Source organism: Hakea prostrata, chromosome 5, assembly GCF_041222555.1.
Source record: "Hakea prostrata isolate BN-2017 chromosome 5, UWA_Hpros_2, whole genome shotgun sequence".
NCBI lineage: Eukaryota > Viridiplantae > Streptophyta > Magnoliopsida > Proteales > Proteaceae > Hakea > Hakea prostrata.
The window spans coordinates 47,242,904-47,299,250 of NC_142604.1; the positions used below are offsets into that span (position 1 = coordinate 47,242,904).

The 56,347-nt window shown below is 38.6% G+C and overlaps 4 protein-coding genes and 1 pseudogene across 4 annotated transcripts; 1 reads left to right on the forward strand and 4 right to left on the reverse strand.

The window, feature by feature from the left end:
- Positions 1-9,346: 9,346 nt before the first annotated feature.
- On the reverse strand, positions 9,347-10,525 carry LOC149016199 (F-box protein At2g26160-like). The gene has a single exon (XM_089156704.1). It carries the CDS (start codon positions 10,523-10,525, stop codon positions 9,347-9,349), a length of 1,179 nt encoding a protein of 392 aa, XP_089012830.1.
- A 7,408-nt stretch (positions 10,526-17,933) lies between these two features.
- On the reverse strand, positions 17,934-22,595 carry LOC149016200 (F-box protein At2g26160-like). The gene is made up of 2 exons (XM_089156705.1): positions 22,501-22,595; positions 17,934-19,188 (listed from the first exon to the last, which is right to left on the reverse strand). Exons 1-2 carry the CDS (start codon positions 22,593-22,595, stop codon positions 17,934-17,936), a joined length of 1,350 nt encoding a protein of 449 aa, XP_089012831.1.
- Positions 22,596-22,642: 47 nt separating this feature from the next.
- Positions 22,643-27,794, forward strand: LOC149016201 (uncharacterized). Its single transcript, XM_089156706.1, has 5 exons — positions 22,643-23,039; positions 23,161-23,318; positions 24,129-24,219; positions 24,313-25,659; positions 26,908-27,794. Exons 1-5 carry the CDS (start codon positions 22,643-22,645, stop codon positions 27,792-27,794), a joined length of 2,880 nt encoding a protein of 959 aa, XP_089012832.1.
- Positions 27,795-32,875: 5,081 nt separating this feature from the next.
- Positions 32,876-34,091, reverse strand: LOC149016202 (F-box protein At1g49360-like). The gene is made up of 2 exons (XM_089156707.1): positions 33,597-34,091; positions 32,876-33,271 (listed from the first exon to the last, which is right to left on the reverse strand). The coding sequence occupies exons 1-2, from the start codon at positions 34,089-34,091 to the stop codon at positions 32,876-32,878; spliced, it is 891 nt and encodes a 296-aa protein (XP_089012833.1).
- A 10,047-nt stretch (positions 34,092-44,138) lies between these two features.
- On the reverse strand, positions 44,139-50,981 carry LOC149016203 (eukaryotic translation initiation factor 3 subunit D pseudogene; annotated as a pseudogene).
- Positions 50,982-56,347: the final 5,366 nt, after the last annotated feature.

The following is a 56,347-nucleotide window of genomic DNA, read 5'->3' on the forward strand; positions in this document are numbered from 1 at the left end:
TGGTTGATCAAAACCCTTTAGGTTAAGGTCTTTAATATTACATATTATATCTACCAAAATCGAGACATAGGTTATTGGCCATTTGTTGTGATTCTGTGGTGAAAGTAGATCTAGCACATCCTTCCCGTTGCACCATACTTCATCCAATGAGATGTTCCTTTGTTTTGCTTGGTGTATTCCATCTTTTATCCCAACGAGTATGGCCTCAATTAGGCTTCCCTTCCCTATTCCTCCAGTGCTGACATACTTGAGCTTTCCTTTCCAAAAAAAGTCCAACACTCCATCCGACGCTATTTAGTACTGAATTGTGTACCCCTCCTGCACATAAAGATGTTCTATGCTATTAACCCTAGTGTTGACCATTTATGTCAATTACTATTGGGAAAGTTCAATGAATCACGGTAAAAAGTGGAGATTCTCTCCATCCAACCTACCCCTCTACCTATGCACCCACACTTATGTTGAATGTGGGACCCACAACTCACATGAGTGTGCTCGTGTCGGACATGGCAGTATGGGTGGATGAGTGAAAAGGCAAGTAAGGTGGAGAGGATCTAGACTCGACGGCAAACAAGTCCTTAGTTAAAGTTTCCACAAGAAAGCATTATCCATGTCACAAGTCTACCCCTCTACCAATAAACCATTAATTTCACATTGAATCAGTCCACCACTACTCAAATAATTTATTATCCATTAAACACATCTTTGTTCAGTTATGTAATTTCCTTCACTTTATTTGCCCATAACTCTAAATTTCCATTTGAATGTTGTGTTATGTATTGTTTTATTATAAATAATTTTATTTATGAATGTCCATTACCCCCAAATAGATCATACAAAAATATGTAACTTCCAAATAAAAATCTCAAGCATCTCAATATATAATCCATTTAATCAAAGATATTAGCAATCCATCATTCCATATCAAGTTCATCTTATTGTATGTGAGAATCATATGTTGTATTTTTTTTTTGTAGATTGCGATATTTCTATATCAGAGAAGATGCTAGTTTCATTATAAATATGTAATAAATAACTTGATAAAAGAGTTGGATTTAGCCAATGCAAAGTTGTTCTAGTGGTTGAAATTAATACCTCTTAGTGAAGAGGTCGACTCTCGCTGAGGCATATTAATATTCCCATCCCCCGGCTTAATAAAGCCCCTTTGTACCAAAAAAAAAATAAAAGAAGAGTTGGATTCATCTTGTCTTAATTTTCTTTTTTGTATTTAATATATTTTTTCTATTTTATAACACTTTATTATTATTTTATTCTTTTTTCCTAACTGATAATCTTAAATATATCAAGGGCGAAAAATATTATACATACCACCACAAAGAATCAAATCTTGACATCACCTCTAAAAGATGTTGATCACTGAAAGGTATTTATCACTGCTAAGTGCTAATGAACCTATTCTTGAATGGTATGATATTAAATGCTCTTGGTGTAATCATGGATTAAAACATCCTACGATGCAAATATGATACATTTTGAAAAGTCTCTCTCTCTTACAAAATCATATTGAACTATAACAAATTATATAAACTAGCACAATAAGTACTCGATACAACTACATCTCTTAAAAGTACTTGACCGATATGACACTCAACACCGAAATTTAAACTGTGAGCGTAATTCTTCAAAAATCCCTCCTCACATCATATTTTTATTGGAATGATGCATTATTTTCAAAACTAGACATTATATTCTAATAATTTTAATTAAACAGTACCTAATACAGTGCAAAATCAACAAAGCCGCAACAAAATTAGTCCTCTTTCCCCTTCTAACCAAATAATAGGGGCACAACTAAGCTCTCTGGAAAAAATATATGCAGACTCGTCCAAGCTCACCAACTCTAAGAGTCGAATGTCTAATCCACAAACTTCCCACTTGTTCCTACAATCTTCCAGTATCTTGATCCTGAAGTCCAGAACCCATAACAAAGCAGTCAGATAAATGAAGAAGAAATGTGGGAAAAGCGTAATGGCTTTAATGGGGATACCTGTGGGTGAAATACCTGTGGGTATCACAGACATGAAGAGCTTACAAGCTTTGTTCCTTTCTCACAATCAGCTAACAGGAGAGATTCCAGTTAGAATAGGAAATTTAATTCACTTACAAGGGATTGATTTGTCTTTCAACTCACTTTCCGGTTCCATTCCTCTCAACATTGTCGAGTGTTTTCAGCTTCTGCAACTGAAACTCAACAGCAACAACCTCTCTGGCGAAATCCAGCTGGAACTCGACGCATTAGACAGCTTGAAGATTTTGGATATCAGCAACAACAGGATCTCAAGAGAGATTCCACTCACCTTGGCTGGTTGTAAATCGCTTGAGATTGTGAATTTAAGCTCGAACAATCTCACTGGAGCACTAAATGAGGCTATTCTGAAGTGGTCCAATCTCAGATTCCTTTCCTTAGCTCACAACAATTTCGATGGCGCACTACCAAACTGGTTGTTCCCTTTTGCGTCTCTCCAATTCATTGATTTCTCATCCAACAAAATCTCAGGATCCATTTCCAATGGAAACTTCAATGTTAGATCCTACTTCAACAGTGGCCAAAGCGAAAGGGAAACGGTGCCTCCTCTGCGACAAAGCCTCGAAATCAAGGTTTCTCTGAATCTCCAACAAAGAATTTATATAAAATCAAAAAATATGTATATGCTGCATACTTACAGGAGAACAGAGAGGAGAGTGAGAAGTTGGAGGAGGCAAATACAAAGCTTTCCAAGAAAAAGACGAAGAAGAAGAAGAAGAAACCACAGCCATGGTGATGAGAGAGAGTTTTTGATATCGGGTAAATGAGGGAGTTGAGTTTGTAAATTAATAAAATTTAATCTCTTAAAATGTAAAAATGAAAATCAATATTTACATCTTAACCCTCATCAATTGAATCTCAACCACACGAACACATTTCGATGACGTGGCGAGATTAGGGCCATCGGCAGAAGCCAGCTGTGGCTGTCGCAAATAAAAATCCAAGAAAAGAAAGGTAATTTTTGTTGGAGCTTAAGTTATTTTTAATTCAAATAAGATGATATTTTGCATTTGCCTCCTTAATAGTATTTTAAAATAATTAATTAAAAGCACAATTTTAATTTCATTTTTATGATATTTTTTATTTGTCTCCCGTGCCGTTTTCTTTAGTCTGTTCTTCTTCTTCTTCGAGCATAAAATTGGATGTAACAACCCCCGTATTTCTAACCCGGGATCCATATTGCAAGTCCGAGAAATTGAAGGTCTAGCCGGGTAAATTTGTGGAGTGTCCGGATAGAAGTCCATGATCTATACCTTGAACCCATGGATCTGGATTCTCTTGATGAAGAGTCTGCCTTGCTTAGTAGCTGGACTTCTGGAAGGCAAGTGATGTCTGGAGATGTTCGCAATGAAGGTAAGACCTCCCCCATGTGTTCATTAGGGCTAAGTTGTACTTGGAATGAGCAAAGCACCCTTGTATAGCAATATACTAGGGGGCGGTTGCTAGTTGCGGTTGATTAGACCAAACGATTGCCCCAAGCTGTTGATTAGACCAAGCGACCGCCCCAAGCGATCGCCTGGTCTTGGTTGTAGGGTTTGGCCCTATTTTGCCCCCAGACTTTTATAAATAGCAACCCTTGCCTATTTTACGAATATTATATTCGGGATTGCTGTTTTTGGAGGTTAGACGGCTGTGGAGACGTGCTAGAAGATGATCTAAAGTGTTGTTAGTGTTCTAGAAGGTTCTACTGCTCTTTATAGCTAATCTGGTTGAGGTAAGTGATTCCATGTTCACTCAAACTCCACCATTTGCTATGATTAAGGTAGATTAGTGTTCCTCTTTGGTTGTTCATGATCTTTCTATTATAGTACCTACCTTTTTAATGTTCTTGGTAAGATCAGATCCGAAAATGAAACCCTGCTTTCGTGAAAAGGGTTGATCTAATCAAGAGGAAGGTTCTAAGTAACCAATTTGGTGTTAGTTGTTAGGTTTAGTATCCCCCTTGGTTGTAGGAGTGATAGATTTGAAATTCAGACTATGATCATTTAAAATTCAGATTGTAATCGGATGATCAGAAGCCTGAGTTTCGGATTGAAACTCTCTGTTTTTGGGGCGGTCACTAATGGCGGTCGCTCAACCTAAGCGACCGGCTAGTTTCTAGTGACCAAGTGACTTTTGGATTTGATCCGATTTGATTCATTCGACTTACATATTATTGTAACCATGTTTATAGGTGTCATCTGTTTCAAGTAAAAGTTTTATAATTGTTTATGGTTTGCAATCTAGAGGAATTCTACTTATTTACAGGTAAGGACATACAATCCTATCTTTATGTAATGACTTGAACATGCTAGTCTAGTGTTTCTGTTATTATTGTTCTTTCATTTCACATATTGTTGTAACCATGTTTAGCATGCTGATCTTATTATATGCTTGTTGTTTGTACTGTCTTTACATATACTTTGTGAATTATGAATGTGATATGATGATGGTTGATGGTTTGTGGTTTTGATGGAAGGGGTATTCCATTGGAATATCTTGGCTTGAGATATCAGAGGGTTGTGGTATGGGACACATGCTCGCTGATGTCTCTAGCACTTTCATAACTACTGGATGAGATACCTAGGTAGAGTCTAGAGTTGCATGGCTAGGTACCCCACATGCGACTACCCTTTCGGTAGGGGAATTAAAGCCGGATGACCCGTGACGACAGTGATGTGACTTTGGTCCACTGTTGGTCATACAAATGGTAGGGTTGCATATGTTAAGGTTGGGCTCATGGACGTCCAAGGAATGGACCGGGTGTCGTGAGGAGTCATGAGAGCATTCCGCCTCAACAATATGTGGATGACCATAGGGTTATGGGATGGAGTCCAATAGCGGTAACCAATCCGTGAGGGTTCTCATTCCTAGGTTGCAAAGGATACTAAACCGAGTTAGTTGGTGCCATAGGGGATGTAGCTGGACTTCATGTAGTATGTTACCATTATGACTTGCATTGGATTAGAAACCCCGACATGCGCCAGTACTCATGCCAATGGTCGTGGTGAGAGAGTGTTGACTTAACCCCAACCATGGTTTGAGAGCCAGGTGTGGACTTTCCATTTTACCCAGGATCCCTACAGAGGTAACCAATCCTTGCTGGATCAGAGTGACTAGACCTACCTAGAGGAGAGCTGGTGTATATCTTAAAGCATGTCAACTGTTAGAGACTTGCACAGTTAGATCTTAGCGGTATTCATACTTTGCACTCATACATATCATATATGCATTTTTGATTGGTTTGACATATGGATGAGAATTATTGTTGTTCTTACTGAGTTCTCCAAAACTCATTCCTTTATTTGTCTATGTTATATTAGCCTATACAGATGGAGGAAATGCGCCGGAGGATGGATTGGTTTCCTATGAAGGAGATGTGGCACCGGCAATGGGAAATGGAGAGAGCATGTGCGGAAGCTCTGCGAGTGCATGGAATGTGCTTATAACACCCATTGATGGGCAGAGGAGACATGTTGTCAGGAAATTTGCTCATCGAATGGAGAAGAATCGGATGACCCCTTTTCTAGAAATACATGAGAAACATTATCTAACTTTAGAAAAAGAAACTGGAAAGAAAATCATTTAATTCTTTTTTATTGCTTCCGTTGAACTCGTATTCTTTTTGATCATTTATTATTTCCTTGATTATTTTATTAGAGTATTTGAACTCCTGTAATCCTTTTATTTAGTTACTGAACTTATTCTTGCTCATGATTGTCTTTACTTGCATTTATTATTATTGATAGACTAAAACCGTGGATCCTGTGACGGATCATTCCCACCGGTTGTTGGGCAGGTAATAGAGACCGGTGGGTGGGGTGTAGTTACACTTCTTGTTATGCATTTGGGTCAAATAAATTGAGGAGGGATCAACTAGAGGATCCATTGTATTCCATTGCTGACACGGGACCACTGTTCTTCTCAACTGGTTTTGCTCCCTGTGTCTTGCATTCTTATTTTCATCCTTTGGCTTGAAATCTAATAGAACCCTTGTGACAACTACTTGCTCTCGTTCTTCATTGCTCTTGCCTTCTCTTTTTGTCTGAGATGAGAACCCAAGTTCAGCTATAGTAAGATGGCAAAATCATGCTCATCATTTATGTAAGAGAACAATGGAAAAGGGGTTAAAAGATCAATCTCGTACCCTTGGAAAAGGAAGGATTAGAGGATTATTGTTCCACTAGAATGAAAAAAAATTGCTTTGCTTCAAAGCAGACCAGGCAGCCATGGCAGCGTTCTTCTCCCCTTGTTTCTTCATTTTTTCCTGATTCTCCCATGTAATTCATACCAACAAGCTCAACAGTGCAAGTGAAGATAGGAAGATGACCAGGTCCTAATATGATAGTAGTGTAAACCGGCTCAGTTTGGTTCTTCAGCTCCATAAACCAAGCAGTTTGTTCACTTAACAGCTCTTACAATCATTAACGGCCATGATCTTTTTGAAGTGATCAAATGGCTGGCTGAATTGTCCTGCACATTAAATGCGCATCACTGAAGCAAAATCCCACGGGCTCCTAAGGAGTCTTCGAGTAAGAAGAAGAAGAAGAAGGCCAAGACTGCGGTTGCTAAGATATCAAGTCCCTTCAAATAATTGGCTAATGCATTCGACATATTTGTGGAATCAGACCATCTCCCAACTATGTTGAAAAGGCTCATAGAAGCACTTAACGTGGTTCCTGGCCTTGATGTTTGTCGAAGAATGGCAGTGAAGACATATTTCATGAACAACAAAATTGAAGCCCAAATTTTCTTAAACTATTATAATGAAGTGAAGTTGATAATGTTGAAGGAGCATGTTTCCGTTGCCGTTGGGTCAAATAAACCTAGAAACTTACTGATTTCCGATGTGTTTGTTTTGTAAGTTCAAGATCTTGACGTACTTTGTCCACATACTTCTTTATGCGCCCTAAGTTAAAGCGTGTAGCTTCTTGAAAATTAATAGAAATTTATGTTTGTTTTATGTCTACCAACATTTAGACATGGTTACTACTTATCATGATCCTGTAGATATATATTAAATTGGTCATGACTCAACAAAAGTTGTCATGTATTTTGTATAAAGTGAAAGAGAAAGGGACAGAGGTGCCAGATTTTTTTTTTTTCTTTCCATAGTTGTTAATTTGCTGAATCTTGAGATTTATTTTTGTATTATTAGTTGAATCATAAAAGTTGTTCTGTTTTAATTGTTCAATCATATAACTATTCTTCATGATAGTCAAGACATGAGTGGTTAAACTCTCATAAATCATCAATGTTACAAGGGACCTTCATGTGATTATGTGCCAAGTGAGTTATGCTTCATGTAAGAAGCTTTTTCAAAACCCAAGATCTGATTATTAAGCTATTGAAGACTAGCAAGTGAGAATTTACACCACCCCCACCCCCACCCCACCCACCCACCCACCCACCCTAACCAGGTGTTTTTTTTCCTTTCTTCAACTGCAAGCAACTATAATGTCTAAACGTCTTACAAATTCTGAGAGGCGCATAGATATGTAAAGAAATTTGTATTTCACCCTTTTCTTTAATTTTTTTGTTAGCCACATATATATCTTAATAAACTCAGGTTTTGGATTTGCATCTTTCAACTAGGTAGGACTAATTCATTTTTGATAATTAGAACCCATGACGTATAGGCACTACCTAAGCATTATGAAGATACAATTTATGATAGTTGATGATGGGATAACTTAGATGGAGACAAATTTAAAAGTGAATTTGTTAAATACATATTTCTTATTTTGAAGTTTTTTATTTTCATGTATAAAATATACCAAATTAACAAAGACAATGTTTTGGAATCCATGGATTTAGGTAACGAGACAGTTTTTCAGGATGAATTAATAGGTTTTAAATCCACAAATTTAGGGTAACCAAAGAGTTTCTCAAAATGAATCAACAAATTTTATTTCACATATTCAAATAACCAAATAGATTTTAGGTTGAGTCCACAAATTTCATTTCACCCGGTTAATTTTTTGGAACCATGAATCCAAGGATTTGAAATCTATAGATTTGAATTTTCCCTTTCATTTCAAATTCCTAGATTCATGTAACCAAACAGGCCCTAAGGGAATCAGTTTGCAATTTCACTACCAACAGTCATTTTATAGTCAAGATAAATGTAAGTGCTCTTAAAACCTCTAATTTATTCAAAGAAAATCCTTACCTCCAATGAAAAGCTTGGAATTGATTCCTTTGTCACTGATGAAAAGCGAAGGATGAAAAGAAGAAGAGCTACTAAATTCTGATACAGAGAGATGCCTGAAGAAATGTGGTATTCGCCTAGACGCTTAGAAAGAATGGAAAAATAACTAAATTAGAAACTTTTTCACTTCACTGAGAACTCAAAACTATAGTAATTTGCAGAAATGCAATAAAAGATGACAAAAATGCTTACTTCTTGTAGAACCTTGCTCTTCTATGACTTATCAACACTCTTAATAGAAAAATACTCAATTGTCTTCTTCTTCCTCCTTTGTAAACAGTTTAACAATCAAATGCACAAAGAAGAAGAAATCAATTTCACATCCAAATGGAATTGATATGCAGCAACAAATAACGATCTCAACAGTGAAGAAACAGAGCAAGCCCAATATCATTTTTGAGTATCTATTGGATTAGTTTCTCTTGCCTCTATTGGGTTTCAACTTCAGTTCAGTACGATCCTTACTGAAATCCAGCAATGCCGGCGAACGTGGAAAAAAGATAAATCGATATTAGATGGAGAAAATCAAATGCAGCATAAAGGCAACAAAAAACATCAGATATGGAGAAACAGTAGTTGGTAAGCCCCCCAAAACTCGTAGGTTAAAAACACAGTTCTCAGTTCTCAAAGAGATGTTGCGAGAATCTTGTGTGGAGTTTTCCCCTCTCTTTTCCTTTTTCTAAAACTTAATGCCTTTTAAATGGCAACTGATAGAAAGTTAATATAACTAATAAAGAAGTAATGGGAGAAAAATTAGGAGATATGTTGACGATCCAGATTCAATTCACCAAATAAAATGGTAGACATTTAGAACCTCTAATTCATTCAAAGAATCATCAAACTTCTTGCTTGTTTGATTTAAGAAAATCATGCCAAACACAGCCTAAGTAAATGGGTCAACCTGATTGATTTGAATCATCTGATAATACAACCATGAAACAGATAAATTTAAACAATCAAAGACATTGAAAAGTAATTGGTCGAAGACAACAAAAATCAAACAAATCTAGCTCATCACTACCCAGCAAGATGTCAGTCAAGTTTAATAGAATAGAAAATAAGAAGAAAAAGATGTAGCTGGCTAGCCTTTGTCGACATATACATAAAGATTAAACTGGGGTTGGTGTAATCCAGATGCATTTTTTATGAGCGAGTCCTCCTTGAGGATAGGCTGGCCATGGCTTAAACTGCTTGTCTGCCAAATCGAACAGAGGAAGAGCGTGGTCACCAGAAAATGAAAATACATGGTGGAAATATATACAGTTACCTTTACATTCAGGGAAGTCACGGGCTGAGAAACATGAAGGTGGACTCAGACATGGAAAATACACACGGTCACCTAAGCTCTTCACTTTGGACCACTCGGCATGATATAACTTGTGAAGTGAACACTTGGTTCTTCCATGGTCGACCAGCTGAGTAATAATAAACAAGTCATCATCATATTCAACCAGAACCCGCAAATAGACCTGAAGCCCATAGCAATGAAGACGCGGCTGCGGTATCTGCTTAATACTAGTCTTAATAATGGTAGGATTTCCATGACCATCATCCACTAGTACTACTTCTCTTATCACAACTTTTCCGCCAAATATTAGTGTAATGATTTGTTGCTTGAAGAATATGATATCGTGTATCTCCAAAACTTCAAATCTTCGATCTTCAATTAAAGTCCATCTCTTATCTCCAAATTTGGAGATAAACAAGAGACAAGAATCGAGCAAGACAATTGTCATGAAATCAGAGGAAGATGGGCTTGCTGATAATACTACCTTAGTAACAGGAGTTTTACGAAGTTCTCTATGATAACATTCATCCAAGGAATCAAGTCCTAAGGATTCAAGTTCTATGCTCAAGGATGGAAGTTCTATGCGGGCTTTGGTGAAAGGATTGAAGAGGCCGAAAGAAGACTTCTCTTGGAAAATCAGCCAACCATAACAGGATGTAGGAAGAAAATTCTTATTACTCATCTCCAAGGGGAAGTCCAGGAAATAAGATTTCTTTTCGACGATGCTGAAGAATTCATAGGTTGTTTCTCCTTCTTTTGGATCTCTAGGAAACATCATTAAAAGAGGGAATTGGCGAGGGAGTTGGTTGGGAGTCTCTGGTAATGCTGATCGCCATGAAACGCAGACGGCTCGTAACCGAATACGATCGGCATAGAGGGTGAGGCGCTTTGCAATCTCGTCTAACAACTCTTCCGGAAGATCAGCCCAATTTCCAGCTGATGCTGCTGCTGCTGCCATTTTTCTCTTTTTGGTACAACCGGCTGCTGCTGCTGCTGCCATTGCCAATTCCATATATATATTTAATTCTTGCCGAAGATCGCTGCTTGGATATGATAGCCGGCCGCCAACACCTGCAGGAAGATTAATCTTTCGTAGACTGGAGATTGAATAATCAGGTTGGAGGTTTTTGACGATTCGGAAGTTAACGATCGATGTATCTCTGATTTTACGGTTGAGAAGAGTTTATATAGGGATGAGAAATAAGGAGGCGTAAATTAGAAATACCAATGTCGACATTGAGTACAATACAATTCGGACTAGGAAACTGACTATAAGTAGGATAATTCGCAATTCAAAATTCAAGACTTAAATTACAAATCGATGTTCTAAGAATCTTACGGGGAAAAGAACAAAAAAAAAAAAAAAAAAAAAAAAAAAAAGGCTTACATGGGTATCAAGAAAGAAAAAAAATATTAATTTAGCATGATTGGGTAATATTAAAGAAGGGTAATATAAAGAAGAATCTTTTTTACTGGTGACCTCTTTTTAAGTATGGTGAAACTCTAGATTCCTGCTTGGTGGAAAAAATTATCAGTTCCTCAATTTCAACAAATCCGAAATTCACAATTAGATGGAATCTTCCCTTGTTCAAGATATTCGGAATAGATGGAGCTACTGCAATTGGAGCAGCAACAGTTTCGAAGGTGGTAGTTCTTATCTGGGTTCGCTCCTTGGCCACAGTGATGGGCAAACGAAAACGGCCACTAATAGCTGAAACTTTTCCTGGTATCCTTCTCGGGCGGGTTTCTCTATTCTCATTGCTTTCACTTTCAGTCACCCATCTTCAACCCTTCTCTGTTCTTCCAGCGGAGGTAGAACCTTCTGTATGTCAACCTGGGATCAACTCTTAGCTTCTAGTTTAATGGCTCTGCTTGATGGATATGGTGATGCCTTGTTCTCTCTGTTAGAAATCGGCTATAAGATTTTTGAGGCTGTGGGGCGAGAGAAAATTGTTAAGATACACTTCTTGTTCTGCGTTTGGATCAAATAAATTGAGGAGAGGTCAACTAGTGGATCCATTGTATTCCATTGCTGACACGGGACCACAGTTCTTCTCAACTGGTTTTGCTCCCTATGTCTTGCATTCTTATTTTCATCCTTTGGCCTGAAATCTGATAGAACCCTTGTGACAACTACCTGCTCTCGCCTTCTCTGTTTGGCTGAGATGAGAACCCAAGTTCAGCACTAGAAAGATGGCAAAATCATGCTCAACGTTTATGTAAGAGAAGAGTGGAAAAGGGGTTAAAAAATCAATCTCGTACCCTTGGAAAAGGAAGGATTAGAGATTTATTGTTCCACTAAAATGAAAAAAAAATTAATATTGTTTCGCTTCAAAGCAGACCAGACAGCCATGGCAGCGTTCTTCTCCCCTTGTTTCTTGGTTTTTCCCGATTCTCCCATGAAATTCATACCATCCCATGAAGACCAGGTTCTTCAGCTCCAAAAAACAAGAGGTTTGTTCACTTAACAGCTCTTACAATCATCAACGGCCACAATCTTTTTGAAGTGATCAGACGGCTAGCTGAATCGTCCTACGCATTAAATGCGCAACACTGAAGCAAAATCCCACAAGCTCCTAAGGGGTCTTCGAGTAAGAAGAAGAAGAAGGCCAAGACTGCGGTTGCTAAAATAGCGAGTCCCTTCAAGCAGTTGGTTAATAATGCATTCAACATGTTTGTGGAATCAGATTATCTCCCAACTATGTCGAAAACGCTCACAGACACACTTAATGTGGTTCCTGGCCTTGATGTCCGTCGAAAAATGGCAGTGAAGACATATTTCATAAACAACAAAATTGAAGCCCAATTTTTCTTGAACTATGATGATGAAGAGAAGTTGATAATGCTAGAGGAGCATGTTTATGTTGCCATTGGATCAAATAAACCTAGAAACTTGTTGATTTTCGCTGTGTTTGTTTTGTAAGTTCATGATCTTGACATACTTTGTCCACCTACTTTTTTATGTGCCCTAAGTTAAAGCGTATAGCTTCTTGAGCATTAATAGAAATTTATGTATGTTTTATGTCTACCAACATTTAGACATGGTTACTACTTGTCATGATCCCATATATATATATATATACTAGCAAAGTAAGACACGTGCAAATGCATGTGGCCATATGAGAGAAAATATATCGAGTCAAAAAAACAGAGAGAAAATTATATTAAGAAAGAAGACAATTAAAATAAACAATCAAGTTTTGGGGTGAGAGAATAATCAGTGAAACTTTTGAGAGGAAGAGTAAGTACATGGAAAATAAGTACAAGCAAGAGTATTCAAAAACTTCAAAAACAAAAAGAGATAACAATGATTATTATTAAAGGAAATATATTTGAATTTTGCACATAAATAGGAATCCAGTTATTGTTTTTATTAGTTTTATGTTTTTTCTTTCCCCTAAACTATGTTATGCAATGAATGTCAATTATGAACACAAGTTCTACAATGAAACCAATAAAGATCTTCAAGTGGCATTATTCATACAAAATAAATGATTAACATAAACAAGTAGCCAAGTAAAAAACATACCCGATCAGTAGCTCTTTGGGTTAGGCCTTAAGGGAGGGAGTTAGGGAAAAATGTAAGAGAAAGTGAAGTGATCTATTCAGAACTAACATATCCACCTTCAATAGCTCAAAAATCAAGTTTTCGGAATGAAATTGTAAAATCCACCGCTAGTGAACATGCGTTAACAATAATATTATACCAAAAGAAGAACTTGAATTGTTAAAAGGCGAGAAAGATTTCGTTAGAAACAAAATTCTAGGAAAATTAAATCTCTATTCGAGGCAGAACTTCAACAAAAAGACGGAACCCTACGCTCAATCAATATGAAATTAAAATTAAATCTAGAATTGACTACGGGAAAGGAAGAAAAAAAAAGGAACAAGCTAAAGCTTTTCGAAGAATTAGGGTTTACTCAAGAAGCTCTTACCTTTGATTCAACGGAAGGTGCAGAATATCTCTTCAATTATTACTTTGTTATGAACTGCCAGTGAACATGCGTTAACAATAATATACCAAAAGAAGAACTTGAATTGTGCAAGGGTTTACCAAGAAGCTCTACCCGATTGAGTGGAAGGTGCGAGAATATCTCTTGATTATTATCTTGTTACGAACCTCGAGAGGTAAATTCCGCAATAAGAAAGTCTTAAAATAAACACAATTTTCTTTCTAATGCTAAGATTTAAGATTTTAAAAGGTCTCTCCATAACTTTCCAAAAACAGCAATTCAATCATACGCACACAGAGACAATTGAACCGAGAAATTTAGGGAAATTCAACAAAATTATCTAACATTAAACACCTCACCGATAAACACAGCCACCTTAACAAAATATCCGCGAATCTCGGATACAATCGCAAGGAATCGATCTGAACTACCGCGCCACAGGAGCCATTTACATTAATTAAACGAAAAAATAATAGTTTCATACGGCTTGACGTTAATTTAAAATTAATTCATATTATTAGTTGATTGATTACCGATCTAGTACCGGAGCCGCATCCGGCTTCTAGTCTCCGGCCTTGCTCCCTTGGGCAAAGGGGATTAGTTCAACCTTTCCATCTCGCCACCCCGACCTCATTGGACTATCCCATCACCGTAGCCCGCAAAGTCGATCACATCTCAACACCGGAACCACACAACCAACCATAACAAACATAATCAACAAAACGCAAAAACAGAACGACAAAGAGATCCAAAGACGAATCAAATTAATGAGAGAACAAATACATAGATTCAAAGAGAGATTCAGAGACGAGAGGGATTCGAGAGAAGTTCGAGAGGGAGAGGGAACAGAGAGCGACAAACTTTGAGAGAGATTGAGAGAGGTAGTCAAAGAGAGTGGTGATTTAGAGAGAGATTCAGAGAGAGTTTGAGAGGGAGAGGGATAAAGAGAGCGACAGACTTTGAGAGAGATTGAAAGAGGTCGAGAGAGAAATCGAGAGATAAATTATGTGAGGGGTTAAAATTAATGATAAATAATAATAATATGATTAAAATGCCAATTTATCCTAGCAAAAATAACAAAGAAATAACAAATAGACAACATTATTGGTATTTAGCAAAATTATAAGGAAAAAAAGGAAGAAAAGATTTGGAAAAACGAGAGTACATTATTATAGAGAGAAAAAAAAAAAAAAAAAAAAAAATATAGTATATAATATATATATATATATATATATATATATATATATATATATATATATTAAACTGTTCATGATTCAAGAAAAGTTGTCATGTATTTTGATAGGGAAAGTGAAAGAGAAAGGGACAGAGGTGCCAGATTTTTTTCCCCATAGTTGTTAGTTCGCTAAATCTTGAGATTTATTTTTGTAATTATTAGTTGAATCATAAAAATTGTTCCATTTTAATGTTCAATCATATAATCTATATTGGATAAGTTGATTTCATGCATATTATTTTAGACGATTAATTTAATATATTTCCATGTGTTTATAATTGTTTTATATCAATTTACCCTAATATGATATGAAAATGAATATGTTGCACACTTTCCTTTAATTTCTATAATTTTGGTGATTCTATATATTTTTTAGCAAATTCTAATTAAGATTTATTACTTTTACATGTAAGAAATTATCAATCAAATATGTAGAGGTATTAATGGAAAGTTTTGTAAAGAGAGTCCTAATGGAACCAAGCTGGATTTTATTCCACTCTAGAAAGGAAAGTCTTGTTCATCAAGTTACAGTGCACTCTAAGAGCTTCCTCAGGTCAAAAACATGGAGAACATATGATTCCTTGCATGCTTCAATATTTTATTTCCTATGTGAGAATTGATCAAAGAATGAAAAAGAGGAAAAAGAATCATATTCAAAGTTTTTAAGAGAAAAATCCTATTTTTGAGTGTCTCTGTTCAGTTTCGATCAATCCCTTCATCGGATGGTCATTCGGTGTCTGACTGAGCTAATTCTTGGGATCCAACGGTGGGATCATGCATTCAAGATCTCTAAGTTAGTCCAATTCGTACACCAAAACCCTCATTGGTTTAGTCAGATAGAAACTCTGAGTTTGATTCAAACTCTGAGTTTAATCTAGAAAATTACTCTATAAAAGGAAAACATACTCCAGCAAGAGAATAACGTTTTTGGGAGCTTTGGAAGAGCATATAGAACCTTCTTAGAGCTTTGGAGGAGTGTAGAAGACGAATTTTGGACACATTAGTTGGTTTTGGAGATCTGAAGCTTGGGAATAAGTTTTTCTTCATCTTCTTTCAATGTTCTCGAATTCTTCTATTTTTAATTTCTAGTATGAACTAAATTAATTTTTCTAAGGATCAAATTTAACCTATCTTTGAATTTCACTCTTGAATTCATCAATATAATTCTGAATATTGTTTTCTTTGATTGAGTTTTTACTTCTATTCTTAATGATTTTGATTAATTGGCCACTAATCAATTGGTTTGTTAATCATAATGAACTGAGAGGGGATCTATACTCCATGATAGTCAAGACATGAGTGGGTAAACTCTCATAAATCATTAGTGTTACAAGGTACCCTCATGTGATTATGTGCCAAGTGAGTTATGCTTCATATAAGAAGCTTTTTAAAAACCCAAGATCTGATTATTAAGCTATCGAAGGCTAGCAAGTGAGAATTTACCCAACCCCCCACCCCAACCAGGTGTTTTTCTTTTTCTTTTTTTTCTTCAAGTGCAGGCAACTATAATGTCTAAACATCTTTCAGATTCTGAGAGGCGCATTTATGTAAAGAAACTTGTATTTCACCTTTTTCTTTTTCTCTTTTTTTTTTTTTGTTAGCCTTGTATATACCTTAATAAACTCAAGGTTTGGATTTGCATCTTTCAACCCGGTAGGACTAATTCATTTTTGATAATGTATAACCCAAAACGTATAGGCAGTAACTAAGCATTATGAAGACACAATTTATGATATTGATGATGGGATAACTTAGATGGAGACACATTTAAAGGAGGATTTGTCAATTTACATATTTTGAAGTTTTGAAGTTTTTGTCTTTTCATGTATAAAATATACCAAATTAACAAAGTCAATGCTTTGGAATCCATGGATTCGGATAACCAGGCAGTTTTTCAGGATAAATTAATAGGTTTTAAATCCACATATTTAGGGTAACCAAACAATTTTTTAAAATAAATCAACAATTTTTATTTCAGATATTAACCAAATAGGTTTTAGGTTGAGTCCACAAATTTCATTTCGCCAGCGAACCAAACGATTAATTTTTTGAACCATGAATCCATAGATTGGAAATCGATAGATTTGAATTTCCCTTTCATTCCAAATCCTTGTATTCATGTAACCAAACAGGCCCTAAGGGAATCAGTTTGCAATTTCACTACCAACAGTCATTTTATAGTCAAGATAAAACTTGTAATTTATTCAAGAAAAACCTTACCTCCAATGAAAAGCTTGGAACTGATTCCTTTGTTATAGATGAAAAGCAAAGGATGAAGTGAAGATGAGCTACTAAATTTTGATATGGAGAGATGCTTGAAGAAAGGTGGTATTCGTCTAGATGCTTAGAAAGAATGGAAAAATAACCAAATTAGGAACTTTTCACACTCAAAACAATAGTAATTTGCAGCAATGCACTGAAAGAGGACAAAAATGCTTACTTCTTGTAGAACCTTGCTCTTCTATGACTTATCACCTCTTAATAGAAAAATACTCAATTGCCTTCTTCTTCCTCCCTTTGTAATCAAATGCACAAAGAAGAAGAAATCAATTTCGCATCCAAATGGAATTGATATGCAGCAACAAATAACGATCTCAACCCTGAAGAAACAAAGCAAGCCCAATATCATTTTTGAGTATCTATTGGATTAGTTTCTCTTGCCTCTATTGGCAACAAAAAAAATCAGATATGGTAAACAGTAGTTAGTAAGCCCCCATAAACTCGTAGGTTAAGAACACAGTTCTCAAAGAGATGTTAGTCCCTTTCTCTAACCACTGAGAATCTTGAGTGGAGGTTTCTCTTTAACTTTTTCTAGAACTTATTGCCTTTTAAATGACAACCAATAATAAAAGGTTAAAATAACTAATAAATAAATATGGGAGAAAAATTAGGAGATATGTTGCACGATCCAAATTCAATTCACCAAATTAAATGGTAGACATTTAGAACCTCTAATTCATTCAAAGAACTTCTGGCTTGTTTGATTTATGAAAATCATGCCAAACAAAGCCTAAGTAAATGGGTCAACCTGATAGATTTGAATCATCTGATAATACAAGCATGAAACAGATAAATTTATAAAATCAAAGACATTGAAAAGTAATCGGTCGAAGACCACAAAAATCAAACAAATCTAGTTCACTACCTAGCAAGAGGTCAGTTTTAATAAGAAGAAAAAGATGTAGCTGGCTAGCCTTTGTCGACATATATATACATAAAGATTAAACTGGAGTTGGTGTAATCCAGATGCATTTCTTATGAGCGAGTCCTCCTTGAGGATAGGCTGGCCATGGCTTAAACTGCTCGTCTGCCAAATCGAACAGAGGAAGAGCGTGGTCACCAGAAAATGAAAATACATGGTGGAAATATATACAGTTACCTTTACATTCAGGGAAGTCACGGGCTGAGAAACATGAAGGTGGACTCAGACATGGAAAATACACACGGTCACCTAAGCTCCTCACTTTGGACCACTCGGCGTGATCTAACTTGTGAAGTGAACACTTGGTTCTTATTCTTGAACAATGGTCGACCAGCTGAGTAATAATAAACAAGTCATCATCATATTCAACCAGAACCCGCAAATAGACCTGAACCCCATAGTAATGAAGACGCGGCTGCGGTATCTGCTTAATACTAGTCTTAATAATGGTAGGATTTCCATGACCATCATCCACTAGTACTACTTCTCTTATCACAACTTTTCCGCCAAATATTAGTGTAATGATTTGTTGCTTGAAGAATATGATATCGTGTATCTCCAAAACTTCAAATCTTCGATCTTCAATTAAAGTCCATCTCTTATCTCCAAATTTGGAGATTAACAAAAGACAAGAATCGAGCAAGACAATTGTCATGAAATCAGAGGAAGATGGGCTTGCTGATAATACTACCTTAGTAACAGGAGTTTTACGAAGTTCTCTATGATAACATTCATCCAAGGAATCAAGTTCTAAGGATTCAAGTTCTATGCTCAAGGATGGAAGTTCTATGCGGGCTTTGGTGAAAGGATTGAAGAGGCCGAAAGACGACTTCTCTTGGAAAATCAGCCAACCATAACAGGATGTAGGAAGAAAATTCTTATTACTCATCTCCAAGGGGAAGTCCAGGAAATAAGATTTCTTTTCGACGATGCTGAAGAATTCATAGGTTGTTTCTCCTTCTTTTGGATCTCTAGGAAACATCATTAAAAGAGGGAACTGGCGAGGGAGTTGGTTGGGAGTCTCTGGTAATGCTGATCGCCATGAAACGCAGACGGCTCGTAACCGAATACGATCGGCATAGAGGGTGAGGCGCTTTGCAATCTCATCTAACAACTCTTCCGGAAGATCAGCCCAATTTCCCGCTGATGCTGTTGCCGTTTTTCTCCTTTTGGTACAACCGCCTCTGCTGCTGCTGCTGCCATTGCCAATTCCATATATATATTTAATTCTTGCCGAAGATCGCTGCTTGGATATGATAGCCGGCCGCCAACACCTGCAGGAAGATTAATCTTTCGTAGACTGGAGATTGAATAATCAGGTTGGAGGTTTTTGACGATTCGGAAGTTAACGATCGATGTATCTCTGATTTTACGGTTGAGAAGAGTTTATATAGGGATGAGAAATAAGGAGGCGTAAATTAGAAATACCAATGTCGACATTGAGTACAATACAATTCGGACTAGGAAACTGACTATAAGTAGGATAATTCGCAATTCAAAATTCAAAACTTAAATTACAAATCGATGTCCTAAGAATCCTACGGGAAAAAAAGGCTTACTTGGGCATCAAGAAAGAAAATTAATTTAAGATTCTTAGGTAATATAAAAGAAGGATACCAACGGGGTTGGTCCGCTTAAGTAAGGTTTTGATATCGAAACCTTGTGGATGCAAAAAATCCCCGCTAGAAGGCTCACCCATCATAGTCAGGTGTGCGACCCGGGTCGAACACCGGATTAGTAAGGGCAAAGCCTTGGAAACCGGGATTGGCAACCAAAAAAATAAAAAATAAAAAAAGGATTTTTTTTACTGGTGACCTCTTTTAAGTGGAGTGAAACTCTAGATTTCCGCTTAGTGCAATAAATTATGCGTTCCTCAATTTCAACAAATCCGAAATCCAAAATTAGTCACAATGTGTTTTCCAACCAGCCTTACCAAGAGCTCTAGGAAATTTAAATAGTTATTTGAACAACTAGTTTCATTTATGCACCATTTAGGGTTTTCTTTTTGTCACTTTCACTATCTAGTTGGACAAGGTTTATACAAGTATATATGAGCAATACATCCAAACACATTACTACCTTGATCTTGATCGGTGTAAATAAATTTCAAATTTCTCCTCATGTTTTTCAATAATTCAGTTTTTGCCTTTGTAGACAAATGAAAGTGTATTGAAATCAAAAAAAATTTTTAAGGTCTTTGCCCTCGAAAAAAAAAAAAAAAAAAAAGAGAAGCCATTCTAAGGGAATCAATTTGACTACCAACATAGTCATTTATAATCAAGATAAATGTAACTACTCTTAAAACCCCTAATTTATTCCAAGGATCATCAAACTTCTTGGCTGTATGATTTATGAAAATCATGCCAAACACAGCCAAAGTAAATGGGTCAGGCTGATTTCAATCATCTGATAATACAACATCATGCTAATCATAAGATGAAACAGATATTGGTGATTTTTGGGCATATTACTACAAGTTTGAGCTTCAACATGGAAATGAAGAGCAGCAGAAAGATGTCTTAAAGAGATGCATTGCGGCAGAACCGAAGGATGGTGAACGATGGCAGTCAATTTCCAAGGCTGTGGAGAATTCTCACCAGCCAGTAGAAGCTATTCTAAAGAAAGTTGTGGTTGCCCTAGGGAAGAAGGAAAATTCTGCTGAGAGTGGCAAGCTCTAGAATTTTGTAACTATCTGGATTTAGACGTATCTCTTACCTAGCTATTCAGTTGTTTGTTGGAACTTTAATAGTGACTTGGTGAAAGGTGTGCCCCATGTCATCCTTTTATAATTTCTCTTTATGAAAGAAAACTGGCTTGCATAAATATTCTTTATGTTTCTTTCGATGCTCTCAATTATTTTCTTGGCAATATGTTAGATGTCTTCAAGCAAATATACTTAGTCTGGTTTTTAATGAATACCCTCTGGCATGGTGATTAACTTTTATCATTTAATGCATTTTGTGTATTGTTTTCTTACTGTTAAATATCTTCCTCTGTGTTTAACTGTCTATTGATGGATGGCCTTATGTATCGACAGAAGAAACAGAGTTGGTTAACATAGCTTGCTTTTGCAATTGCCCTTCACAATTTCCCTTGGCCGGTTTCTCATTCTTCTGATAGCATTGATTCAATAGTTGAATAGGTCATTTTATTGCATTAATATTATATCAAATCCTTTATATTTTAATGAGACTAATTGCTTGTTTTATTTGGATATAGACAAATTATAGCATTCGGATATCAAATCTATAAAAAGAATGGTTAGAACCATATTGACACATTTTTAAATCAAACCAAATAATCACACCCAAATTAAGATGGAAGATTTGATTATGTCAAAAGCTAGAGGTTTGATCTTTGCCCAAATCAGAAGGATTTTCGTAAAAAGTCTTAATTCAACAAGCAAATATTTCGTTCTTTCTTGCAATCAGACATCTAAGGAAGAAGCTGAATTGAAAAGTGACTAAATTGGAAACCATTGCATTGGCAAAGATGAAGAAAGGAAATAACTGAATTGGAAAGAATTGCATTGCCAAAGCGAACGATGGAAATAACAGATTTGGAAAGAATGCAGAATTGGCAGGAATCCTCTATAAGAAGGAACGCATTTTCAGAGATTGGAGAAGACACACAAGCTACAACAAGAGAAAGCCACAGTTCTGAGGAAGAACGGCACAATGTTTTCTATTTTCATTTCTTTGTTTTTCTTTTCCATGTCTAGCTAATTCTAGCTTTCGATCAAGATTAATGGAAGTTTGATTTTCACCAATTGTGAGACTTTGGATTATCAGTTTTCTTTAATTCTCAGGTATTTATGCGTTTTCTATATTTATTATGTTATTGTATTAATCCTTAGACAAGAGACCTTTTGTTTTATGATTAATACAATACTCAGTCAATTCTTATATAAGTGACAAATAGCATTCTCGAATGGGTAATCAATGCCCTGGAGAGTTTGTTATGAGAATGTATATCCTAGTTTAAATAAACAAGGCTTTTCTGGGTTTATTGACTAGGGATTGGGTCTTTTAATTTTTAATGCGATTAATAGAGATAACTCAAAGGACAGATCCGAAAGTTATGTTTATTAATTAGGGAATAACTCAAAGGACAGATCCGAAGGTTATTGATAAAGTAGGGAAAGATTGGTTGTTAGAGGACTGATCTTCAATGACCATAACCAATCTACCCGAAATTAAAGTTTTTTATTTTTTAAGTCAATGATCAATTGAGAGAATCAATTCTGAAGTTGAATCTTGATCGAAAGTTTTTATTATTCTAATTTTCTTGTTAAGTACTGCATTCATTTATTTTTATTTAATTTGTTGATTCAAAACTCCCCAATTTTTATCAAAGAATAAATCTTGACCAATCTCTGTGGATTCGACCCTACTCACTACTAATACAAATTCAGTTGAGATAAGGATTATCTTTGGTGGATTCGACAACCATCAAATTTTGGCGCCGTTGCCGGGGATTGGTTTTTTTTTTTTTTTTTAGATTTATTCCTTTTGCTTTATTTTATTTTTTAAATTTTTTTTCCTTAATCTCTTGGTTGTTTGTTTTATGCCTCGATCCACTCGTACAGGTGAACTTCAATTTGATCCTGAGATTGAGAAAACAGCCCGTAAACTAAGGAAGGAAACCAAACAACATTTTCAGGGAGTATCATCTTCTTCATCTTTTAGTATTGACTTAATTGGATTATTTGGGTTTGAAGAAGAAATCATGGATGCTAATAATATTAATGAGAGGACCTTAAAAGATTTAGCCATGCCAGATTTGAACCAACAACCATTATGTATTAAATATCCAAATATTGAGGTTGCTTTTGAATTAAAATATGGTTTGATTCATTTACTCCCCACTTTCTGTGGTCTTGCAAGTGAAGATCCTCATAAACATCTCAAGGAGTTCCATGTGGTGTGCTCCACAATGAGGCCACATGGTGCAACTGATGAACAAACCAAGTTACGAGCTTTTCCATTTTCTTTATCTGAAAAAGCTAAAGATTGGTTATATTACTTACCTTCTGGTTCAATAACCACCTGGATTGAGATGAAAAGGCAGTTTCTTGAAAAGTTTTTTCCTGCCTCGCGGGCTGCTACTATAAGGAAAGATATATGTGGGATCCGACAATCATGGAGAAACTCTTCATGAATATTGGGAAAGATTTAAGCAATTGTGTGCTAGTTGTCCCCAACATCAAATTTCTGACCAACTTCTAATTCAATATTTTTATGAAGGGTTATCTAACATGGATAGGAATATGATTGATGCTGCTAGTGGAGGTGCGTTGGTACATAAAATCCCTACTGAGGCAAGAAATTTAATTTCTAATATGGCTGCCAACACACAACAATTTGGGACTAGACGGGATGATCCACCAAGAAAAGTTAATGAGGTAAGTGTCTCTTCCATTGACCAACGTTTGGATAATCTAACTTCTCTTGTGGAATAATTGGTTGTAGGAAATATCCAACAAGTGAAGGCTTGTGGTATTTGCTTCAAAACAAATCATGCCACAGATACATGCCCAACACTTCAAGATGAGACTCATGAACATGCCAATATTGTTGGAGGATTCCCAGGTCCACCACAAAAAAGATATAATCCATACTCAAACACATACAATTCAGGATGGAAAGATCACCCAAATCTGAGTTATTGGCTTAGAACTAATAATTTCCAACAACAATAACAGCCTAGGCAGTCCGATCAACAATATCAACAAGCTCCTAAGCAAGGTAAGTCTCTTGAACAATTAGTTGAATCTCTTGCTCTTAGTTCTCATCAATTCCAACAAGATACAAGAGCAAGTATTCAGAACTTGGAGGGTCAAATCAGTCAACTCTCATCTTCAGTAAGTAAGCTTGAGAATCAAGGGAAATTGCCCTCACAAACAATTATCAATCCAAAGCAAAATGTGAGTGCCATGACATTGAGAAGTGGCAAAGAGTTAGAAGGACCTATTGCTCGTCATTCAAATTTAAGAGAGGAGAAAGAAAAATAAGTAACACCTCCTGTACAACATGTAAGCCCAAAGGTAACACCCCCTCCTTTTCCAACAAGACTTTCTCAATCAAAAAAACTTGAAGAGGAAAAAAAAATTCTTGAGACATTTCGCAAAGTTGAGGTAAATATTCCTTTAATTGATGCTATCAAACAAATTCCTCGCTATGCGAAATTTATTAAGGAATTATGTACTAATAAGAGGAAGTTGCAAGGCAATGAGAAAATAAGTGTGGGGGAGAATGTCTCAGTTGTGTTACAAAAGAAATTTCCTTCAAAGTGTAAAGATCCAGGTATGTTTGTCATTCCTTGTAAAATAGATAATGTGAAAGTTGGGAAGGCTATGTGTGATTTGGGTGCTTCTATTAATGTTATGCCTTTATCAGTTTATAAATCTTTAAATGTTGGACCTTTGAAGAATATTGGCGTAATAATTCAATTGGCTGATAGATCAAATGTTTATCCTGAAGGAGTATTAGAAGATGTTTTAGTTCAAGTAAATGGATTAGTTTTTCCTGCAGATTTTTATGTACTTGATATGGAAGAAGACTATTCTCCTAATTCAAGTTTGATTTTATTGGGGAGACCTTTCTTGAAAACTGCTAGAACTAAAATCGATTTGCATGATGGAACATTAACAATGGAGTTTGATGGCGAGATCATTAAATTTAATATCTATGCTTCCATGAGATATCCTAATGATGTATATGCTGTTTATACTTTTGATGCCATCGACACTCTAGCTCAAAAAATATTTAATTTTTGTGATGAAGACAAGTTAAAAATTGCACTTAGTAATGGTTTAACTCTTGAAAAAGTGCAGCTTACAAAAGAAGAGTTTGCAATAGAGGATGAATTGCAAAATACTATTTTTGAATTAGAGTCACTTAAACCTATGAGGGTTGATGTTCTTTTTGCTAATCTTCCTATTTCTAACACAAAACTTTTACCCTCTATTGTGCAGGCCCCCAAGTTGGAACTCAAAACATTGCCAGATCATTTAAAATATGCATTCTTGAGTGATAATAAAAGTCTTCCCGTAATTACTTCAAGTAAGCTGAATGCATTAGAAGAAGAGAGATTGCTTAGAGTGCTTCGAGAATATAAGGAGGATATGGGATGGACCATAGCGGACATAAAAGGTTTAAGTCCCTCAACATGTATGCACAAAATCCTGCTTGAAGAGAATTGTAAACCTTCTAGGCAACCTCAACGCCATTTGAACCCACCTATGATGGAGGTAGTGAAAAAGGAAATTTTAAAACTCCTTGATGCAGGTATGATCTATCCAATCTCATATAGCAAATGGGTAAGTCCAGTTCAGGTAGTTCCAAAGAAAACTGGCATCACTGTGATTCAAAATGAGAATGGTGAGTTGGTGCCCACCCGAATCCAGAATGGATGGAGAGTTTGTATAGATTATCGTAAATTGAATGCATCAACTAGGAAGGATCATTTTCCTCTCCCATTTATTGATCAAATGCTTGAACGGTTAGCGGGAAAATCTCATTATTGTTGTTTGGATGGCTTTTCAGGTTTTCATCAAGTTCTGGTTGCACCAGAGGATCAAGAGAAAACCACATTTACATGTCCTTTTGGTACTTTTGCTTACCGACGGATGCCATTTGGACTTTGCAATGCGCCTGCTACATTCCAAAGATGTATGGTTAGTATTTTTTCTGAGTATGTTGAGAACATCATAGAAGTGTTTATGGATGATTTTACAGTCTATGGTGATTCTTTTGATGTATGTCTAACTAACCTAACAAAAGTGTTGTAGAGATGTATAGAAGCTAATCTTGTTTTGAATTATGAAAAATGTCACTTTATGGTAGATCAAGGACTTATTATTAGACATATCGTTTCTGCAAAAGGTATAGAGGTTGATAAGTCAAAAATTGATATTATAAAATCATTGCCTTATCCTGTAACTGTACGGGAGATTCGTTCTTTTTTGGGGCATGCAGGATTTTATCGTCGCTTTATCAAGAACTTCTCCAAAATCACACAACCTTTGTGCAGACTATTGCAAAAGGATGTAGCATTTGACTTTGATAAAGTGTGCAAGGAAGCTTTTGACATTTTAAAAGACAAGTTGACTTCAGCCCCCATCATCAGATCACCAGATTGGAACCACCCTTTTGAAATCATGTGTGACGCAAGTAAATATGCAATAGGAGCTGTTCTTGGACAAAAATTTGGAAGAGAGTCTCATGTCATTTATTATGCTTCAAGAACTCTTGACAGTGCACAATGCAATTATTCAACAACGGAAATAGAACTTTTAGCTATTGTATTTGCTTTAGAAAAATTTCGTTCTTATTTATTGGGTACTAAAATTGTTATTTACTCTGATCATGTAGCTCTAAAATATTTGTTTTCAAAAAAAGAAGCAAAACCGAGGCTGATCCGTTGGATACTCTTGTTACAAGAATTTGACTTGGAGATCCATGACAAGAAAGGTGCAGAAAATTTAGTTGCCGACCACTTGAGTAGATTGATTTCAAGTGAAGACTCATCTCCACTACAAGACAATTTCCCAGATGAGCATCTCTTTTTCCTTAATGAGGTTCCTTGGTATGCAGATATAGTTAACTATTTAGTTACTAAAACTCTACCTAAGGATTTATCTAGAGCTCAAAAAGATAAAATAAAAAGTGATGCCAAATATTATGTGTGAGACGATCCTTACCTTTGGAAGCATTGTTCGGATTTAATTATTCGCAAATGTGTCCATCAACAAGAAATATCATCCATCTTACAATTCTGTCATTCATATGCTTGTGGTGGACATTTTGGTCCAAAAAGAACGGCTCGAAAAATTCTAGAATGTGGGTTATATTGGCCAAATTTGTTTCATAATGCATATAGGTTTTGTAAATCATGTGAGCGTTGTCAAAAAACTGGGAACTTAGGACATAGAGATCAATTACCCCTTATCCCTATACTTATTTGTGAAATTTTTTATGTCTGGGGTATAGATTTCGTGGGTCCTTTTCCTAATTCTTTTGGTAATTTTTATATAATTCTTGCTGTGGATTATGTCTCTAAATGGGTGGAGGCTAAAGCTACCCGAACTAATGATTCTAAAGTGGTTGTGGATTTTGTCAAGTCACAGATTTTTGTCAGATTTGGCACACCCAAGGCAATGATTAGTGATAGAGGCACTCATTTCTGCAATAAAGTGATTGAAGCATTGTTCCGCAAGTATAATATCACTCATCGTGTTTCCACTGCATACCATCCACAAACAAGTGGGCAAGCTGAGGTGTCAAACCGAGAAGTCAAGTCCATTCTTGAGAAAACGGTAAATCCAAATCGAAAAGATTGGAGTTTAAGACTTAATGATGCATTGTGGGCCTATCGGACAGCCTACAAAACACCTATAGGTATGTCTCCTTACCGTTTAGTGTTTGGGAAAGCTTGTCATCTTCCTGTCGAGATGGAGCATAGGGCATTTTGGGCTGTAAAACAATGCAATATGGAAATGGACAAAGTTGGAGAACAACGAAAGCTTCAGTTACAAGAGTTGGAAGAAATTCGCAACGAAGCCTATGAGAGTTCAAGGATTTACAAGGATAAAACAAAGGCTTTCCATGATCAGCAATTGCGAGGTAAGAATTTTACAATTGGTCAAAAAGTTTTGCTCTACCAATCTAGATTGAACTTGTTTCCAGGAAAACTGCGTTCTAGATGGTTAGGACCTTTTGTCGTTACTAATGTCTTCTCTCATGGTGCAGCTGAAATCCAAAGTTTTGAGACTAATAAAATTTTCAAGGTTAATGGTCATTGGTTAAAACCTTTTTATGAAGGTTTTCAAGTGCATAATGTTAAAATTGAGCTTTGTATTCCAGAATACAAGGAATGAAAATGCACCAGGTCTAGCCAAAGACATTAAATGAAGGCGCTAATGAGAGGCAACCCAATTTTTTTTTTTTATTGATTTCATTAATTACTTGTTTTTTTTTTTTTTTTTTTATTGTTAGATTCTTAATTTAATTTAAATTTTTTTTTCTCTTCTTTTCTGACAACCAGTTTTTTTTTAACTCTCCGCCTTCCGCTTGATTGCTCAGCTTCAGTCCACTGTTCTATATATGAGGGGAGTATTCCTAGATTCTCTTATTTCTATGACAATGGGGACATTGTTAAATTTAAGTGTAGGGGAGAGGATCACATATTTATACTTTTTGTGGGTGAAATTTTCTGAAATTCTTTTTAATGATGTTTCATTTTCTATGAGTTCAATGGAATGCATGACTAATATTTACAGGTTGAATTCAATTTTGATGAATCATGATCAATTAAATTCTTTGAAATCACATGCTAATGAAAGATTGTTTTAATTTCTGATTTAGAGGAAAAGATGCTAAAGATTCATATACACAAACAATTTTTGTGAGATTTTGAGCCTAAGAGCATATATCATTAGTTTTACTCTGATTTTCTTGATTGAGTGATAATCTTTTATGGTTGGATACTTCTAGAACTTGTTTAGTTTTGCATGCTGAAATCATATAATTGAATTAAATGCATACAAATGACAAGGGCACCTAGGATTTACCACTTTTTAGCTTTCTTTTGATAGCCTATCCTTGATTATTACATCTAGGAGCCCACTTTGAGCCTTGACCTTTTCTTTTGATAATATACCACTGTATGAACCTCATTAACCTTTTTTGTTCTTTTCATTCTATTGAACCCAAATCGAAGGATGGTTGAGTTACTAATATGAAATATCAATTAATAGTGAGAAGAAAAGGCAAGTACTGTCAAACTTAATGCATCTTTTACTTAAAGTGCATCGAAAAAAAAAAGAAAAATTGGTGTGGCTGCATTTAGAAGAAGAAGAAGAAGGAAAAAAAAAAAAAAAGAAGAAGAATCAGTTGTTTGGGAAATAATATCATTGAGAGAAATACTTTATTTTTTTTTCAGTGCATACTATTTTGCCTTTTTGCTTTATGGCTTCTATAAGTTTTTGAGAACCTGAAAAAAGAAAAGAAAAAAAAATGATTATGACATATTATTGTGATTCAACTCATTCCTTTGGTTTCATTTTACCACAGTTTCCTTGTTTTTCCATACCCTACCTAAAGCCTCATTACAACCTATTAAAGACCTTTGGATGTATGTGTTTAATTCAATGCTTAGTGGTGGAGGTGTGATTTCTTTACAAGCCTATGGTAATTATCCTTCTGTGATTGATTTGAGTGACTTTGTTACCCTTAAACACTGAGTGTATAGAGTGAATCCAAATGAGAGGGTATTGGATCTTGATGCATGTTGAATCTGATGATTTATTGAAACTAGTTCATTCATGTTGATTGATGAAATTTAGTTGAAATTGTTGAGTCTTAGTTGAAATTCAATATATTTTTGAAATCTTAGAAGAAAAGAATTTTTAAAATAATGCTTGAGGACAAGCAATGGTTTAAGTGTAGGGGAATTTGATAGGTCATTTTATTGCATTAATATTATATCAAATCCTTTATATTTTAATGAGACTAATTGCTTGTTTTATTTGGATATAGACAGATTATAGCATTCGGATATCAAATCTATAAAAAGAATGGTTAGAACCATATTGACACATTTTTAAATCAAACCAAATAATCACACCCAAATTAAGATGGAAGATTTGATTATGTCAAAAGCTAGAGGTTTGATCTTTGCCCAAATCAGAAGGATTTTCGTAAAAAGTCTTAATTCAACAAGCAAATATTTCGTTCTTTCTTGCAATCAGACATCTAAGGAAGAAGCTGAATTGAAAAGTGACTAAATTGGAAACCATTGCATTGGCAAAGATGAAGAAAGGAAATAACTGAATTGGAAAGAATTGCATTGCCAAAGCGAACGATGGAAATAACAGATTTGGAAAGAATGCAGAATTGGCAGGAATCCTCTATAAGAAGGAACGCATTTTCAGAGATTGGAGAAGACACACAAGCTACAACAAGAGGAAGCCACAGTTCTGAGGAAGAACGGCACAATGTTTTCTATTTTCATTTCTTTGTTTTTCTTTTCCATGTCTAGCTAATTCTAGCTTTCGATCAAGATTAATGGAAGTTTGATTTTCACAAATTGTGAGACTTTGGATTATCAGTTTTCTGTAATTCTCAGGTATTTATGCGTTTTCTATATTTATTATGTTATTGTATTAATCCTTAGACAATAGGCTTTTTGTTTTATGATTAATACAATACTCAGTCAATTCTTATATAAGTGACAAATAGCATTCTCGAATGGGTAATCAATGCCCTGGAGAGTTTGCTATGAGAATGTATATCCTAGTTTAAATAAACAAGGCTTTTCTGGGTTTATTGATTAGGGATTGGGTCTTTTAATTTTTAATGCGATTAATAGAGATAACTCAAAGGACAGATCCGAAGGTTATGTTTATTAATTAGGGAATAACTCAAAAGACAGATCCGAAGGTTATTGATAAAGTAGGGAAAGATTGGTTGTTAGAGGACTGATCTTCAATGACCATAACCAATCTACCCGAAATTAAAGTTTTTTATTTTTTAAGTCAATGATCAATTGAGAGAATCAATTCTGAAGTTGAATCTTGATCGAAAGTTTCTATTATTCTAATTTTCTTGTTAACTACTGCATTCGTTTATTTTTATTTAATTTGTTGATTCAAAACTCCCCAATTTTTATCAAAGAATAAATCTTGACCAATCTCTGTGGATTCGACCATACTCACTACTAATACAAATTCAGTTGAGATAAGGGTACCCATTTGGATGATGGGTTTTTATAGTGTTCCATTTTTATTTTTATTTTCAGTGGGATGCAACCAAAAGAGAGAAGTAAATTATAGTTTTGAGTGGTTTTTGCTTTTCTCTATAGAGGAAATCAATTAAACACAAGTTTCAAAATTTAGGAATATCTTACCTTTATCTTTTTCAACACTTCTTTTATAGTGGAATGATGCACACACAATAAGTAATGGTTTCAACAATAATTTCTCTTATTCAATATGAGAAAGAAAAAAGTGATAACTATTAAGCCATTAGTGCGTCTGAAAATCTTTGTTTTCTTTTGGGCAGAAAATATTCCTGAAAATCTAAAAGGTATTAATGTGATGAAACCAAAGACGAAGAAAGTGAGAATGAGGGTGGGGATTGTGGGAATCATCTCTTTACAGAGATATCTTCTTATTCTTCTTTGCTTGAAATTTTAATTGGCTGAAGTACATGAATAGTGTCAAGGCTTTCGAGCTGCAGCTCCTAGTAAAAGTTCATTAAGAGTATTTGTATCGAGTTGCAAACCTAGAAGGTGTATATGTAATTTTCTCTTTTTAATTTCATATATAAATAATCATTCTTTTCTTCATAATTTTACAATAATTTGTAGTCATGATTTTGCAGTTCTGGGTATCATAGAGGGACATGAATTGAGCTATGAGCAGTTTGTGACCAGTCTCATAATGTCCTGTATTGATGCCACCGGATGGTGTAGACAGTTGGAGGCACCACACTGAATGAATGAGCAAAAGATGCTAGCATATGTACCTTCAGCATTCGTGTTGTCAAGTGATTAGTTGTGGCCTTTGGCTTTTACTGAGATCGGTTGTGTTATTTTTATTGATCAAAACAGTTGTATTTATCATCCATCTGATTCCAACCCATGATTTTGTTTTAAATGTTTTAATGAACTTCTTGGTGTTGAAGCATTAGGGTATTTAAGAATCATGTTTTTATGAAATTCTTGGTGTTGAAGCATTAGGGTAATTAAGAATCATGTGGTTAGTTGTAGCTAAGGTTTTTCAATTTTATGTCGTTTAACAGGATACTTGAACTACTTTTTGAGTCATTTCAAGAATCATCAATCATGTATATCCAGTTTCTCATTGCCACTTTCGAGTTCAGAGTAGCATCCAACTGAGTTCTTACTTGGATAACAGGTAGTGTTGGTTCAGCTAGTGTCTTGATGCTCACAAGGCCATCCCCTCAGAAAATTTTGATGACAGAAAAGTTTATAACTTTTGATTATGAGCTGTTCCATGTTGTGTTTAGACCAAGCGCTTGCCTTGCTGCTGGAGCTTCAGCTACTAGTGTTTGAGTTTGTGTAACCAGTATGCTTCACAATACCTGCAGTAAATGACACCCTTAATCACACCTTCGATACCAGCATGCCCAAAATAAAAAAGTGTTTTAAGTAATGGAGACACTAGAAAAGTTTTAAGTATACTAGAGTTTAAGTAAATTTTCTATTTACTTAATTCGCCTTAGGTAGCTGTTCAGGAAAAATCAGCACTCTACCAATGGAGACACTAGAAAAGTTGGGAAATGAAGCCACAAAAAAGTGTACAGCGAAGTCTAAAGACTAACATTTTTTTTTTATGAAGTCTAAAGACTAACATGAGTTTGTTTTAACAAAGTAAGAACCAGAATTTCTGCAACTAAAATGAGTTCCCCACTGTCAAAATAAATGAATGCGAAAGCAGAACAGGAAAAAAAATAATTGTAACTCCCAAACAGAGGTCAGCCATTCGTTTGAAGTCGTCCTGCTCAGCATTCAAATTATTAGGATTTGCAATTGCTGGTTTCAAATTGATAATAGTAATCAGTTTATAAGGTCTTTCAGTTTGAAAACCATTCTGTCAGCTATAATCCCTGATAAAATTTGTGAAATGTAAGTGCTCTTAAAGTTAAACCTCTAATTTATTCAAAGGATCATCAAACTTCATGGCGGTTTGATTTATGAAAATCATGCCAAACACAGCCAAAGTAAATGGGTCAGGCTGATCTGAACCTTCTGATAATACAACATCATGCTAATCAAAATATGAAACAGATAAATTTAAACAATCAAAGACATTGAACAAAAGTCCCACAAATTAATCTAGTTCACTACCTAGCAAGAAGTCGGTCAGTGTTAATAGAATATAAGAAGAAAAAGTTGTAGCTAGTTATATAGCTAGCCTTTGTCATATACACAAGATTAAACTGGGCTTGGTGTAATCCAGATACGTTTCTTACCAAAGGGTCCTTGAGGATAGGCTGGCCATGGCTTAGGCTGCTTGTCTGCCAAATCGAACAGACGAAGAATGTAGTCACAAGAAGTTAAAACTGGGATGTCACTATCAGCCTCCTGGAAATATACACAGTTACCTTTACATTCAGGGAAGTCACGGGCAGAGAAATATGAAGGTGGACTCAGACTTGGAAAATACACATGGTCACCTAAGTTCTTCACTTCAGACCACTCGGCATCATCTATATTTCCTGTGCTGCTGCTGTTCTTCTGCCAATCTAACTTGTGAATTGAACACACCATTCTAAAGTCGTACCATTGAGTGATAACAAACAAGTCATCATTGTCAGATTCAACCAGAACCTGCAAATTGAAGTTACCACGTAAATTAAGACCATCTAAATGAAGATATGCCGGCCTCAGTATCTGCTTAATACTAATCTTAATAGTGGTAGGATTTCCATGACCAATCGTAAACTACTACTGCTTCTCTTATCCCAACTTTTCCGCCAGATTCTAGTGTAATGATTTGTTGCTTGTAGAATATGACATCGTAAATTATGTTCAAAAACTCTCCTTCAATAAAAGTCCATTTCTTATCTCCAAATTTGGAGATAAACAAGAGACAAGTATCGACCCAGACAATTGTCATGAAATCAGAGGAAGATGGGCTTGCTGATAGTACTACCTTATTAACACGAGCTTTATCTCCTCCCAAATAATATATATCCAATGATGGAAGGTCTATGCGGGCTTTGGTGAAAGGATTGAAGAGGCCGAGGGACAACTTCCCTTCGAAAATCAGCCAACCATAGCAGGATGTAAGAAGAAAATCCTGATTACTCATCTCCAAGGGGAACTCAACGAAATAAGATTTATTTTCGACAATGCTGAAGAATTCATAGGTTCTTGCTCCTCCTCCTCCTCCTCCTTGTTTTGGATCAAAAGGAAACATCATTAAAAGAGGGAACTGGCGAGGGAGTTGGTTGGGAGTCTCTGGTAACGCTGATCGCCATGAAACGCAGACTGCTCGTAACCGAATACGATCTGCATAGAGGGTGAGGCGCTTTGCAATCCCGTCTAACAACTCTTCCGGAAGATCAGCCCAATTTCCCGATGCTGCTGCCGCCGTTTTTCTCTTTTTGGTACAACCGGCTGCTGCTGCTGCCATTGCCAATTCCATATATTACGAATGGAGATTCTTGCCGAAGAACGATCGTTATTTGAATATGATAACGACCAATTAACACCTGCAGGAAGATTAATCTATGTATCTCTGGAGGTTTTACTTTTACGGTTGAGAAGAGTTTATATAGGGATGAGAAATAAGGAGGCGTAAATTAGAAATACCAATGTCGACATTGAGTACAATTCAGACTAGGAAACTTAAATTACAATTCAAAACTTAAATTACAAATCGATGTTCTAAACTAACACAGAATCCCATGGCGAAAGGAAAAAAATGCTTACTTGGATATCAAGAAAGAGCAAATAAGGAGGCGTGAATTAGAAATACCACGACATTGAGTACAATTCAGACTAGGAAACTGACGATAAGGATAATTAGCAATTCAAAATTCAAGACCAAAACAAACGGTGGTCCAGAACCCCGGAAAAAAAAAAAAAAAAAAAAAAGGGGGGGGGAAAAAAAAAAAAAAAAAACCCCCCCCCCCCCATCTTAAAATGGATTTCCCCCCCCCAAAAAAAAAAACTCCCCATCAAAAAAAAAAACCCTCCCCCCCCCCGCTCCCTCTCCCCGTGCCCCCCCCCCCCCCGCGCGCCCGGGGGCACCCCCCCCCCCCCCTCGGGGGAGAGAGGGCACCCCCCTCGGGGAGAGATGCACCCCCCTCGGGTTGATGCTTCTCTTCCCTCATAAAGGGTCCCGAGTGCCTCACTCGGGACAAATACATCTCTTTTTGTCATCTGGTTTCTTCCTTGAAGAAGGTCCCGAGGGCCTCATTCGGGAGAAACACCTCCCATATGAGATGGCTCACTTCTTCCCTAAAGAAGGTCCCGAGGGCCTCATTCGGGAGAAACACCTCCATATTGGCAGATTCATTTCTTCATTGGAGAAGTGCCACACTTGGGAAAAATATCCAACTCTAGCATTTCTCAGAAGACTCTCTTGACTAAGTCAAGAAGAGTTAGTTACTCATAAACACTCAGCATATCTATTCCGAGAATTAGGGAGGTGAGTCATCATAACGGCGATATCAGGTGCGACAAAGAAGGAGCCGTTATTCCACTACACTCACTCCTCAACTATCGATCCGGAATCTAAGGAATCGCCGCCTCCAGGTAACTTCTATATAAACCTACCTCCAAGATGGAGAAAGGTAACGAGAACTTTCATCTGAGTACTTACTCATTACGTTCTTGAGAACTCTCTCAAGAACCTTTATTGTTACCTAGGCTGATTTGAGCGTCGGAGGCGGTTCCTCGGCCAAAACTAGGCCGGACCGTTCTTGCTTTCTTTGTGTGTGCGGGCATCTCGGTTATTCCAACTTGGTTGGAGAGCTCTTAAGGTGGTCATCTCAATATCCGACTCTCGAAGAAGTTCTATACGCAACAATTTGGCGCCGTCTGTGGGAAACCGTCACGAAAAGTCATGACGAGACGTACCACACCTCAGGTGACAAGTTCTCAAATTCTCACTCGAGCGAGAGAAAGGGAGACAGAAAACGGACGTGTTGAAGAACAAACTCTCCCTTCTCTAGATCGACAAATTCCTATTCCAGAGGAAGGTCAAGAAGGAGTTCCGGAGAATCCCCCGTTAACTATTCCAACTCCATTTGGAGAGGGCGGTTCGAGTCAACCTCCTATTCCAGCGACCGTGGCCGATTTGCAGAATATGCAAAGAGAAGTCCAACAACAAATGTTGGAACTCCAAGGAGTTGTTCGAGGCTTAGTCCATCAGATCGGGGTACCATCCGGACCCCCCAGAAATTCCCAAGAGGGACGAAGGCGTGAAGCCGTCCGTCAGACTCGGGATAAGCAACGCCCGATGAATGAAGAAAGGAGAAATCCCAGAATACCAAGAAGGCCAGCCGAACGAGTTGGAGAAAGATCTCAAGGAGTGCATATTGAAGAGCCACGTCCCCGAGAGGATCGGTCGAGGGGAAGTGTGTTCCACCGTTTGGCTGGGCTTAGGCAAACTCAAGATTTACCTAGAAAAGGGCGCGAGAAATGAAGGAGTTCGGGAGCAAGAAGGAGAAAGTCACGGAAGAGGCCATTCTAGATCTAATAACCCGAGAGGGTCGGTTAGTCAATATGGATCTTCTCATGGACCAACTTCCCAATATTCTGATCTTGGAAGTGTTCGGTCTCCGCAAGTGCGTCAAGAGGCGCATGGTCTCGGGAGAAGATTAGATGCCATGGAGAGACGGCTTGATGATCGGGACCTCGATGACGACTATGATGTGGTTGATAGAGAACCCTTCTCAGAAGAAGTCATGAGAGCACCTCTTCCACCGAACTTTATCATGCCGACATTCACTCCCTTTGAAGGTAAGTCCAATCCTCGAGAACATATTAGTTATTTTAAATCGGTCATGGCTGTTATTGGCCGAGAAGATGAGCTATTATGCCGAACTTTCCCGGCATCTCTCAAAGGCCCGGCGATAAAATGGTTTTCTAGCCTACCGCCAAGATCCATCCAAAACTTTCGAGAACTCGGGAGAAAATTTATTGCCCGATTCCGAAGTTGCATCGGGAGTAAGAAGACAGCAGATAGCCTTTTTGCCATCAGGCAAAAACCAAATGAGTCCGTTCGGGACTTTCTTCTCAGATTCGATAAAGTGGCTATCGAGGTAGAAGAGTTGGATGATATAGTGGCGTACAATGCGCTATGGAGTGGAATAACCCAAAGACGTTTGCTCGAGGTATTACTCCAAGACAAGCCGAGGACTTATGGAGCACTTCTCAAGAAATGCCAAAAACAAGCAACGGTTGCGAAGTTATCGAAGCCCGAGAAGAGTCCACAAGAGGCGTAAAGGAAAAGAAGAATTATGGAGAAAGAGGTCAAAATTCAAATGCTCGGGCAAGAGATGACAAAAAGGGAGTTTGGAAAGAAAAACAATGAGACTTTACACCTCTTAATACTAAGAGGTCGGAAATTCTATTACGGATCGAAATAACGACAATTTGAAGTGGCCGGGCAAGATAAGAGCCCGACTCGAAGATAGGAATATGACAAAGTATTGCCGTTTCCACAAAGACTACGGTCACCATACGGATGAGTGCAGAAATCTAAAGATCGAGATCGAGAAGCTCATCCGAGCAGGGCAACTTGAAAAATATCTTGCGAAGAAGCGACAAGATCGAGAGAAGTCCCCACCTAGATCAACTAAAAGACTCGGATCCAAAAGTCCCGAGAGGGCGGATAAGAATCCCGAGAAGAAACCCGACACTCGGGAGTTTTCCCCCATTTACATCGTTTTGGGAAATCCGACGGAAGAATCCATTAAGAAGGCGAAGCAAAAGGCACGATTCGTTGGATCAATGCAATTGCCAAGAAAACGAAGAAATGACTTATGCCCAGATCCAATAACCTTCACCGACGAAGATCTCAAGGGCGTCACTTCTCCTCACGACGATGCTATAGTTATCAAAGTGAAATTGGCAAACCGAGAAGTTCACCGAGTTCTTGTGGACACGGGATCTTCCGCCGACTTACTATCTTATGAAGCATTTAAGAAATTGAAGTTTGAGGACGAGATGATGACTCCATGCGGGACTCATTTATATGGGTTCGCCGGGTCGTCCGCCATATCCGAAGGGACTATCCAATTGGATCTAAGGATCGGGACCTCCCCTCGGGATGCAGTCGTCCAAGCAACATTCATGGTGGTTCGGGACCTTTCAGCTTACAACGTTCTACTCGGGAGGCCAACTCTTAACGCCTTAGGGGCGGTGGTTTCTCCAACACATATGAAGTTGAAATTTCCAACCACAGCGGGAGTCGGGGAGTGCTCTTCGGATCAGCGACTCTCCAGACAATGTTATGTGAATTATCTTAAGAAAGTCAAAAAAGCCGAGAGATCGGGCAATACAATGAGTATTGAAATTCGGGATGATCGGGATGAAGAAGCTATGCGAGAGAGCCGAACCAGTTGAAAAGCTTGAGCGAATTCAACTTCATCCGGATCTTCCCGAAAGAGGGACTATGATCGGGTCCGAACAACCTACGGAATTCAAGGAAGAACTCACCGAGTTTCTCCAAAACAACCTAGATGTATTCGCGTGGTCGGCCGAAGACATGCCCGGAATAGATCGAAGAATTGCAGAACATAGCTTATGGATAAGGGACGATGCAATTCCAATGATCCAAAAAAGAAGGAATTTTTCGCTCGAGAAACATGCCGCCATCGGGGACCGAAGTGGAGAAACTAGAGCAATCGGGTTTTATAAAACCCATAGAATGCCCAACTTGGTTGGCGAATGTAGTCATGGTGAAGAAAGCCAACGGCAAATGGAGAATGTGTACAGATTACACGGACTTGAATAAAGCATGCCCAAAGGATTGCTATCCACTTCCTAGGATCGACCTTTTGATCGACGCTACAGCAGGACATGAAGTATTGAGCTTCATGGATGCTTATTCGGGATATAATCAAATTATGATGAATCCCAAGGACGAGAAGGATACGGCCTTCATGACGGATCGAGAAAGTTACTTTTATAAAGTAATGCCATTCGGGTTGAAGAACGCTGGGGCCACTTATCAGAGAATGGTAAACAAAGTCTTCAAAGACCAAATAGGAAGAAATATGGAAGTATATGTGGATGATATGCTCATAAAGAGTATCGTCCGAAGAAGTCATTTGGAAGATCTTGAAGAAGTTTTTGATACTTTGAGAACATACCAGATGAGGCTAAATCCGGAGAAATGTGCTTTCGGAGTTTCTTCCGGAAAATTCCTTGGGTTTATGGTATCCCGAAGAGGAATTGAGGCAAACCCGGAAAAAATCAAAGCTTTGCTCGAGATGGAGTCGCCAAGGACGGTTAGAGACATCCAATGTCTAACCGGAAGAGTAGCAGCCTTAAACAGATTTATCTCACGATCGGGTGAGAAATGCTTGCCTTTCTTCAAAGCTCTTAAAGAGCTCGGGAAGGCAAAAGATACCTTATGGACCGATGAATGTCAGCAAGCGTTCGAGAAATTGAAGGAGAAGCTCGGGACTCCACCTCTCTTAGCCCGACCTTCAACGGGAGAACAATTATTCACATACTTAGCCATTTCTCCAGCGGCAGTAAGCGCGGTCTTAGTAAAAGAAGAAGGTACTTCACAAAACCCTATCTATTTCATAAGTCATGTTTTAATAGATGCCGAGACACGATATCCGGATGTGGATAAACAAGCTTTAGCACTTGTAATCGCATCTCGGAAACTCAGACCATACTTCCAAGCTCATCCAATTGTAGTCTTGACCAACTTCCCGTTGAAGAAGATACTACAAAAACCAGACTTAGCCGGGAGAATGGTCACATGGGCTATTGAGTTGAGCGAGTATCAAATTGAGTATAGAACTCGTCCAGCCATAAAGGGACAAGTTCTGGCCGACTTCATTCTTGAGAATAGCATGCCTAGTTCGGGAGTAAAAAATTCACCCGGTCCGAGTTATGGACTTTACATGTTGACGGCTCGAGCAACTCTTCGGGGAGTGGAGCAGGACTAATGCTTATCAGCCCGGATGGGTTCACTATTCATTATGCTTTAAGATTCAACTTTAAAGCCTCTAATAATGAGGCCGAGTATGAAGCCCTCTTAGCAGGACTAAGACTTGCCCGAGCCCTAAGAGTCCGAGAATTGGAAGTCCGAAGCGACTCGCAGTTGATCGTGAATCAAGTTCGTGGCGTGTACGAGGCAAAGGAAACAAGAATGGCAAATTACTTAGCCAAAATTGATGATTGTCGCCATTATTTCGATCATCTTGAGATAAAGCAAATTCCGAGAAAGGAAAATGAAGTAGCAGACGAGTTATCCAAGTTGGCTTTATCCAAATATTCGACCTTGGGCTCAGCCGTTTATATTGAACAGTTAGAAATTCCTAGTATTCGGGAGGCCGAGGCGATGGATATCGAAGAAGAGCTTAGTTGGATGAGCCCAATTATAGCATACTTGAAGAATGATATCCTTCCGGAAGACGTCAAGGAGGCTAAGGCAGTTAGAAATCAAGCAGCGAAGTTCACCATTATTGAAGAACAACTTTACAAAAGATCGGTCACACAGCCTCTTCTAAAGTGTGTTGGCCCTTCTCAAGCTCAATATGCCTTAGCCGAAGTACACGAAGGAATATGCGGAGCGCATATGGGAGGCCGAGCTTTGGCCCATAAAATAATACGCCAAGGCCTTTATTGGCCGACTATTCAGAAAGATGCCGTAGAATATGTCAGAAAATGCAAGCAATGTCAACTTCATGCATCTCTGTTCCGAAGACTCCGGCTGTCCCTCTTACATCCGTCTCCAGTCCGATTCCCTTCGCCATGTGGGGAATGGATCTGGTGGGAAAGCTCCCTAAGGCCGCCAACAATAAAGAATATTTGGTCGTGGCAATCGACTATTTCACTAAGTGGGTGGAAGCCGAACCTCTCTCATCTATTACTGAGAAACAAATGGAGAAGTTCTTCCAAGAAAGAATCATCTACAGATTTGGAATCCCAAAGATCCTTGTGACTGACAATGGAAAGCAATTTATCGGAGCCGGCTTCAAGAATTTTTGTGAAAGATATCACATTGAGCATAGAACATCATCCGTGGCGTATCCGCAGAGCAATGGGCAAGTTGAAATAACCAATCGGACGCTGTTGGATGGAATAAAAAAGCGCTTGGAGACAAGTCGAACCAAATGGGTGGAAGAATTACCAAGCGTCCTTTGGTCATATCGCACCACGGCTAGAACTCCTACGGGAGAAACACCTTTTCGGCTAGCCTACGGCACAGAAGCACTTGTCCCGGTGGAGGTATTGGCAGAATCAAAGAGATATACTGACTTCAATGAAGAAGCAAACGAAGAAGGCTTGAAGAGTAATCTTGATCTAATAGACGAAATACGGAGCATGTCAGAATACCGGAATCAAAGATATCAAAACCGAGTAGCTGGATACTTCAATACTCGGGTAAAAAATAGAAGACATCGTACGGGTGACTTAGTGCTCCGCAAAGTTGCGGCTTCAGACCCAAGAAACCAAGGCAAGCTCTCACCCACATGGGAAGGACCTTATCTCGTCGAACAAGAGACGAAACCAGGAACCTACAAGCTAAAAAGCTTGGCCACGGGCGAGACAATTGATCGAACTTGGAATTCCATGAACCTTCGGAAATTCTATCAATAGAATTAATCCAAATATGTAACATTTGCAGGTAAAGTCGAAAGACCATTTGATTTTCAATAAATCCACGTCTTCATTGCCGACATCTATCTCTTGGAATTATTCAATGGCGTTACACTCGGGACCTCACTCGGGTAGCCACACGGGAGTTTTCCCCACCTCTCATGAAAGTCCAAGTGAGACTCTCATGAGATGGAATTATTCAATGGCGTTACACTCGGGACCTCGCTCGGGTAGCCACCGCGGGAGTTTTCCCCACCTCTCATGAAAGCCCAAGTGAGACTCTCATGAGATGGAATTATTCAATGGCGTTACACTCGGGACCTCGCCGGGTAGCCACGCGGGAGTTTTCCCCACCTCTCATGAAAGCCCAAGTGAGACTCTCATGAGATGGGATTATTCAATGGCGTTACACTCGGGACCTCGCTCGGGTAGCCACGCGGGAGTTTTCCCCACCTCTCATGAAAGTCCAAGTGAGACTCTCATGAGATGGAATTATTCAATGGCGTTACACTCGGGACCTCGCTCGGGTAGCCACGCGGGAGTTTTCCCCACCTCTCATGAAAGTCCAAGTGAGACTCTCATGAGATGGAATTATTCAATGGCGTTACACTCGGGACCTCGCTCGGGTAGCCACGCGGGAGTTTTCCCCACCTCTTAAGAAGAGCCCAGGAGAGTTCTTAACAAGCTTAAGAACCCAAGAGCGCTCTTCAAATCAACGAAGAACCCAAGAGAGTTCTTGACAAGTTCAAGAACCCAAGAGCGTTCTTAAGAAGAGCCCAGGAGAGTTCTTAACAAGCTTAAGAACCCAAGAGCGCTCTTCAAATCAACGAAGAACCCAAGAGAGTTCTTGACAAGTTCAAGAACCCAAGAGCGTTCTTAAGAAGAGCCCAGGAGAGTTCTTAACAAGCTTAAGAACCCAAGAGCGCTCTTCAAATCAACGAAGAACCCAAGAGAGTTCTTGACAAGTTCAAGAACCCAAGAGCGTTCTTAAGAAGAGCCCAGGAGAGTTCTTAACAAGCTTAAGAACCCAAGAGCGCTCTTCAAATCAACGAAGAACCCAAGAGAGTTCTTGACAAGTTCAAGAACCCAAGAGCGTTCTTAAGAAGAGCCCGGAGAGTTCTTAACAAGCTTAAGAACCCAAGAGCGCTCTTCAAATCAACGAAGAACCCAAGAGAGTTCTTGACAAGTTCAAGAACCCAAGAGCGTTCTTAAGAAGAGCCCAGGAGAGTTCTTAACAAGCTTAAGAACCCAAGAGCGCTCTTCAAATCAACGAAGAACCCAAGAGAGTTCTTGACAAGTTCAAGAACCCAAGAGCGTTCTTAAGAAGAGCCCAGGAGAGTTCTTAACAAGCTTAAGAACCCAAGAGCGCTCTTCAAATCAACGAAGAACCCAAGAGAGTTCTTGACAAGTTCAAGAACCCAAGAGCGTTCTTAAGAAGAGCCCAGGAGAGTTCTTAACAAGCTTAAGAACCCAAGAGCGCTCTTCAAATCAACGAAGAACCCAAGAGAGTTCTTGACAAGTTCAAGAACCCAAGAGCGTTCTTAAGAAGAGCCCAGGAGAGTTCTTAACAAGCTTAAGAACCCAAGAGCGCTCTTCAAATCAACGAAGAACCCAAGAGAGTTCTTGACAAGTTCAAGAACCCAAGAGCGTTCTTAAGAAGAGCCCAGGAGAGTTCTTAACAAGCTTAAGAACCCAAGAGCGCTCTTCAAATCAACGAAGAACCCAAGAGAGTTCTTGACAAGTTCAAGAACCCAAGAGCGTTCTTAAGAAGAGCCCAGGAGAGTTCTTAACAAGCTTAAGAACCCAAGAGCGCTCTTCAAATCAACGAAGAACCCAAGAGAGTTCTTGACAAGTTCAAGAACCCAAGAGCGTTCTTAAGAAGAGCCGGGAGAGTTCTTAACAAGCTTAAGAACCCAAGAGCGCTCTTCAAATCAACGAAGAACCCAAGAGAGTTCTTGACAAGTTCAAGAACCCAAGAGCGTTCTTAAGAAGAGCCCAGGAGAGTTCTTAACAAGCTTAAGAACCCAAGAGCGCTCTTCAAATCAACGAAGAACCCAAGAGAGTTCTTGACAAGTTCAAGAACCCAAGAGCGTTCTTAAGAAGAGCCCGAGAGAGTTCTTAACAAGCTTAAGAACCCAAGAGCGCCTTCAAATCAACGAAGAACCCAAGAGAGTTCTTGACAAGTTCAAGAACCCAGACTCTTAAGAAGAGCCCGGAGAGTCTACAACTAAAACCCAGCGCCCAAATCAAGAAGAGTCCGTCGACCCAAGCGCAGGCCCGAGAGTCCAGACCCAGGCGCCTTCATCAACGAGAACCCAAGAGAGTTCTTGACAAGTTCAAGACCCGAGCGTTCTTAAGAAGAGCCCAGGAGAGTTCTTAACAAGCTTAAGAACCCAAGAGCGCTCTTCAAATCAACGAAGAACCCAAGAGAGTTCTTGACAAGTTCAAGAACCCAAGAGCGTTCTTAAGAGGAGCCCGGAGAGTTCTTAACAAGCTTAAGAACCCAGGAGCGCTCTTCAAATCAAAGAAGAACCTAAGAGAGTTCGAAGGCGTTACACTCGGGACCTCACTCGGGTAGCCACTCGGGAGTTTCCCCCACCTCTCATGAAAATCCAAGTGAGACTCTCATGAGATGGAATTTTATCCATGAGATACATTTCTCCCCAAGTCCTTCATTCGGGACCATATTCGGGACCATGAAGACACACGAGACCAGTCAACAGAGAAGCTTAATGCATCAGTTTGAAGAAAACAACAAGTTGCGCAACTATTCAAAACATTTGGCCAAAGGGACCAATATTACAGAGAAAGCGCAAAGTTGCGCAAAATTCAAACATTGTTTATAAAAATTCCAAACGTTTCTCAGAAAACGGAAGGAAGAAAAGGCTGAAGTCTTTCACTTCTCAGGAGAATTCTCACGCTCGGGAGGATTGTCTTCACCAAGCCCGTCGCCACCGGGAGCTTCTTTCTCAAGACTCTCTCCAGAGCCCCCCGCTTGATCTTCATCAACATAGAGAAAAGGGTCGGGAGGGCTGAAGGGTTCTTGGCAGTTAACCCCTTCGGGTACGGCTCTTTGAAGAGTCTCATAAACTCTACCGTCTAGCATTCCGCCTAATTCCTTCGGGTTAGGAATATCGACCCGTCGGAGAACAGCAGTGAAAGCATCATTAAGCCCGAGGCGGTAGGTAGAAGCAGAGAGAGCCACCTGGAGATTCTTGAACTGAGAAGTGCCGAGGTAAGAAGTGATGATCTCTTTCTGGACCACCTCGGGCACCTCATCGGCACTGACGGGAAGTTGCCTGGCAATGGACTCCATCTCAGCTTTCTCACGCCTTAACTTCTCCATTTCTTGAAGGGCCTCTTCCAAATTTTCCTTGGCCTCGGAGAGTTCCCCCTGGAGAGCCGCCTTGCTTTGGGATATCTCCTTCAGCTTCAAGCCCCTTTCTTCGTCACGTTTCTTCAATGACCTGACAGTCTTAATAGACTCAGAAAGGTCTGCGGCGGTGCGTTCCTGATCTTCCTTCAGCTCTCGAAGCTGATCTCTCAAGTGCTCGGAACGAATGAGGCACTCGCCCATGTAATGCGCCCCTCCAGAGAAGAACCTAGAGAAAATACGGAATACCACGTTAAAGAAATCACTTGGAGAACTATGAGGGACTAAGGATGGAGAATTACCTGTAGGCGTTGGCATAGAATTTGTCGTCCGAAAGATCCTTCAGATACTTTCGGTCCGAAGGGATCATCCCCTCAAGAAGCCAAGATCCGGCGGTGTTGGAGTCCCCCCAGCACGGTGTCCGAAGAAGTCGGATCCCAGCCGGGAACGAAGACGGGGGGACTTTGGAGAGTCCTCCTCGGCAGCCTTCTCGCTCTCCCGAGCCCTCTTCAAGGGCCTTCCCGAGCGGCTTGAGGGAGAGGCCTCGGGGAATACCTATCTCGGGAGGCCCCCCTCCCAAGGAGACGCTCTTCCTAGCGGTCTTCTTGCCCGAAGGCTTGGACGACCCCGGAGCGCCGAGAGCTTGGACAACGGGACCGTGTCCGAAGCACCACCTTTCTTCGCTGGCTTTCGGGCGAAAGCCTCTTTGACATTCCCGGTTGTCAATGCCCGAAGAGCGTCGATGTCCAATTTGCTAGACACTGCGACAACAAACGAAGAAAGTCAGAAAGTGCAAAGATAAGAAAAATATACAAAATTGAAGAATGTCAATGAAGAAGGGGCTCACCCGGAGAAAAGCCCCACAATCGAAGAGCAGCCGGATACTCGGGTAAATATCCGTGAATTGCGGCTGAATCTCCGCCGACTTGGATGATCTTTTCTAAAGTTGCTTCTTCGGCAGCGGATAACTCAATGGGATTGTTGAGTCTTTTAAGATCAGAGTTGGATTTCTTCACAAAAGAAGTTGGGAATGGCGGCGGAACTGGGGGCTGACAAAAGAAAAAGTGATGTCTCCACCCTTTGGTGGAGGTAGGCATAGACTTCGGCAAAATGATGTTGCCCGACCATTCCACAGCGTCGGTTGCCCGACGAAGAAGAGAAGAGAGAGCCAACCCCCTTTTGATTGACTCTTAACTTCAAAGAAACGATGAAGAAGGGGGAATGTTGGTTCGACTCCCACATTATGACAAAAACCAACAAAGCAAGAAACACTTCTCCAACTATTCGGAATAAGGTTGGAGGGAGAAATTCCGTAATGGACGAGAAGATCTTCAAAAATTTTCTGAACGGGAAAGCGAAGACCTCCTAAGAAGGCATCGTAGTAAAGGGAGAAGGCCCCGTTCGGGGGCTCTCCAACCCGACTAGAAGAAGACGGGAGCTGAAAGAGATAGTCTTTTGGAATTTCGCAGAAATCCCTTAGACGCTGGAGATATTTGGGGCTGAGATCTCCGGGATAGAACTCGGGACCCGAAGACTTGAGGTTATAGTCAATGTGAGAGGGCGTCTTGGGTTTGTTCCTTTCTTCGAGAATTGCTTCTTCGGAGAGCAATTCGGAGAAAATAAAAGCAGGCCAGCGATTGTGGCAATCTTGGGGACGAGAAAGGGGTGGGCGAGGCGAATAATGTCTCTGACTCACTCGGAATTTACTAGGAGATTGATTAATACTATCAACCTCCCGTTCATCCGAAGAATCCATAGAAAGACCAAGGTTGACTAAGTCCGTTCCTAAGTCGGAGCAAAGAGGTTCTTGGTCAAGAGGGTCGTCCCTAGCTAAGTCAGCAGTCGCTCTCACAATACGAGAGTCCGAAGAGCCAGAGAAAGCATCTTCACTAGAATAATGCGTGGATTGGGTTCGGGAAGATGTCTCGGGACTGGAGATCGTGGCAGTCGGGACCTCCAGTCGGGAAGGGGCTCGGGCTATTTCCTTGCCTTTTCTTAAGTTATCCATAATAAGGAAATGACAAAGGAAAGAAATGAAGAAAAGTTAGAGAAACTTACTGGTTTGAAGATTGGAATAGCGAGTTGGAGAAAGCGAGTTGGAGAAAGCAAGCAACGCAGTCAGGGGACTTCAAAGGGAGTTTGCAAGCAAAAAATTGAAAATGAGGTTTGAACCTCTATTTATAGTGAGGAGTAGGAAGATGAAGAGACACATCCAACGGCTGTGAATCAAGCAAAGCGACGGTTGAGATCTGGCACATGAAAGGTCGCGATCCAACGACCAGCAATGAACAGACACAACGGTCAAGATTAAGGGACTCAAGATCTCAATCAGACGGCCCTTGATCGAATAGATCAACGGCCGAGATAACACGACCATTCGCATATCAGGAGCAGCAATAAATGTGAATTAGTACGACGGTTGGGAATTGCTAAGGCCTTGGAGAAATAATGGCTCTCATTCAAGACGACGTCTTAAAAGTTTCTCCAAGAAGAAAGAAAATTTTCTAAGAAGCCTGGGAGTAACATTCCATACGTTCGAGAAGTCAATCGCACGGAATGGGGGGCTCTGTTGTGGGGAAATATAGTCCCGGTCCACCCCCCCCGGGAGAGAGGCACCCCCTCGGGGGAAGGCACCCCCCCTCGGGGAGAGAGGCACCCCCCCTCGGGAGAGAGGCACCCCCCTCGGGAGAGAGGCACCCCCCTCGGGTTGATGCTCCCCTTCCCGGGGGCTCACTCCCTCGGAGAGGGTCCCGAGTGCCTCACTCGGGACAAATACATCTCTTTTTGTCATCTGGTTTCTTCCTTGAAGAAGGTCCCGAGGGCCTCATTCGGGAGAAACACCTCCCATATGAGATGGCTCACTTCTTCCCTAAAGAAGGTCCCGAGGGCCTCATTCGGGAGAAACACCTCCATATTGGCAGATTCATTTCTTCATTGGAGAAGTGCCACACTTGGGAAAAATATCCAACTCTAGCAGTTCTCAGAAGACTCTCTTGACTAAGTCAAGAAGAGTTAGTTACTCATAAACACTCAGCATATCTATTCCGAGAATTAGGGAGGTGAGTCATCATAACGGCGATATCAGGTGCGACAAAGAAGGAGCCGTTATTCCACTACACTCACTCCTCAACTATCGATCCGGAATCTAAGGAATCGCCGCCTCCAGGTAACTTCTATATAAACCTACCTCCAAGATGGAGAAAGGTAACGAGAACTTTCATCTGAGTACTTACTCATTACGTTCTTGAGAACTCTCTCAAGAACCTTTATTGTTACCTAGGCTGATTTGAGCGTCGGAGGCGGTTCCTCGGCCAAAACTAGGCCGGACCGTTCTTGCTTTCTTTGTGTGTGCAGGCATCTCAGTTATTCCAACTTGGTTGGAGAGCTCTTAAGGTGGTCATCTCAATATCCGACTCTCGAAGAAGTTCTATACGCAACTCAACCCAATAACTATATTTCCCCCCCCCCTTTTTTTTTATCCCCCTAAAAAACCCCCCTCCCCCCAAACCACAAAAAAAAAAAAAAAAAGGGCCCCCCCCCCACGGAAAAAAAAAAAAAAAAAACACACTATAAAAAACCAAACCCCCCCCCCCACCCCCAAAAAAAAAAAAAAAAAAAAAACACCCAAAACAAAAAAAAAAAAAAAAATCACCCACCCCCAACTAACCCTCCCCCCACAACACACAACAAAATAAAATTTGTGAATAATCAATTATGGTAATAGGTTATGTATAATAAACAATAATCATTGGTTCCCACATGATATAATATATTATATAACAAGGTGTCTCGTGCAAGGGAGGTTCTTGATCTCAATTTGCACTGATTGATTTCTTCATGAATCCTGAAATAAGAAGATCTTTTAAGTCCCTGTCAATTTTTTTTTTTTTTTTTTTTTAATGTTGGTCTAGTATCTATATTGGTTCAAGCCTCAACATTGCCTTTTTTTTTAAAGAAAAAATGGTAGAATCCCCCATTCAAAATACCTTCTATCTAGATTTTTCTCCGTCTCAATAAGATAATCTTCCCCTAGATAATCATTAACAAAGATGTCTTCTAGCCCATTGAAACTATGGTTTTGGCAAATATTTGAGATTTCCTATTCGGGGTGAAAGATTTAAGAAAGGGAAGTTTAATCAGGTGGTAGCTTCTATAAAAAATCAGTTTGCTAGGTAGAAGACAAACTCCCTCGTTCTTACAGAAAGGGTTACACTCACAAAGTTAGTCCTTATAAGTATGACAGATTATACAATGCAAATTAATATTATCCCAAGGGGTATATTAAGTGAAGTGGAAAAGCTTGTTCGATCTTTCATTTGGGGGGATTCCTCTTCTTCAAAGAAGATCCATTTGGTGAGTTGGAAGACCTTGTGCCTTAGCAAAGATGATGGGGGGTTGGGTATGCATAAATTGGCCCCTATGAATGAGGATTTCATCATGAAGCTAGTTTGGAATATTTTTTTCATCAAGACAACTTGTGAGTGAAAGTCCTTATGCTCAAATATATCTTCATTAGGAGAGGTGTGCTTTTAATGGTAACTGAAGCAGATTCAAAGTTGTGGAAATGGTTGTGTAGAGCTGCTTCGAATGTTTTGGAGAACTACATTTATGTGTTTCGTAATGGTGAATGGATTCCTTTTTGGTAGGGACATTAGGTGGAACCTAACCTCTCTCTAGTTGATTCCATGATTTTTCCCATTCCTAGCTCTTTGGCTTCTAAAAGGGTGGATCATTTTGTTCAAAGTGTTGTTGATGGCATTGGGATCTCCTTGATGCGATTTTGAGCTAAGAAGCTTTGAGGAAGTTAGAAAATGTGGAGTATGAGTGTTGAGGGAACTTTTTCTATTTCCTTAACTTATAAGTGCTCATGCATGTTGAGCTGGTGATGTAAAATGTCTCCTCTTTTTTCCTTTTTCTAAACTTGGTGGATCCTACTTAGTATTAAAAATGGGTTAGGTGTTTGGTATCATTAGGAAAGCCTTGGAAAAGGTAGAAGGGGTGGGAAAAAATAGAGTTTCTAATAAATTCCAAAAGAGGTTTTGAACAAAATGTAAAAGTTTTTTGGGTCTTCTTGTTCTTGAGATTTGCAAGAAAAATGATTTCTCTCTTGTGTTCTTTTATCCATTGTTGTTTCATTGAAGATTAAGATTGGATTGAAAGGTTTTATTCAAGAGCTTGAAAGTAGAAAGGTTTATTTTAGATGTTTGAGAGGTAGTGTGACCCATTTGAGGTAACATTATACTATTCTCAAATCTTATACTATTTTGGAATTTGAAATAGTAGAATCCTTCCCTATTGAGGTAGCTAATCTTGAACATTTCGGGCTAGAATCCTCCTCGGGCAATGGCTCTTCCTCGTAATCATTTTCAAATGCATCTGCCGGAACCTCGTATATCCTAACTTGCGGCTTCAATGGATCTTTTTCCAGAACATACTTTCCCTCATCCAACTTCATTCACGAATCCACAATGGGCTTGACAATTCCCCACATGTTAGAAGTGTTCAAATTAATCTGGGTGGCAAACTCCATCGGCTTATACCCAGCCACAGTTAAGATAACATGATTATAGTGATCTCGAGGATGAACCCTAGAAACATAACCCACCTTCATCATGTATGCACTTGCCAGCAGTGATTGGGCAGTCCACTTAGCCAGTTTGTTGGCATTGTTCTTCAGCTCTGTAGCCTATACCGCCCCTCTTTGCGTCTCGAGCTTCTGCCTCCAATCAACTCCCGAATACTTGGGATCGAATTCATTAAGGGCATTCAAGGTCGTGAAGGCCTGTTGGCCTTTCACATCTGTGGCACCTGAAGGTCACACCGAGCAACAAGGTACATATCATCATCAAGCTTCCACCTACGGTAACGATAAGCAACAGAAGCGACCTCTTCTCCCTCGGCAGCAAAAGGATTGGATTCCTCAAATGCAACCTTATTACCATCCCTAACCAAAAGCTGCTGCGAGAAATTCTGGTTAATGTAAGCGGCTTCAACACTCAAAGCATAAGCAGAAATGATATCTTCCTTAGCTTCGGGCAAGGGCTCCTGCGACGTCTCGTTAACGGACTAACCGATCAAGTTGAGAACCATCACGCTTATCAGAGAACAACTTGTTCGCAACACGCTGAATCACAATATCCCAATAATAAACCAATCTGTCAGCGCACATCAAAGTAGAAAGAATTGTGTCAGTGGAAAAGACAGTGGCTTTATAATCATTGGCGAGACGACGGATGACGGGATCGTCTGTAGTGGTAATCTTGAAGAAGTTGCGATTTTTAAAGCGCTTCTCGTTCTTTGGATTGACACGTAGGTTCGGACGTCAAATTCGCCACAGAAGAGGAGATCTTCGGTATGGGAAGACATTAATTAAGGGATGAGAAGATTTAAACATTCACGATTTAATTAATACGCATGCAAATAAGATTCTGATCTTTAAATATATACAGTCTTCTTTATATATTTTTTTTCCCTGTAGGTAATTGCAATGAAATCCTCAGATGGATCTCGAAAAGGTAATAATCCAATGCATGATCCATAGATATGGTAATAATCCAATGCATTTGATGGTTCTTGGAGAAATAGCGCACATCTACCCCATACAACATTTTAGTGAGAGGACTAAAATCAGAATGTGTGGATAGAGACACTTACACTTATCTTGCAGATCAGAACCAGCAATTGAAAATCTTGACCTTGCAAGAAATATCATTGAAATAAAAAATAACGATAAAATGGGTTTTTGTTGCTTAAAACGAGCACAAAAGAATGACACCTGAAAAATGCTAGCTGAATGACTAAGATTAAAACCCTAATCTGAATCCAGGGTTAAATAGATCTAATTCTCTCCCCCCCTCCCAAATATACCCGATTTAGCAAGAAACCCGCCATTGGAGGTTTCCTCGACATTGAATAAAATTGCCAAGTGGCCTTTTTACCATCACTGAGTCATTCTGTTGCCTAAAATGAGCAACAACTTCCCTGGATGACTTCTCTGTTCTAAAACTGAGCCACAACTCTTGTAATAACAACTCTCATTTGATCTCTACAACAAAAGAAGAAATGCTTCCTCTTAATCTAATTTAATGCTGAAGGAAACAGAGACAGTAGATGTAGATAATAAATACTTGAATTAGAAGAAAAAAAATTACCTAAACTTTGTTTTTAATATATGTTGGTAGTTTTCAATTTGTTCCAGCATCTTATGCTTATTCTTTTAAGAAAGATAATTGGAAGAAAAAAAATAACCATAAAAAATCATAATAGCCACAAACACTCTTAATACGGTATGAAAACGGTAATTTAAAAAACGGTACGGTATGAAATCGGTATGGAAAAGCACCGCAGTTCGGTATACGGTGCGGTTTTGTTATGGTATTGTATGGGAACATATCAAGTTTGGAACATGCAAAAAAACACGATGTGAATTATAATAAGCATACATCAACGTACAATGACTTATACAACCACACTACCCCAGCCAGTGCAGCAATTCATAACATCCTTCCCCACTCTCCCTTTCTGAGTACTCTCTGTACTGTCTCTGACCCACTGTTCTTCTAATCCAAATAAAATTACCTACTGGAAGTACAATTTCATCAACTGGAAACAGATAAAGAAGAGAAAGACCTATATATAATATAAGTGCTTAAGCTCTCACTTATTAACAATAAGTGGATCAAGAACAGTGGATGGATTGAAGAAGAAGCAGCAAGTAAATGACTGTTGCAATGAAGCCTGTGATAAGAGCTCCAGTTACTCTGTCGCAGTACTTGGGAACTTGACCACAGATAGGCAACCAACCAGTATAGTTATTCCCTTTCTTACCCACATATGTAATTGCTAAAGCTGCTGAAATGCTTGAGCTGAGCAACTCTCTAATAAATTTCTTAAGCAAAATAATTTCCTATCAAAGAGACTGGCTCGAGATTCTCTCGCATTTCGACCTCTTCATTCTGATTTGAGTTGTCCAAGAGAAAGTCACAATCCCAAATTAACTTTTCATTCACGTAATCGCATTGAAACCCCACTTGGCCACTTCCTTAGTGGAGTTTTGCAAGAGAAAAGTGATGGGACTCATTGGTCCCACATTACTTGTTTTGTTCTTTTGTTTACCACTTCAGACTTTTCTAGAGAGGTACATGAGGGGGTGATATTTTTGCATTTGCTTTTGCTTTTGCATGTCTTCACTGAATTCACTCTTCGAGATCTCAAACCATGACATGCCGGCATGACTTGCCGGCATGTTGTCCTCTTCTCTTCACTTCATAGCAGGAACACCAAGAATTCGGCGAAGAAACCTTCTCTAGGGTTTCGATTCTAATCGGCTCCATTGTTTTTTTATATGAACAAAGAAATTGATATGGAACAAAAGAGCATGAAACAGAACACCCAAACAAGGGCTTTCATAAAATTAAAACCTTCAAAGTACGTTGGTAGCTTTCAATTTGCTCCAGCATTTTATGCTTATTCTTTTAAGAAAGATAATTGGAAAAAAATAACCATAAAAAATCATAATAGCCGCAAACACTCTAGTTATCTATGTAGATTTTGTATGATTATTTATTGTTCTCAATCATGCATAATGTGCTAATGAACAAAGTAGTTCTAACTCACTAGAAGAAAAAAATGAAATGAAGTACTCTTAAAACTCTCATGTGATTCACATTTGTAATAAACAGCACAATGTTTTTAAAAAATCTTTATATTCACTTTACTTCATTTTCATTCTCCACTTCTATTATAGTTTGAAATATATATATATATATATATATATATATATATATATAAAAATATATATATATATATATATAAATATAAAATTTAATTTTATATTAATTAAAAATTAAAAAAAAAAAAAAATGTTTTTTTTTTGAGGATACATGATTAGTTATATACTCCTGATACAGAGTATCATATCCTATATACTGTATCTTATAAATACATACTGTAATTGTACCTTTTACATATGAATACTAAAGTCTCTACATGGTATCATTGAGTCAGTTCGGTCCATTTTGGGCGTTTTTAGTTTCTTTTCTCATTTTTGCGTTTTTAGTCTCTTGCGTGTGATCCCATCTTTCTTGCGTTTTTTGGGTTTTGCTTCCGTTTCGGTGTTTTTCCTAGTTCGCATCTGAAACGAGGGATTTTCGGCTAGTATGACTTCCGCTCATGTTTTCTCTTCTTCCTCTGCGATGTCATCGCCACTTGTGAGTATCAATGTTGCTGCTACTCTTCCTCTGAAGCTAAATTCATCCAATTTTCTCTTATGGCGTGCTCAGTTTTTACCACTACTACGAGGTTATGATCTGTTAGGGTTCTTGGATGGTTCACTGCCACGCCCTGCCGAAGCTCTCAGTTCTTCTGCGTCTGTATCTTCTCCCTCACCGGCTGAACTTTGGGATCGTCAAGATCAGTTGATTTTGAGTTGGTTGGTTGCCTCTGTCTCTGAGAGAGTTCTTCCTCACATAGTTGCTGCGAAAACTGCGATTGAAGCATGGACCAAACTGAATCGTGTCTTTGCTTCTGGTTCAAGATCTAGAATCTTGGAACTCAAGAATCAACTTTTTCGACTTCAGCGAGGATCTTCATCGATTGCAGACTATCTTCTTGAAGTTCTTTCTATTGCAGACACTTTGGCTGTGGCTAATGCCCCTGTCTCTGATGAAGACTTGGTGTTAACAACGTTAAGGGGTTTAGGTTCAGAATTTCGTGATTTTAGTACTTCGGTTCTTCTTCGTGCGGATCCAATCAATTTCGATGATCTTCAAGGTCTGCTTATTACTCAAGAAATGCACATGAAAGCTTCTGCTATTGAATCTGTGAGTCCTATTTTGTCTGCTAATGTCTCTGTTCGAAATTCTGGTAATGCTCGAAGTTATCAAGATTCTTCTCAGAGAGGTCGATATAATGGCCGTCGTCCATGGAATCGTCGGTATTTTGGAAATTCTTCTGGTGGCAGGTCAGGGTATCCACCTAATAATTCTCAGTCTCCTAGCTTTGATAATAATTCTCATTTTAGAAATTCTGTTCAAAGTGGCTCTGTCTCTGTTCTGAGTGGGTATTCTGCCTCTTCACATGGTCTCGGTTCTGGTAATTTTGGTGCTTTACCTTCTTTTATGAATGAACCTCGTGTAATTTGTCAACTCGTAAGGGTGAGGGTCATCTATGTGCTCGGTGCCCTCAAAGATTTAATCATGCATATGTGGGTAAGGTTGTTCTGCTCCTCTGTGTTATCTTCTTTGAAGAATTTGGATGATTCGGTTTGGATTTTGGATTCTGGTTCTAATTGTCATGTAATTGCAGATCTTGCTCACTTAACAGTTCAAGAACCGTATACTGGTTCACAGAATATTGTTGTAGGTAATGGACATACTCTGCATATTACTCATATTGGTATGATGTCTGTTAAGTGTGGTGATCATATGTTCAAATTGTCAGGAGTTATGTGTGTTCCACATATTACATATAATCTTCTGTCGTGTCTAAATTCTCGTGAAGAGAATGATGTGTATTTTGTTTTTCATTCAACATTCTTTGAAATTAAGGATCAGCAGAGTCATCAGATCTTGAATCGAGGATTGACTTTTAATGGACTTTATGCTATCAAGTTCCAAAATAATTCTGCTGCTGGGAGTTGTTCAAGTTGTGTTCAGACTGCTGTTAGATCACCAGATGTTGCTTCATCTTCTTATTCTTCAATGATGGGGCATGTATCTACTGTCTTGTCTCTCTGAGTTTGAAGTTTGGCACAGGAGGCTTGGTCATCCATCATCTACTAGGACCTATTCAGTTTTACAGCACTTAGGTTTTTCAAGATCTTCAAAATCTGCAACTTGTAATGCATGTAAATGCTCTATGAGTCATCGTCTTCCATTTCATACACCAGTTACTTCTTGTCGGGGTCCTCTTGATGTTATACATAGTGATTTGTGGGGACCTGCTCCAGTTGTTAGTCTTGAAGGTTTCCGGTATTATGTTGTTTTTGTAGATCAGTTCACTAAGTACACTTGGTTATATCCTTTAAAACAAAAGTCAGATTTGTTTGCTGTTTTTAATAGATTCAGAGTTTTGGTTGAGAATCACTTTAAAACAAGGATATGTTCATTTCAAGCAGATGGTGGTACTGAATTTTTGGGTTTGACTAAAGTGTTTGCTGAGCTTGGAATTGCTTTTAGAATTTCGTGTCCTTACACTCCTTCTCAAAACGGAATTGCTGAAAGGAAACACAGGCATATCTTGGAATCGGGTTTAGCTCTCTTGTTTCAAGCTAATTTGCCTCAGTCATATGGGGCTTATGTTGTTTTAAAATCTGTTTATTTTTTTTTAATTGTTTTTCTTTTTTTTTGGGTGGGTTAAACTCCTCTTGTGGTTTTTTTTGGATTTTAAATTATTATATGGGTTTTAAATTGGGTGGGGTTGGTTTTTGTGCTTTTGGGGGTAGGGTTGTTTTATAAAATAATTTTCGTTGTTGTTTGTTAGTTTTTTTTTTTTTTGGTTTTTGTTTAGGGTATGGGGGTGGTTGGTTAATTTAATAATTATGGTGGTTGTAGTGGGTGGTAAAAGAATGTATTTTTTTTACACTTAGAATGGAGTTACCTTGGGTTTTATGTTGTTTTTGCAGATTTTAGGACTTTTCAAGATTTAAGCAAATATTTGGAGTTTTGGGCTTGAATCATGCTATTTTACTCGTCAAGAAGTCCATTCAAATTCTCAAATGCGAAAATGGGCCT

Excerpts from the sequence above, each read along its gene's own strand:
- LOC149016201 (XM_089156706.1), top strand. The coding sequence starts at position 22,643 with ATGGATGCTAATAATATTAATGAGAGGACCTTAAAAGATTTAGCCATG. Across the intron at positions 23,040-23,160 it reads TACTATAAGGAAAGATATAT|GGTTATCTAACATGGATAGG; the intron begins GTGGGATCCGAC and ends ATTTTTATGAAG. Across the intron at positions 24,220-24,312 it reads TTCAAAGTGTAAAGATCCAG|TTTATAAATCTTTAAATGTT; the intron begins GTATGTTTGTCA and ends TGCCTTTATCAG.
- LOC149016202 (XM_089156707.1), bottom strand. The coding sequence starts at position 34,091 with ATGGAATTGGCAATGGCAGCAGCAGCAGCCGGTTGTACCAAAAAGAGA. Across the intron at positions 33,272-33,596 it reads ATAAAGCTCGTGTTAATAAG|GTTCTGGTTGAATCTGACAA; the intron begins GTAGTACTATCA and ends TTCAATTTGCAG.
- LOC149016200 (XM_089156705.1), bottom strand. The coding sequence starts at position 22,595 with ATGAAGAAGATGATACTCCCTGAAAATGTTGTTTGGTTTCCTTCCTTA. Across the intron at positions 19,189-22,500 it reads GATCAAATTGAAGTTCACCT|GTGTTGGCGGCCGGCTATCA; the intron begins GTACGAGTGGAT and ends ATCTTCCTGCAG.
- LOC149016199 (XM_089156704.1), bottom strand. The coding sequence starts at position 10,525 with ATGGCAGCAGCAGCAGCAGCCGGTTGTACCAAAAAGAGAAAAATGGCA.